The sequence below is a fragment of the Parasteatoda tepidariorum genome, chromosome 8 (genome assembly GCF_043381705.1).
Source record: "Parasteatoda tepidariorum isolate YZ-2023 chromosome 8, CAS_Ptep_4.0, whole genome shotgun sequence".
In the NCBI taxonomy this organism is placed as follows: Eukaryota; Metazoa; Arthropoda; class Arachnida; order Araneae; family Theridiidae; genus Parasteatoda; species Parasteatoda tepidariorum.
Window position 1 is genome coordinate 18,049,645 of NC_092211.1, and position 72,089 is coordinate 18,121,733.

Below are 72,089 nucleotides of genomic sequence, written 5' to 3' on the forward strand. Positions count from 1 at the left end.
TTATTTTTAACTTTTTAAGCGATTTTTCAGTGCTCTCACATGCAAAATTAATCAGTTTAAATTAGATTTCTTTTTTACGTAATTTTTTGTTCCTTAAAAGAATTAAATATACTGATCAATTATTTTTTTTCAACATTAATTTTATAACCATAGTTAAACAGCCGACCGTCATCATTATCAATATACTTCCTTACTATATTTAAGTTTTTATGTAAACTCGAAGGCTACATATATATATATATGTATATATATATTCAAAACGAAGATGAAACAAAGGAAAATTATAGACATATGAAAAAGGAGGGGGGGAATAATAATTTTAAAAAAAAATAATTTAAAAAAAAGGATGAAATTTAATTAAAGGATGAATTTAAAAAAACCGGAAAATAAAAGATATAATCTTTTCATCAGCCCACACGATTATATCCGCAAAAAAGAGTGCTTTCTAATATTGTATCAATATAGCCAAAGCAAAATATATTAATTCAATAGTGTGAGGAGCACTCAAAAAATTTTTTTACAAAAATTGCAACAAATAAAATAGAACACAATAAGTAAAAATCACAGGTAAAAACATAGTCTTCGTGTTTTCTTGTATTTATTTATTTTGTTGTATATATATATATATATGTATATATAAGGATAAAATGTATTTAGCATATCTTGGCATGATACTATTGTTCGCGGATAACATTATGCCATCCACACCATGATAACTAAAATTTACCGCTATTAAGTGATTTTCTCAGATACATATCCTTTTCAAGGTACATATCCTTTTCAAGGTACATATCCTTTTTCAGTTTCTGTGTAGCAAGACAAAGTTGAACACTCAAAACTGCTACGATTTTTTTGTATAATGAGATAATATTTTACACAAGCAAGAAATACTATCAAATGCTTTATTAATTTTTAATAACCAACAATAAAAAAAATAACGACAGTTTGCTCCTAGATGAGTATATATATATGTATAAATGAATTTATTATTTTGAAATAGGAATTTATTGTTTGAACAAGTTTACTTTTCCTCATTAACGTGTTTTAAATTTATTTTGTTTGCTATGCAACTGAGGAGGATAGCTTCTGTTCTTAAAAAAATTTACTTTTAATGAGACCTATTTTCAAGTTACGCTACTTTTGTTAACCTAATCCATAAATGCGGCAATGTAAAAAATTCTGGATCAAATTACGGTGAAAAGTACCGGTACTTGGTGTGCATCATACTTTTTACCGCGAAATTCATTTTTACAGGAACATGTTACGGAACAAAACATTTAAAATACCGTACTTTTCACAGTAATAATTACAGCAAAACCACTGAATCATTCGAATCAAATAAATACTGTAAAATTTACGGTATAACATTTTACGATAAAAATGAATTTTTTCGTTAAATGGATTTTACGAAGGATGTACCTGTACGAAAATGTCGGTACTTTATAACGTAATTTGATCTGAAATATTTTACTTTGGGATTGAAATTCGTTGTATTTACAGTAAAAACTATAAATAACTTTTAAGGAGGATAAGTTAATCTTAGAGGCCAGAAATTAATATTTAAGAGAAGAAAAGTCAAAACTTTTGGCCTGCCGAAGGAAAAACTTTCAAGTTTCATCAGACAATCAAGTAGGTTTTGATAGTTTGGGCACCTGCCATCCTTAACAGTAATTTATAAGATTCTCACAGCTTTTTTTTTATACCTTCCCTTACATAATGACTTGAGAAAGCTAATAAGTAAATTTTTTTGCCTTCATTCAAATACATTTTCAGGGTGGTCATTAAGAAACACCTTGCACATTATAACACCCTGCACATTACACCCTGCCTGAATTATAGACTGTATCTAAATGCTTCAAAATTCCTCAGTGATATAAAACATACTTACTATAACTTGCGGTACCCCATTCACTCTTCCACGGAGCAGTAAGGTTAGCTCTAGACGAGCCCGCGATTTTTTAGAAACTGTATGTAAGACATGCTGCTTGCGCAAGCCGTGGATGGCCATGACGTGCGATCACATATAGAAGTCTCATGCTGTGATTCTCCTTAAGTAAAATTTCTCTTCAAACAAGTTCCTTAAACTTGTTTCCTAGTGCAGAGGTTTTTTCACTCAGTTGTACAACATAGAAGAAAATTTTGACCCTAAACTCCAAAACAATGAATTGCTTGGTAAAGTAATAATCTGATAGGTAGGTACTTTATTTACGTCCAGGAGGCATGCCATCACGATTTTGTGAGGCCACTTCTTCAATTTAGACATAGATATCTTTCCTTCTCCTTTGGATATCCAAAGGAGAAGGAAAGTTTCGCCAGATCACTGTCGATTTTTTTCAACAGCAATCAAAAGTGCGTAAACCGCATACAGTAAGAATGACCCTATAGAGATGGGATTGCTAGATTAGTATTACGCAACTTGGTTTTGGCAACACAGAAAGTGAACACATATTTATTTACTTTTTAGCGGGGGAGGGATGAAGTTGAAACAGCTGATATATCCTATTCTTTAATTCCATAATGTTTATTTGTTTCTTTGCTATAAAGTGACTATAAAACTAATTCTTTACAATGATGATTTTGTTATCTATTGTCGTGGCATTTTACTGTGTGACAAATGACATTTTTATCTAAAGATTAACAATATTCACGTGACCAATGGGTTCTAGACTAAGGTGACAGATTGAAAATTGTAGTTTTTCTTGAATTGGAAACAATTTATTGCTTATCAACATGTTTAAATAAATAAATATTCACAATATTTTTTTTATTTACAACAATTTCTATTATTTTATGGTGTGTGTGCAGTTTTAGAAAATAATTGTGGCATTTTCCTAGATTATGAGGAAAGTTTGTTTTCCTTAATAGGTCGATGTTCAAATTTTGACGAAAATAAGCTCATTTGTAATTATAAAAATTAAGACTCTCTGAAACATAATTTTAAATTCCTTTTTTTTCTCATAATTCATTCATAACCGACCTGTATTTCATCCAACAGTTATAAAAGAAATATTTAAAATAACTTATATTTATGCCATGTCATAGTTATAGTTTTTCAGCCTTGTCATTCATTTATTTCGTATGAAACTCAATTTTTAGGATTATGGACAGCTAAAATTAATATTGAAAGTGATAGCTTTATATTCTAGATTAATCTAATTTTGCTATTATATTCTAGATTAATTTTGCTGTTCCTAAATACTATGCTTAATATTTTAGATTAATTTAATTTTACAAATAATGCTTAGATAATTGATTGTAATTTTAAATTTTTTTTCTCATCACCATAATAACTGAATTTTTGAAAGTATAATTAATTTTAAATTCAAGTAAAAAATTGTAGGTTTATATTCTAGATTAAGTATTTTTTAAATATATGTAACATTTTAGTAATTGCTTGTATGCTACATCCTCATTCTTTCATCTCTTATAAATCTTAATTTTTGGGAAACTTATAAGTGAAAATTGAAAGCAGTCTAGCACTATACTCTAGATTAATTCAGTTTTACTATTTGTCCTGAATTCTTAAAAATTATACTACAGAATAATTTTCATTTTGTCTGAATTCTTTTATTATGGCTTTTTTTTATTTCTGATTTTCTTAACACTTTTTAAAATTTTGTTGTGAAAATACTTTTCAATTAAATTTCAAGTGTTCAATTCAAAAACTTAAAAAGTTGCTAGGAAATTGTCTTAATTTTTATTCTTATTTTTTATTTATTTATTATTGTTCTTTTTAATGTTTTTCTTATCTCTTATGAAACTTAGTTTTTGGGAGTGCATACCAGCAAATATCCAAAAGATTATTCTCTATTCAGCTTAGACATATACCAAAAATCAATTCACAGCTAGATTTGATGCCACTTGTAGCTTGCAAAATATAACAGTCAAACATAAAGCCAAATTTTAGGACAAATATATGAATCTATCGAAAAGTTTCAATATTCATATTAAATATTTTCAAAATATGTAATAGTCATTTCTTAGTTAAAAATTGCTAATAAATTTTATAAAATCTAGGTTTTGGGCTGAAAAAAAGTAGAAAAAAATTATTCACCTCTAGAATAGATAATTAAAATTCTCATAAAAAATTATAGGTGTATATTCTAGATTTATTATTGATTGCTCTTGTTCTAAATGAATACTCTCTTCAAAATGAGTTTTGCATATGACGGTTCATTGTTGGAAAATTATTATGGAATAAAAATTTAGCTTTTGTGAGACTGCAATAAATTTAATTTTTATCTAGCAATTTATATAAAAACTAAATCAACAATTTAGTTATTCTTTGGGGTTATAAGGAAGGAATGTTAAAAGTATAATTCATAACATTTTCAAATTATAAAACATTCAAAGTTTTGCTAGCTCTTTCCTCGTTAAAAATTTTAAATTGTAGCTGATTTTTAACTTTTTCTATAGAAAAATAGATTTTCTATTTATTTATTTATTTAATTTTTTTTTGTTTTTTTTTTTTTGCTGTTCAATAAATTATCAAATTCATAATTTTAAAATAAATCTTTGAACTACATTTGTTTTTAATGAATAAAGAAGTTGTTAAAAAAAGCAGCGCATGTGATAGGACATTCTTAAAATCTTATAATTCTTATTGCTTTTTCAAAATGAAAAATTTTTTGCAATTTTTTTATTGCGAAGTAAAATTTTATTGCAATTAAAGAGTACCTACAGATTTTTTATGTTTTACAAAAACAAATTTCTATGATATTGACTTCGTAATTTTTTGGCTTGTTTTTTCAATAGTTAACGACTCATGCAAACGTTTTTGATAAGCAATGCAAATGTATAAGACATGGTCTATTAAATATATTCAGACGTTTTCCGAATTCACATTTAAAACTTGATTAAAGTTAATCATCAGTACACAATTAGAGAAGGTGATAACTTTTCTTTTTAAATGTTTGTTTAGTCTCCAAAAATTTTGATAAACTTTTTTCTTTTAAATTTAAACTTTTTATTGTATTTTTTAGGGAAAATCCCTCCCATCTCTTTGAATGTTTCTTTGAAATCGTCATTCCAAGTGAAAATGAAAAAAGTAAGTTTATTTTTTAATTGTGATACGTATACCAGTATTACTAATGAATGACTAACATATAAGTTTATTTTTATTTTGAATTTTAGAAGCATGGATACTTCAAAAATATCCTGAAGACTTTAACGATCAGGTAATTTTTTTTCTAATGTTCTTTTCTAATTAATTTTCTTTTTAAGTGTGAAGCTGCAGTGCAGTATTTATTAAACAGACTTAGCTGAAGTTAAAAACTTTCAGTGAACACAAAATCTCAGTTACAAAACTTTCTGCACGCATTGATTAACTCTTTCAACCCCCTTATTATGGCAAATTTGTTTGATAATCACAGAGTTTTTTAAAAAAATTTATTTTTATAAGACTCTTATTTAACTATTACCACAGAGATAAGTTTGGTAAAAAACCAAAAAATCTGAAAGTAGCAAAATTTTATGTGCAAAAACACTTTTTAAATAATTGAAAAAATACCTAGGAAATTTAAATTAAAAAAAAGTATGTAGGAAATGTTTATCGACCAAATGTATCAATGTCTTAATGAAAATATTGATTCAAGATTTTATTATCTATTTAAACTGTGAATATGAATCTCAAAATGTGTTTTTTAAATCACTGAAACATGAATCTCAACATTTAATTTAAAAACTGTGTAAATATGAATCTCAATGTTTGATTTTAAAAGTGCATGAATGCAAATCTAAATGTTTGACTTAAAAACCGTATGAATATGAATCTCAATGTTTAATTTTAAAATTGTGTGAATGCGAAACGCGATATTTAATATAAAATCATGAAAGCTTGAAGCGGGATCTTAAGTTGTGTAAATGGGAATCACGATGTGTGATTTGAAATCATGGAATATAATTTTAAATCTCTTTTGAATTCGAAAGAAAAAGCATAAAAACCAATATTTCTTTTCTATTTTAGTAATAGTAAAAAATTTTCCTGAAACGTCATCCGCTCTCTTGTGTATATTATACTGGTCTGGTATTAAATGTATTGTTTCATTTTAGCCTTGTATCTAATTTCAGTATTTAGTTTCTAGCCAATAGCATACTATGCCTTTAGTTTGAATTACTTACAGTGAAAGTCTGTTTTATAACTATAATACATAATAGATGAAATTGTTGTTATAGAGAGTTTGCCATTATAAGCAGATACAAAATAGACATATTTACTTCTTTTATTTTGAGCAGCTATTTTAATTTTAAATACATATCTTTAGTAGACTGCTTTTGCCTACAGATTGTAGGCTGAAATGCGTAACTCACTACATTTTGAAAGGCAGAAATGTTTAGCAAGTTTCATAATTGTAATAATCGTAATAATTTTTCCACAGAAGATAATGAAATGGCGTGCAATACCTTTTCACATCATTGATTAACAGACATGTGATCTCCAAAATATGCCTTCTTTTGAAGTGCTGGGCAAAGTTCTTCACAATTGTGGTGGAACTTTTCTTTTGTTCGGAAAAAGATAACTTAGCCGGTAGTTGCCCACACTTTGCTTTACAAGAATACAGAGTCTAAACTATAAGGAAAAAAACTTTCTTTTTGCTTTCCTGTATTAATAAATTAAAAATGTCTTTCATTTAAATATTTTTCATATAGTTTTGCTCATTTAAACAGCAGAAAAATGTTTTTCCCTAAAACATTTTTTGTTGTAAGAACAGATAGTAATTTTTAACTAATTATAAGCATTCAGTTATTGTATCTTTAATATTTGCATTTTAAGGGAGACCTAGAAATATTTCGTAATAGTGAACTATACTGCATTCATTACATTGAGTGAGTTTTTCTTTTTACTCTATTTTCTAACTGCTTTGCACCTGCTATGCAAATTTTTACTTTCGCTGAGTTTTTTTCTTCATGATTTTATAAACATTTCAATGGTTTTGTAGCAAATGTTTCTATTCTGTCTCAAGTGTTATGACGTAGCATTATGTATCTGTAATATTTTATTTATTTGTATTTTTTATCTATTACATAACTCTATAATTTATTTTCACTTTTAGGAAGTGTTGAAGTCTGTTCCTGAATTTTCTTGTCCCTGCAACTTCACAAAGTAATAAATGTTTTTTTTTATACATTTCTCTGTTTTTTCCCCGTTTTAAATTAACTTTGTTTTTTTTAAATAAATCTGATTTTATTAGAGTTTGAGTTTAGTCAGTGCTTTTCAGGATTTACTAAAAAGCAATGATATACTAAAAGCAATGATTAAACATTAAATATGCATATTTTTGAAAATATTGAACCCCCTTCTATACTTGCTTAAGAAAGTAACAACACCTCTTTTTGTATATTTCTTTTACTGTAGTAATCTAATTTTAGGATTAAGTTCAAATATAAGATTTATCTTTGCATTACAAAAAATTATATTTCAGTTCATTTTATGATGAAATGAATGATTTGAAAATTTTTCAGTTTAACATAGTTTAAACAGAAAAACTTAGGTATAATATGATTTAAATTTAGCCCATAAACATCTGATCAGATGCTTTCCTAAGCTTTTACATCCATTTCCCCATAAATCTATCAACATTTCTTCAATTGGGTATGAATCTTGGGCCACTTTTTCATCTATCCATTCTGCATCCTCTATTCTTTTAACATATTTATTTACACATGTTGTTCTTTTACTGAACAGTCTTCTATTCTTTAGTAACCTTTTTTTTTGCCGAAACTCTAGACATTTTTCCGACTTTCTCTCTCGCCGAATGTAACTTATGTTTCAGATTTTTCCAAGTTTAATTTTATGTGATTTTTTTATTACTTTATATCTTTGAAAAAAAAATTATTATAGGGATTTTAGTGTTTTATATAAGCGAAGCTTATACCACTCCTCTACCTTTGTCAGCATAAATAAGCAAATCACATACCTCTCTCCTCCTAAAGTGCCTTTAAGTGGATTTTAAAGTTAATTTTCATATTGCTACATTTTTTTATGGGGGAGATTTTTCTTGAAGAAATTTTTAGAGAAGTTGAAATATAGAAATTGCAATGTTTAAAACATGAAATAGAAATATTTTGTATACTTACTATGGCAATTCATTCTGTTTCTTAAATCTGTTTATAGTCGTGTGATTAATGTAAATTCTCATAATCTTTTTTTTCTTTCTTTTATCTTGCATTTTTCATTCTTTCAATTTTTTTTGTATTATGAAGAAAATTTTGTGTTAGCATCTGTGCCAAACAAGTTTCTATAACTTTTTTTAAAGATTTATTTAAAGTTAAACATCTGGCAATTTTATTTATTTCTTGGCAACTTCAGTTGGTGTTAACAAATATCAATATGGAAATATCTTCAGTATCAGACATAGTAGGGTTTACAATATTTTGTGCTGTAACATTTTCAGTTAATATTAACAATCTAGTTAATCTTCAATGAATAATATTATAGAATTTATGTATNATGTTCAAATATTTTTTAGAAGAGTTATAATAGTTAAAACCACCTACAGAATCCAGTGATATTAACTCAAAAGGTTCTTTGCAGGGTGGCATTGACTGTAACAAACCGTATTTTTTCAAGTCTGAGACCTTATTAAATTGACAAGTTTCACAGTGCTTAACATAATTACTAATGTCCTTAATAATATCTGACCAATAATAGTATGGGGAAATAATGCTTAACATTTTCTTTACACCTGGGTGACCATATTCTTCATGTACTTTTGAAATTAATTCTTCTCTTAAGGAAAAGGGGACTACAATTTTAATTAAACCCTTTTTACTTACAGTTAAAATATCATTAATTTTCTTAAAATTAGGATTATTTACATTATCAAGCCTTTGATGTTCAATTAATTTTTCTTTTTGAATTAAATGAGTTGGATAGCAATTATGGTGAGAAATTTTATTTCTAGAGAGCATATCTGCCTCATAATTAGTACTTCCTTTTTTATATTTTATCTCATATTNTGGAAGAATATAAATACCCTAACACTAGAAAATTAACTTCTCCTTATTCAGGCCCTTACACTATATTAAGGAAACTTTCTAATGTAAACTTTGAGATAGATAAATATAATAATCAAACTGAAATCGTTCACTCTTCCAAATTAAGATATTTTTATCCAGTTGAAGAATTTCATTTAACACCAGAAGGTGAAAATTAAGAGTACATTTTATGTAAATTTTAGTCAATTTCTGTTATGATATTTTTGTAATTTTGCTATAAGGAAAATTCGAATTTTGTAATTTATTAAAAATGATACTGAACTGTTATCAATAATATTAATAAGAAGAATTATTGAAGGAAAAATTATGAATTTTGTTATACATTAAGACTAAGTTTGAACTGTCATATATATTGATGATGATGAGAAGAAATATTACCCCTTTTCTGGAAGATCCGACCCTTAATTAGTGAAAACCAGCGTAGTGTTTACCCATACCTGAGATAACAGGTTATGTGGACGAAGCTTTATCTTTTCTTTTGTCTTTGTGGAAATATTAAACCACAAATGCATATAATTGATGATGACACACTTAAGGTTGCCAGGATCTTCCATAACTGGAAATTATGTTTGGAATTGTATTTTTCTTTACTTTATATTTTGATGTTTGTATTTTATGAAGGTGTTTATACTTTATACAGTGACATGCAGTCACAAAGAATGAGAAGTGGCAACGATGCCAAAAATGTTTAAGAAATTGAGTTTTTAAATTTTAGGCCTAAAAAATGAATGTTAGTGAAAATGAGTACTAAAAAATGAATATTGTTTGTGGAAATGAGTACAAAAAAATGAATATTGGATGTGGAATGAGTACTAAAATTGATTATTTTGTGAAAATAAGGAAAGTTGTTGTAAGGTATGTACTAGAAGGAATAGTGAATACTGAGATTAAGTAGTGTATTTGAGATTTATAGAAATGAAGAGGAAAGTTAGTTTTTCTTACTTGAAGTATTTTAAGGAGTTAGTTAAAGAGAATATTTTGAATAACTATTTCAAAGTGTAACAGAAGAGGGAAAATTTATGAGTATTTCAAAGCTCTGTGAGATGAATATTTAAGAGATTTTTCTAAGAGATTTAGGATAATGATGAAGTTTTATAAGCATGCTAATAGGTCCTCAATCAAGTGACTAATGTCACAAGGACTTAAACGTACGTAGCAATTTTTAAGGCCTATTGTTTAGTTGCAACTACATTTTTATATTTATATTTTTAAAGTAGATGTTACTTTAGCATCTTAAGAAGTAGAATATTGAGTGTTTTTATAAATGTTTTATATAATCTATTTTAAAAAATTTTGAGAGTTAGTACGAAACCATTACAATTGAGGTAGTTTCATACGTTTTGTTAACATTATATTTGAAAATTGTTTTTATTTTTAGATTGTTTTTGTAATTCAGATCATGTGATCTGAATCATCCAGATTAATATTCATTTTAAATAGTTAAATAGAAGATGGTAAGTAAGGATTTTGATCTTTCCTCATTGAGATGTGATGTGGAGCCTGATCACCTCCGGGTCAACACCTTTGAGAGGGGGGATATTGTAGTATCTAAAATACTAGCTTTATAAAATTAAAAGGATCTTTTGAGACTAAACTCAAACAGAATTATATCTATCTGCAGATAAGCTTATCTGGTCTCTGAGAACATTAAATTTCTCTTTCACATACTTAACTTGGCTCTTCGCGTATACATTTAGTCCCGTTGAATAGCGATGAAATCTTTATTTATAAAATGAATCCACCCCGCACATTAAGAAGCCGAATTCCCATTAAAGTCAAAAACCACATTGAGATATTAGCTCACCCCCGTCCATCTGGTCTTCAGATGTTACAGAACGCCGGTCCTAACAAAGAAGATATAAAAAATGGTCTGGATTATTTGGGTCACATGACATGAAGGAAATTATATGTAACACGTAAAAAAGTGTACACTTATCTTTTAGGAATGAAACTGTAAGCATCTATCCAGGAGCTCTGCTCCATGTATATATAATTTGTAAATAGATTCCTTATTCTTAATCTCAATAAAGGCATAGAAAATGCATTATGTTGTCATCCTTATATAAAGGATATTAAAAATATTAAAACATGACTGCGAAAATTGGAATCAACAAAATAATGATTCATGAATGAAAGCACGGCTAAAGAGTTTACGAGGAAAATAGAGGAGGAGCACTACATATATATACACACATATGTATGTGTGTGTTATAAAAAGAACAGCTGCTATTAAAAGACAGCTTTTATAACTATCTGGAGTTGAACAAATTTTTTTGACTCCAACTTTTGCAAAATAGTCCTCAATATCCAGTCAACAACCTTGCTTTTTCTATTCAAAATACAACTTATTTTCAAAATTTGTTGAAGCATTATTGTTGCTCTTATTTTCTGCATTTAAAATTTTTATTAAGGTCAATGATGTAAGGTAATTTGTGTGAAAAGAATAAAATCCTTTTTTTCTTTACGGTCCAATCGTGCAACATTTTTAAACTTATTTATTTTTGTAAAAAATTTTTTTTTTGAATAGTGTGAGTAAATGCAATATAATAAGTATTGCAGACATGATTATGCTCCGGAAAAAATCCGGATTTCCGGATTTTTCACTAATTGCGATAGTTTTCGGAAACCCAAGGTCCAGAAGTTTCAAGAAATCATCGATCACATTTATGTATAAAATTTATTGTATGTTTTATTTAGAAATATTAGAATTAGAATTTATACTTGGCAGCTCTTTCATTTGTAAATATTTTTTCTGCTATAATAGTAAATGTGATTAGACATAAAAGTAAACTTATACATTAAAAACATTATCCATTTAAATTATGCTGCATATAATTTATTTAGAATTTCGACATTCATTTTTTGAAATGCGTCATTAATGATTTCACTCAAGAAATTTTCATGATTTTTGAGTTGGGCTCACAATTACCCCTGGTATTGTGTAAATGTTTAATAGATGAATTATAAATGTTTTGTTTCTTTTCTAGTGAAAACATTCAGCACTTCTCCTTTGTTTTGACCAGCTTAGACAGCAAATGGAGTTTTGGTTATTGTAGAAGTGTTCCCAAAACTCCAACTTTGTTTGTTTTGCTCAGGTATATTGAATTTTATATAGTTCTTTTTAATTTATTCAATTTGAAGCCAAATAGTTGAATCTGGTGCAATGATATTTCCTGATTCCATGTTATATTTACTTCACACGCTTTTAAACTGGATGTTTTATCTACAAATATATTATTTGTTTATGTATTTGTGAGTAAAAAAATTTTTTTAAAGATAATTTAGTGGTTTTCAGATGCATTAATAATTGCTTGAAATGGATGGCACAGTGGTTAGAACATGACACTGTCTCTGTTAAGAGTCAGGGGTTTTATCCCTGGTTACGACATGAAATCCAACCTGCCTAAAATAAATGAGTAACAGCTTGTCTAGAGCCGTGATGGCTCTATGATTAGGACACTGAACTGTTATTGTGAAGAACTGGGATTCGATCCCCAATGGCGACTTAAAGCCCATCCAGCTACGGATCTGTGGGTACCACCTTGTTTGGGAAGTTTGTTGACCACATTGCCACAAACATGCCGTTCGTCACATAAATGTGGAGCCTTAACCCCCTGGCCCACAACAGGCTGTTCCAGGAATGCTTTACTTTTTCTACCAGCTTGTCTGGAAAGTATAGGGAACAGATGCACAATTAAATCCACATCTCCACTGTTATGACGTTGGTTAAATAATTGGAGAGCTTTAACCTCAATGACCTCCTGGTCCTTAAGAGACTGTAATTGTTTTTTTAATCACCATTTCACTATGCATTTATGTTTTTCTAGCATGCATTAATATTTGTCAGCTTAATTTTACGATGAGTAAATGATCAAATAAGTATAAATTAATTTTTACAAATTTTCTTTTTTTTTTACGATAGTTTATTGAAATACATTGTTCTCTTGAACCAAAATTAAAATCATCGACCATAGTGTTGAAGAAAAACTTGACCACACTAGATTTTAAATTAATTTTTTTAGTAGATAAATTTTACCTCTCATAAAATACATTCATGAAACTGCAGGAGAGAAAAGTAATAATAATAATAAACTCTCATTTATCTGTAACAAAATTGCATACTAACTTATAATATTAATTTTTATTGCTGATTTTTGAATTTTTAAAATACTTAATATTCTATGAAAGTGTTTTATTTAAAATATCTTAATATTTCATTAAAATACAAATAAAAACAATAATTTTCCTTAAAAACTTTAAGACATAGTATGAAAATTTTAATGAAATGTGCTATGTTAAAGATATTCTTTCCATTTTTGAATAATTTTGCATTATATATAACTATTGAATACATTGCATTATTGACCCTGCTTTAAATTTAATGCAGTAAATTTGTTTTTTTCTTTCTTTAAAAAATAAAAATAAATTATTGCTTCTAACAGTTTCAAAATATATGACTTGAACTTCAAAAGTGTAAGAATTATTGTTTTAAGCTGTTTCTAAATACCCAACCACATCTTTAGTAAATATTTTGTATTTATTTTTACTCCAAATAACATTTATGTATAATTTTATTTATAATTCCAGCTTTTTGCCTTGGCATGAAACATTCTACAAAATTCTAAATCAGATTTCAAATCTCACAAATGAAAGGGAGGTCAGTTATTGTTCATAAAGAGCTATTTTCTGCTATAGTATTTCTTGATTTGCCTATCAGAAATTAATGTGATATTTTTATTTATTTAGTCTGGATTGCTATCCAACTTTTTGGAATCTTTGTACAACTCTCCAGTACCTGATCCAGGTCTTAATTTACATATTTCATATAGTGATAAAGTATGTATCTTGTTAAAACAAATTATTAAACATGTCCTGCGAATTCTTATGCTTATTTCCTTCTTTTTCTTTTTTTTCTTTACAGGAACTTATTGTTTACTGCCCAAATCATTTAAAACTTCCCAGCATTCCAGAAAATGTATGTAATTTACTTATGCTACTCATTATCTTCACATCATTGAACAGTTTATAGCTTTTTTTGTTAGATTAACCATTTTATTTTTAATTGTTTTTCCATTTCTTTCTCTTTTTATTATATCTATATTGGAGGATCTTGTAAAGTAACCATACTGTTAAAAAGTTTCTTTCACACTCTTCTGAAAATGTATTGAAACTAATTAAATAAATTACTTGATAAAGATTGAAGTCATATTATGGCAATTTGAATATTTTACTATAGCATATAAAAGGATCATTCGCTATTTTAATTTAGTGATACTATAAGTTGTGTCGATTAAACTGAGTGTTCTGTGTTTCGTTTGCTTTCTGTATCTTTCATATTTATATTAATATTTTTATGTAATACGGAGGATATTGTTATTTAACTTAATCTTCATTCTAACATTTCATTATATTGTATTCCTAATCTATGTAATAGTAATAGAGTTCAGCGAATTAAATTTATCTCTTAATTTCAGTGAGAATTTTTTTTTATCTTCCTTAAAAATAGAGCAAAATGTTATTGTTGTGAGTCGCTAGGATATCTACTGTGGTTGATTTTACTTTTATATTGCAGTTTTATGTGCTCATTATCGCAAACATATTTTGTGTAAAGTGATCAATTTAAATATGTTTTATTCTGTTTCAGAGAAACCTAACTGAGTATTTTAATGCCATTGATGCACACAACATGATGGTTATATTTGCCAGGTATAAATCTCATTTTATAGTAGTAGTTTAAATCAGAACCAGACTTTTTTTTATGGTCCAAACAACTTTAAACCATAAGATTGATATATAAAAAAATATATAGGCTTTATGAAATTTTAGAAAAGCTTTGCTGTATGATTTATTAAATTGTATGCTTGTAGTTGTTCACAGAAATCTTCGGTTTATGAAACTAACCTGAATAATTTGTAATGTTTGTTAAAATAAAAATTTCATTTAAAGATATTTTAACAAAAAATTCCTTTATTTTGTTACATTGAACTTGCATTTTATTCTTATTGCATTAATCTAGTTTGCATTTTATTATGTAAAACTTTAGTTTAAGAATTGTGTTAGTTTCTACCCATTTAAAATTTCTGATTTCTTTCTTTATCTTTTTATCACAAATACTTACTTCTTGATTGAAAACCCACTCAACAGCTTTTAAAGCCATATATTTTGCCGTTTAAATTACTCCTGAAATATTTTCTTAAAGAAATGAACAAGGTTGATATCAATAATTATTGATTTTAATTTTTGTTTCTGCTGTTTTCAAAAGTTTTGTCACTTTTTTAAAGTAGTTTGTGCCTTTTCTGTATTATATATTCAAGGGCAAATGAGCGATTTGGAATAAATGAAATTTTGTTCTAATATGTAAACATTTATTGCAGTATGCTTCACGAACGTAGAATAATAATTAAGTCAAAAAATCTTTGTCGACTGAGTGCCTGTGTACAAGCAGCCAATTCTCTTATATACCCAATGCATTGGTAAGCTTACTTTCTTCCTTTTTTATGTTATTACTCTCAATAAAGGTCAATAATTATCCAATAAATGTTTTCATACCAAACCTCATTTTATTAAAATTGAAAAAAAATTTGTCAATAACAAAATGATTGCTTATTTTTCAAATACTGTAAAAAAAAAAAGTATTTTAAATGATTTTGTTAACATTATTATCCATTTTTTTCATATAAAGGATTTCATACTGAAACCTTAACATTGTAACAAGTTTATTGTTGTCAAAGTTTGATAGCTGAATTCTGAATTTTTTATTTAAATTTCTTAATCTTTCTCACAGTTTTTATGAATATTGCTAATTACCTAATATTTTAATGTTTTTTTTTTTTACTTCTTTTTTTTTATTTTGGTTAATTTCAAAAATTATGTGAAAGTGATATGTTTTGAACATTATCACTTTCTAAGATGTGATTGTACAATGATTGTGCTTGTATATCAACTACTATGTGTTATGAACTTAACTTATTTTCTCTATAGTACTGATCATTAGGATAAAATTTTGCTTATGTTTTCTTAACTTTTCATTAGAAGTATGCGTGTAATATTCATGTAACAGAATTCAAGTATTTGTGACCTGAAAAATTGCTTTACTCATTACTCTATCAAACATTGTTCATAAAAATGCATTTTTAGCAAGAGATCGAGTAACAAAACTTTTGTGGTAAAGTTTTGCTCTCTGCATCCTATTATGCAAAATACACGCAATGTTAAATGTTTCATTTAAAGAAGCGTTTCAGAGGTAAGCCAAAATCATCTATGAGAGGTGATTTAATGTAATTTCAATTTTATTGGATCAAAAAGTTTGGACAAACTAACCCATGTGTGTGGATTCTAAAGGAGAGTTACTGTGACTAAGGGAAAATTTCAAGCAAAATAATATTGTTAATACAAAATTTTATAATGAAATATGTCTCTGTTGAGTTAAAATTTGTATTCATGTAAGAGTTCATTATTATTCTGTGTATGGAAAGCTGAAATAACAATGGTGAAGAACTGTGCAAAATTAATAGGCGCAGGGTATCCTGGCCTATTAATTTATTATATCCTGGCTTATTAATAGGCACATGGAATGTCATGAATTTCAGTATTGAACAAAATTTGTCAAGAAATGTCATGATTTTAACTATTTCTTTAAGAAAATCATGGAAAGTCATGGATTTAGGTGGCTAAAAAATCTAATTTTTAAAATGGAAATAAGAAATACCCTTCCCCCCCTCCATTTCATGGTGTTCTGAATATCTGAATTTGTAATAAAATCCCCACTCACAATCATATTTTATTAAAATATGAAATATTTTTATCGTGTTCGTTAAAAGTTATGGTGTTCTTTCAAAAAATGAAAGAAAAAACATCATTTCTGGAGCAAATTATCTTTTGAACTTCTGTGATTTCAGAATTTTTGTTATTATTTATTTTTTATTTTATCAATTTAAAATTCTAGCTGAAGCAAGCTAGTCATTGGCGAATTTTTTTATTCCGAAGTGAGAACATAAAAAATCAGGAGTATTTCTTTCCTTTCGAATGAACAAGAAAAGTATGTTTAGAATATAATTCTGCAGAGAAAAATTATTTGCTTTTGTATTTTTTTCGGCTATTTTATTGCTTCAACTCTTTCTTTACTCTGTTTTTTTTTTTAAATTTAAACTCTTTAAATATGAAAATGCAAAGTATAACAGTTTTGGTTATACCTATCATTTCAATTTATGTTGTTATAATGCTTTTGTAAATTTCTTGTTGTGTTTTTGTCGAGAAAATAGTAACTTTATTAAGCCATGAAAAGTCATGAATTAGAAAATTTTAAATCAAGCAGATACCTTTTAGGCGTTAGTGTTGAAATCATTGATAATTCAAGAAAACTTGCACTTCATGAAGGTCTTCCACGTGTGACATATGACGTCAGTGCCAGCTAATCTTTGTCAGTAAAATTGCGTATTAAAGTTGAGCTAAGTTTCTCTACATAAGTTAGAATCTAAATTTACGATAAGTTAATTAAATGTAGAGGCGTATCGCACATCAAATTAGTTGAAATATAATTCTTTCTCATCTACTTCTTTTGCTTAGTTTATATTTATTAATCGTTTATTTATTTAATTGTAACTGTGATATATTTTTGTTTTGTGTACCTGGTAACTTTGATGCATAATTAATTAATGTTCCACTTAGCTTCATACATGTCTTTGTGTTAAGTCTCTGTGTAAATATATTGGGAAATAATTAAAATCTTTTTTGAAAAAATTTGGAATGTGTCACTTACCAGAATTGATACTTGACGGGCTTGGTTTACTCTAAATAGAGTTGAAAAAACAATTGCTAACATAAACAAACACCACGTTTCAACAGCGGTTCGAGATATCCACACTACGTCACTTACAGGTATCCCATTGGCAGAAATATTAGCGTCACGAAAGATTGAGGCAGAGCTTCCAGATTTCTAATTATTGAGAGGGTTCTAAAACTATTTCCCCTCCTCAATGCTTTTTTTTCATTAACTTTATTATTCTTTATTTCAGGCAGCATATCTTTATTCCTGTTCTTCCAAAGCATCTTATTGACTACATGAGGTAAATTGAAAGCTGTTCTTTTTTTATGTTGCAGTTAGGTCAATTTAAATTGTAATGCATATATGGATTACAAAATTGTGTAAATTAAAAACATATTTGTTTTGAAATAAATGTTTCCGAAATTTGAAATATTTCTTGGATAAATATGGTTCTGTGATTGAAGCATTTGCATACCTGCCAAGTCTCCTGTTTTTTAACAAGGACTCCTGTATTTTACGACTATCTCCTGTTTACCTGTATATTCTCAAATTTCTCCGTATTTGTTTAAAAAAATTTTAAAAACAATTTTTTTTACAATAAAATATCTGCTGATGGCTAAAATACTTCTCTTATTCCTCAACAGATGGTGCTATTGCCAGTACTACAGTATGTTGAGTGTTAATTAGTTTAAGTAGTTAATGATTTAAAAAGAAATATTATCTAGGTTAAGATTTATATACATATTTTTTAATTGACTAAATGCTCGAATAATTCGCTCATATTATTTCTAATTTTGAATTTCTCTTTTGACTTACATGATTATGTATTATGTATCAAAACTTTACTCGTAACCTAAAAAATGTCGCTAGTAAAATCTTCTTTATTTTATTTCTCCAATTTTGGCAGGTACGCGTTTGATTATATATATATGGGTCATTCTCACAAAAACAGTCATTTTCATGTCCCCAGTATATTTTATGTTTGTTTTACAGCTTACGAAGAAAAAAAATTCAGGGAAAGTGTCCTTCAGAATGCAAGCTAACAAAAGAATAAAAATAAAATTATCAATTTTTATTTTTTATTTATTTTAGGTAATTAAAATATACCAATATGTCATTCCCTCACTTGTCCCCACTGCTGATTTAAAAAAAGAAAAAAATTGTTTCTGAAATAAAAATTTTTTTTTTACAAATTCGTGTTTTTTATTTCAGAATACTGAAATATAGAATTCAGAAAATCAATTTTAAATTTAATTTCTGATAAAAATATTAACACAGCACTATTTTAAACTTTGTCCCCAGTGTTTCGCGTCATTCCCTCACAACAATGTTCTTATCACCTGCAATCTTCTTAGAATAAAAATATTTTAATAAAAACTTCAGAAGTTAACAACTGGCATCATAGAACAAAATTGCAGTATGTTTCCATCTTCAACTTAAAGAAGCTTTGCTGTGGAATAAATTTGAATGAATCAAACCAGGTAAAATTTTTTACATTTGTCATTCCCTCATGTCATTTTTTAGAGTAAAATAAAATACAACTTCATCGAGAAAGTGGATAATTATATGTTGCTTTCTTGTATGAATATAATTGTATGTGATTGACTTCAGAAATTAATTAGGCCTAACTGTTATTTTTAAATTTTATTGAATTCGTCATTCCCTCACTAGTGTATAAAGTGAGGGAATGACGCTGAAGTGAGGGAATGATTCAAGATGAGTATATTATCAAATTTTTTTTTGTTCAATCGTGCCAGCCAATTTTATTTCCCAAACCTGTAAAAACTATTAAATATATAAGACTAAATTATAATAAATATTAGATATACTTAGTATGTTATCATTTTCAAACTTTAGGTAGATGTAACTTAGATAAAAACATGTATTAAAATAAAATATCATTCCCTCACTATTAGTGTCATTCCCTCACTTTTTAAATAGTGAAAATAATTAATTTACTTATTAATTAATTTGAAAAATAAATTAAAAAATTAATAAATTAATTTATTAAATTAATTAATTTATTTATTAAATTAATTAATTAATTATTAATTATTATAAATTAATTAATTATAAATTAATTATTTAAAAAATTAATTTATTTAAATATTAAGTATAATTTATAGGATATATACTTTCTTTATAATGTCATTACATATTTCTATTAATATAAAAAGTTTCAGGATGTTGGGATTTTATGAACTGAAGGAAAAGTTGGGATTTTATGAACTGAAAAATGACTGTTTTCGTGAGAATGACCCATATATATATACACTTTATATATATATATAGTTATACTTAAATATATATATATATATTTAATCAAACACATTTATTCTTTTTTAAATTGTTACATGTTTTGGTGATAGACAAACTGAGAGGTGACTTCATACAAAAATACATCAAAAAAATTAATAAAAGTAATTTGAACTGACTTAGAAGCCAAATGCTTCATATGTTATCAAAATCTTTCTTGTTTAAGAGAAAAACTGATTGTCACAAAACAAGAAAATTTTAACAGTTGAAGTTTAGATTGCACAATATATTTAGATCACATGATTGTAAACATATATTTTTGTGTGTTAATGATTTGATTTTGTTATATTTTATAATTATTAGATGTGTTACATTATGACATGTTATTCATTTATTATGTATACATATCTCGGCAATAGAAAATATACAGTAAACCTGGTTCTCTATTTTCATAATTCCAACTTAGTCTGCTACCTTAATGCAGTTAGGCAAGGATTATTATGGTAAAAATTCAGATATGTAACAAAATTTGAAAAGATATACATAAAAACTTCGTTACCTGAATTTATTCTAAATGAATAATGATACTAAAAAGTGGATTAAATCCTTATACAGTATAAGAGTTTAAAATTATAACAGAAAAAGTTTTTTTTAACTTTTTGTTCATTGCAATGTTCCCTCAACTTAGTTCTATAATTCTGACTGAAATAAGTTCAGGGAAATTTTTTAAAATTCAAAAAAGTTTCAGCAGTTCGTTTCCATATTTTTTTTAATAGCCTGAGATGAAAAGTGATCTGCGAATGCTGTGATAAACTGTAGCAATCACTGCCATGCTGGAGGTTTTCTGCTACTAGGCATGTAATGTTTGTAAACATACAATATTTTAGAAATTTCGAATTAAACTTTAAATAGTAAATAAATAAAAAAGAAACGTGAAATCGAATGTTACAAAACCAATAATGTTTGACACTTTTTTAGATATACAAGCAGCAGACACAATAACACTTTCAATTTTTACCTGACTTTCTTCAAAATTTAACCGCTTTAATAGCATTTGTGGTTTTCATTTTGTTGTACAAAGGTATAAAAATAGCAGCAAATTGGGCACAAATTGCACTAAAAGTACTTGTAGTTTAACATTTAATTTAAGAAAAATAATAATTGCTGTTAAAAACACTCTCTGTGCAAAAAATAAGAAGTAAAATAATTTGGCCAATAATAATAATTGTCAAATAATTCATATAATAGTTGAAAATTTTGTTTGAGAATAAGAAAAATGCAGATATGTGAAAATGTTTGTTTTTGAACAACATTTGAGGTTCAAAATTTTGAGAATGAGATGTGTTTTTATTTGCAAAAGCTAATGCAAAAAGTACTTCAAGGCTTTATATGAGTTGCGACTTAAGCTTGTAGAAAATTGTTCTCACACTATCAAAATATGCAATGTATAAATTATTAGTTTTTTTCTTTTTTTTCTTCAAAATTTAATAGCTGTGATTTTTTTTTTACTCAATTTTTTAAAAAATTTAGATGACTTAACTTATCATAACTAATTCGATTTTTCAAATTCATTATAACTAATATCAATTTTTAAAATTAAGAATATTACTGTAACTTATTAACATTTTTAAAAATTACAAAATTTTTATCATATAATTTAAAAATAATATTTTGCATAAGTTAGGTGATTAATGGAAGTTTAAAAATATAGCCTAGTAAGTCAAATGTTTAGTTTTACCCTAACACTGATTTAAATTTAGTTTTATAGAATTAACTTCATACCTTGATTAAATACTTACTTATTTATTATTTTTAGTGCACCAATGCCATATCTAATAGGTGTACCACATACAACTTACATGGTAAGTTCACTTTTTAATAATTTTAATAATAATTTTGTTGGGTTCTTTGAATTTGTTATTAATATTTTGATTAGCAGATTTTTTCTTAATCAAAACTCGACTAACATTTGTGAATTTGTTTTTATTCTGTGTCTTGTTATTATATGAAGTTTAAGAAAAGTTTTAACATAATATTTTGAAATTGACTAGTCAAATACGTCGTCATCTATTTTGTAATGAGTTTAAATATTAGATCTATTAGATCTTCTTCTAAGACGAAACTACTAGGGTAAACAGATCCAATGAACTAGATCTTTTACAATTACAGTTTTGTAATTGTTTTATTAAATTAATTCATCTTCCTCACCATAGTTGGCCAGACAGCCCAATGTGGAGCAAGGCTTTCCTCTGAAGATTTCTCCGTATCTTTTCATTAATTGCAAGAAAATTAAATTAATTATAAATTTATCATTGGATTCAAAAGTTATAATAACTAAAAGTCATTCTAAAGTTAGTAAAACTGCTATTATAATTTAATGCTATAAACTGTCTCAAAATTTAATATTTTATGCTTGATTTATAAAAAAAAATATTTAAAAAAATTGTAAATTTTTAAATAGGATTAGTAGCAGAACTATTTTGATTTTTTTATGAAGCAGTGAAAATTTGCAAAAGCAAAGTGATGTTCTGCATTTTTTTTTCTTTAATTAAACAATTTAAAATAAGAAATAAGATTTATTTAAAGATTATTATAAGATTTATTTAAAATATTGAGAAGTCTCTTAATTTTAATTAAGAGACTTCTCAATATTTTAAATAAATCTTCCAAAATTGTGAAATAACAGTCAAATATTTTCTGAGTAAAAGCACTAAATTTCCTTTAGGCAACTTGTGCTAATTTAAGCTTAGCGGTCATTTGCCAGTTGTCTGTTTAAAACTAGATCTGTTGCCCAAATTCAGAAAACCTACCCTCTAGAATAATAATTAAAAAAAGTTATAGAGAAAAGTAAAGATCATACTATTTTATACTGCTAAATAACTGAGTTAGGGTTTTATAAATTTTCAGCAAGCTAACAATTTAAAAGAGAAGTTATTTTATCTTGTATCTAGATGTAATTGTAAGCTTTAACTTGCATTATTGATATTGCATGAGACAAAAAGAACTATCTATTCTTTTACTAAAATACATAACTGTAGTATAAAATATTTGTACAGGCTGGCTGTACATCCATATCAATTTTCTGTTTAACACAGTAATTGTTTTATTTTGGATTTAGTTAAATTCAGACACAACTCTTATGGCATAAAATTAACATTATATTTCTTTTATTGAATGTTCAAAAAGTAAAAGAAAAGAAGAAACAATTACTAAGAAAAAATAATTAATACACTTAGTTTATAGAACAGTTAAAAAAATAAAATAAAATGAAACTAAACTTAGGATAACATTTTTATTTTGCAATAAGTACTAAAATTTTTGGGACACAAAAGTAAAATAGTATTCAGTGAATCAATTTTAAAAGTAGTTTAGTTTTGCATTATTAATGTTATAAATAAAATTTAAAAAAGGAAATTTCATTTTCTGCATTTGACAATTTATGAATTTTTGCCTTCCAGCCACTTTTTGCTGCCAATTAAGTTTTACGAATAATATTTTATATTCTGACAATTATATTTCCATGATTTACTAAGACTTCACTTCCTAATAAAACTCAAACTTTAATCGAAAATTTGTATATAAACAATTGAGTTTTTAATTAAATTAAAAAAATACTAAATCATTTTCCAAATTTGATACAGATACTTCGAACATTTTGCAATGTTCATTAATTGTTAAAAATTAAAAATAAAACACATAAAATTACATAAATTGCTCTTGCTTCAAAGATAGTATTATAAGTCTCTTTTTGAGAAAAAAAATTTGACGCATGTCTAAAGAGGTTAAGCCAACTGAGATTAGTGGTTAAATATTATTATGTTTAAAAAAAAAATACATTTCTTTTTTCTCTTTTGTGTTCTTATTTATATGTATTTTATTCATTCTTAGGAATTTAAGCAGAGTGAATTAAATGAAGTTGTTGTTCTTGATGCTGATTATAACAGAGTCAAAACACCTTTTAAGGATCTGGAAACTTTACCCCCTGAAATAGTAAGTTTCTTCTCTCTTACTATTTGTGTTCATGCATGTATCAGTATTGATATCAACACTTGCAAGTATTGTAATCATTGAAATGAATGTTTATTTTTCTTATTTTTATCAATATATTTTGTATTTACTTCACAATACTTGCTATTGTTTTAGTTAATTAAACAAATGATTATTTTTTTCTTTTAAATTCATATCAATATATTTTATATTTACTTTTCGATTCTTACGAGTATTGTAATGAATTAAATTAATGTTTAACTTTTTCTTTTGAATTTTTATCAGCATATTTTGTATATACTTTGCAAAACTTGTTAGTATGGTAGTCGATGAAATGAATGTTATTTCTTCCTTATAAATTTTTAATAGTATATTTTTGTATTTGTTTATTTGTACCTTATATTGTAGAAATTTTATGAACTTAAAATGAAATTAACCAAAAATTCTAAATGTTAAGGATGTTTCTATGACAAATAATATGAAATAATTTTATTTTCTTTTAATAATATTGCTAAAAATGTTAATAAGCTTTTAACTTGGTTCATTTTGTGACAATTTATTTCTTGAAATTTTAGATTTTTAAAATATTTCATGAATAATTGTTCTTGTTATCAGGGCTAGGTTATTGACAAGCTAAAATTTCATGAAAAGTGTCCTTAAAAATGTTTAAAAAAAATTAAAAGAAAGACTCTAAAAGCCGTGAAATTTAACTTAAAAGGAAAAATATATCAGATTATATTTTCATGTTTTATATTAGCCTTTTTTTTAAACAAAAGTATTACAAATTGTAACCTGCATTTATAAATTTGATAAAAAATTAAGGTAGTAAATAAATTAAATGTGTAATTTTTAAATAAGTAAATATCGATATATAAGAATATATTAGTCTTTTGTTACAATCTTCAGTGATGTCAGAATTGTGTATTATCAAATGTTTTCTGATGTTTTTAAAATTAAAAGAAGGCATGCTGTTCAAGATCTTGCTTAGGTCTTAAAAAACTCAAAACTCTGATTAGTATGAAAACTTGTTATTCGGACTTTTTAAAATACAAGATTTAGTGAAAAATGTATATTAATTTATAAAGAAAAATCTAATCCACCAGCAAAATGTTCATAAAACTAATAATATCAATTGAACTTGGTAAAAATTGGCTAAAAAAAGAAAAGGATCGAAAAGTAGTTGAAGATAACTAAAAAATTATAAATGATACCTTCAAGAGGAAGCCATACCACGGGAGGAAACTTTTCATTGCAAATTCTTTCACCTCCGTAACTAATTTAAAATTTAAAGTATTGAAAAAGTGAATTCAAACAAACTTAGAGTAAGCCATGAAGTTTCAAATACTGAAAAGAAATTTTTAAAATATCAAAATGAAAATAAATTATGTGACAATAACTTAAGATTACATAATGGAGATGTTCACTTCCAATAATTTCTTTGTATCTTTATATTTGGATTTTTTTTTTTCAGCAACAGAAACTTAATGGCTTACTCTAGGTTTGCCTGATATCACATTTTGTTTTTTAATGGAGGTGAAAGACAGGTGTGATTGTATTCCGGGTGTACCCCAGAATTCCAGGTTTTTCGTATCGCCTGTCCAGATCTAGAAACTAGGAGCAGGGCATGTGATTTTTTACGAAATTCCACGTATCTCAAAACTATTGATTGATGAACTTTCGCGAATCAAGACTTACAATCCATCGAAATTTTCACCACAATCAAAAAATTATTGAATTAGGTTCTAAAGTTTACATTTTGAAACTTTCGCTAAATCTTGTTAACAAAACAAGTTACTCTTCTGCAATTTTGATTTTTTTGGTGTATCGGATTTTAATCGCTTTTATTATTTAAAACTAATATCGGGATTCATAACCACGCGATCATTTTAATATCAAAAATCCATTTTCGTATTTTCTTGATTTAAATCTTTCATTGTGAATCGTATTCAGGCAATTAAAAATATTACATCATAAAATTTGCTCATGAAATTTTCAGGGTTTTTCACTTCCTGTCACAATCACTCCTGGAAAGAAAATTAGCAACGAAAAGTTTCTCCCGTTTTTGGGCGTCCTCTTAAAGGAAAAAGCAACTGAAAATTCCTTAATCTGCAAAATCCTAACTTTGCTCTTTATTTACGTATTTATTAGGTTTCTTCTTTGAAGAGAAGTTTGAAAAATCCGAACATGATGCTCGGGGATGGAGTTTCTAGAGCTTTCATGAGAGCCTTAGTCAAATTGATTGGTGGTTACAGGGACTCTTTGAAGATGGAGATTGGCAAAAAGATTACTTTTGATGCGGATGCATTTATCCAAACTCGCTCATCATCAGTTCAGCCTTTTCTTGAAACTATGCTACATTTGCAAATCTTTCAACAGGTAGGATCAATAGGTATTACTTAATTGTAAATGTTTCATTGCTTTAAAAAATGTACAGATGAAAATAAAAGTATGTATGGTTCAAGCGCTTAAAAATAGTCGTCTATTTTCAAGACGTGCCAGGCTTGAATGAAAAGAAACTAGAATGATTTTAAATATAAAACGTAAAGTTGCCAATGAAAAATGGAAAGTAAAGGTGAGAATCAAAATTAGAAAAACTGAAGTATTTATTTTTGCTTCACTCTTGGCTACTGCGGTTTTTTCTAATTTTGAATCTAGCATTTGCTTTCAATTTTTCAGTAACAACCAACCTATTTTTAAGCGCTTGAAACATGTCGACTTTTGTAACCATCTGTATATTTTTAAAGTCAATTATGTTTTTTAATCAGGTAATGTACACCTATATATCTTAAATAATCCCCTTCAGTTTCTCGGGATTATTTATTTACGATAAATAGGTGTTTGAGGATTATCAAACTGTATTGGGGAAAATTTAAGGCCACATCCAGCCACAGGGCTTTAATATAACATATGGTGGTTAAAATATTGTTTGGCAATTGTCTTTTTATCACCAATTTTTTCGTTGAAATTGATCCGCATGTGCAATTTATTATTTTTTTAATAAAAATTTAATTATTATAAATAGTTTATAGTATTATAAAAAATACATTATTTCAATACTTATTTCTTAAAATTTTTCTTCTTTTTAGGAATTTATTTTGTTATGTTTATCATATTTTGAGAAAGGCTTCAAAAGAAACTCCTTACATTATTCATATTATTAGAAATGTTTCACGTTAACTATCAACTATTAAAAATGTTAAGCAATTCAAAAAAAAAAACATTTTATTGTTTAAAATTTATGATAAAGTGGCCATTGATTAAAATGTTCCTACTAGCCACTAAAAGAAATTTCTTAATCTTGGCCTATATCAAACAGCATATTATTTAACATAAAAACAATTATGTCTCTGTTTCTATTCTAAGAAAAACCTATTACACTTCTCTTTCTAAAAAATAACCAAATAACTTCGGTCTTTTTTCCTTTGGATAAAAGGAACATTTAAAAATGTACTGTTATTGAAAATGAATGGGCAATTAACAGTTCAACAGATTTTTAAGAAACTTTTGTGGTATTATGTGTGTAATGTAATTACATAGGCTTTTCACATTTCTTTCCTTTTAAGTTTTCTTTATTTCATGAATTTATTTTTAACTAAATAAATAAGTAATCTTTAAATAAATAAATCAATTCAATTTCATATAGAGTGAATGCAAATATTTCTGTTCTTAAAAAATTTTATGGCTAACTTTTTATTTCATTGCAAATGTATAGCTAATTATCATTCAATGTTACATCAAATAAATATCAAAATTTATTTTTAAGCAACCTTTGTTTCTTCAATCATATTAAACATTAGCATGTACATTATTTAGTTTACTTTAATTTCTAATGAACTTTTTTTTAACTTAAATCTAAATTATTTAAATGCTAAAAATTAGATATTGGGAGGTTGGCTGAATTGGCTTGACTTTTGGCAGTGTTCTTTTACAAGAACATGCCTATAATGCATCTCTCTTGTATTTCTAAACCATTGATTAAATGCTTATTTTTGAATTGGCTTATGATCAGGCAGATGGTGGGGAATTTATATCCTGAAGCCGGTCCCCATTAATATGAATATGCAAAATTTATTATTTTACTTAGAAAGTCATTTCGATAAAATATCCTTTTAATTTTGTATCTCAAGCTCTACAACAGCTACTGAATAAAAGTTTCATAATGATTATTATCCTTCTTCATCATATACTTCAATTAGTCATCTACACCAACTACCATATTTTCCATTATAATATATATAATTATTTTGTATGAATAATGTATACTATAATATGTATAATATATTTTCCATTATCCTAGAAATTTTTGCAAAATTTGCAATTGTGACTGTGAGATATGTATTGGTATTGTTTTCAATTAAATTTAATTATAAAAAAATATTTACCTTTTTCCTTTTAATATCTTCTATTTAATTGAATAACATCTTCTATTTTTATAATCTTTTAATATGCCATTTTTTTAGTTCATTGAAAATCGACTGGACATGCTGAACTCAGGGATTGGTTTTAGTGATGAATTTGAGTTTGAAGTTAATTCTTATGAAGTGAACTCAAATAATAATCTTAAAATGCAATACAAGGAGTGGATGGCTACAATGAAAGTATGTATGGATATTTGTGCTTAAAATGTTTTAAATATGTGTCAATTTCCTTTTTTTTATAACTTGTACCTTTTATACATTTATACTACAGTCGAACTCGTTTATAACGAGCTCAGATTTAACGAGGGAAACGAGAATATTTGGTTTGATCAATGTTAAGTCTATGGAACAGAAGTCGCTTTTAAAGAACAAGACCCGGTTTTAGCGAGCAATATTTTTCTGTCTTTCAATCTTTTTTCTCATCTTTTTAGTCTTTCTGTCTTATCTTTTTTTCAAAATGATAAGAAAAGACAATGCGCGCAAAATAAAAATAAAAACGCGAAATGAAACTTAATTGTCCTTTAAGACTGTAGCGCAACTAGAAAATTTTTGCTGGTTGAGGGGGAGCAAGTTGTCATTAAATTAAGAAAATTATTTAATTAAATTAATTAATGTAATTAAAGTAAGTAAGTATTAATTAAATGTTAAGTAACTCAATCATTTGACCTCCCAAGCCCCCCCTCCTCCTTTTCTGGTTGCACGCCTGCCTTAAGAACCTGTTTATTACGAGCACTCGGATTTAACGAGTACAATGCTACGGTCCCTTTGTGCTCGTTATATACGAGTTCGACTGTATTACTTTTATTTTATATATCATTTAACATCTGCTGGAAAACTATTTTCTTTTCATGAGAAATAACACTAGGGAAAAAAAATTTGATACATTTATAAAAGTACTTGATCTTGCCTGATTGAGGTGTGGGAATTTCAAATCTGAAATTAGTTTTGCTCCTAAAGCTACAGATTTTTTTACAAGGATATTTTTAGTCTATTTAGTGTCAAAATGTGCAAATTTAAAAGCATTATATTACAGAGGCTGCGTACATGTTGTGACAAACTTCAAGGGCAGTTAGGGCACATCATCGGGATTAAAATTGCATAGGAACCAATGCCTGGAAATGTCGTTATACACATATACGGGTGCATCCTCATTTGAAAAACCTGTTCAGAAATACATGAAACAACTCCTAATAGGAAAGGGCCCCTAACTGCACATTTCCAAGTATGAGTTCCTATTCAATTTTAATCCTAATGATGTGCCCTAACTCCCCTAGAAGTTTCTCGCTACATTTATTCAACCCCCTGTTATATATAAGGTTTTTAAACTTGTACATTTTGACAAAAAAATAGACTAAAGGTCGTTTTACAAAGCACTGTAGCTTGGAAAATAAATTGAAATCAGCGACATAAAAATACCCAAGATCTGTTAAAAACGAATCTCATGCAACAGGGGGAAAAAAATTTCTCTAGTATAATTTATCATCCACCAATTCATCACCTATTAAGAAAAAAAGAATTTATATTTTACTAGTGAAGCTTGAAATCCTGCACTGCATGCAATGCTTAAAGTCGGCCAGCAAAGTGTGGAATGATTGTACGGCTATTAGGATAGTATGGCACTATTGTTTTTAGTAATTGGAAATTTTTTTTAAAAAAATAGATAAAAATTGGCCACTTATATTACAATTTGTGTGTTTCAGTGAAAAATTAATTTATTCTAATAGTTAATTCTAAATTGATTAATTAATTGATGCCAATAGATGAATTGATCAAATAATCGATTACAATTGATGAGTCTAAAATGAATTTTTGCTAACATTTCGTACATTGCCTGTAATATAAATAAAGCAAGGTTAGAGAGTTAAGTTTTTATAGAAATAGATGCTAAATTCTGAATAACATTATTATTTAATTTATATTGTTTTAATGATCTAATTATTTTATTATAATTCTTCTAGAAAGAGGGTGGAGCTTTTTTGAAGAATGTTAAAAGTAAAGTGAGTACTTTTTATGAAATATTCAAATATTAATATTGAAATGTTCAAATATTAACAAATTTTAAATGGATTTTTTTTAAAAAATTAGTAAATTAAATAATTATAGATTATAAATTTTTGTAAAAAATAACTTTTTACTTTTTATCTCTGGATAAACACGTTTTATAATTGTGCGGGGGGAAATTTTGATTCGGTTCTTTGGTTCCAAAGTTCTAAAGAAAAATCAGATTAAACATTGAGATATCCAAATTTTTTCTGCTTTATTACCTAAACTATTGAGTATATATTTTCCAGATTGCAGCTAAACTTATATTTTGAGAGTAATCAATAATATGACTCTCTCTATTATTCACATCTTATACCGTGCTTGTGATGCATCCTTCATCAATATAACAACCTATTTNGATACCAATAGATGAATTAATTAAATAATTAATTCCAATTGATGATTCTAAAAGGAATTTTCGCTGACATTTCATACATTGCCTGTAATATAAATAAAGCAAGGTTAGAGAGTTAAGTTTTTATAGGAATAGATGCTAAATTCTGAATAACATTATTATTTAATTTATATTGTTTTAATGATCTAATTATTTTATTATAATTATTCTAGAAAGAGGGTGGAGCTTTTTTGAAGAATGTTAAAAGTAAAGTGAGTATTTTTTATGAACTATTCCAATATTAAAATTGAAATGTTCAAATATTAAAAAATTTTATATGCATTTTTTTTAATAAAATTAGTAAATTAAATAATTATAGATTATAAATTTTTGTAAAAAAATTTTTTTTATCTTTGGATAAACACATTTTATAATTGTGCGGAAAAAAATTTTGATTCAATTCGTTGGTTCCAAAATTTTGAAGAAAAATCAAATTAAACATTGAGATATAAAAAATTTTTCTGCTCTGTTACCAAAACTATTGAATATATATTTTCCAGATTGCAGCTAAACTTATATTTTGAGAGTAATCAATTATATGGCTCTTTAGTTATTCACCCCTTCTACCATGCTTGTGGTGCATACTTCATCAATATTACAGCAGTTGTTCCCATTATTACGATCCCTTATGATGATGATTCTAAAATGTGTCTCTAGGAAAACTACAATAAAACAGAAAACAATATTGTATCTATGATATGTTTTCATGATATTGTATAAAAACTACATTATTGTGTAAAACGTTATTGTTTTTTAGTAAATTAACCTACATTGTAATGTTTCTACACTTAAAAAAGGTCCCCCAATTATCAGATGCATTTTCTGATATACCCTTGTGTCTAAGGTTATGGGGGTTCTTACTATGGTATTTGAATAAAACCATTAAATTAAACATTGTGCTTTGACAATTGTAAAAAGTTTTAATCAATAACAGTGTTTGAAAAATACAAATTTTAATAACATGTTTATCATTAAATAATGTTATCAGTGCTTTAATTGATTTGAATGGTTCATTTATTAATGTAAAAAAATCTTCTAAACACATTTTTAAGAAAAGGAAAGCTTTCTTCTCCTTCATAAGATGTTCCATGTCTTGCGATATTAAATATCATTTTTTTTATAACTCATGTTATTTTCTTTTTTTTTACTGTTATGTTGATTTATAAGTTATTTTGATTTGTAAATCATTTTTGTTTTATTATTATTTTGTCATTTTTATTTCATTTATTTGAGTTTTAGATATTGAATAAATATTTTTAATTACATTTTATTTTCTTTGTTTTGCATTTAGACAAATCCTGCAGTAAAGCATGCTTATAAATCTGTAAGTCTATCATCTGTACATATTTTATTTCACTTTTAAAATCGTTTTTTTTTAATAACTAATTTCTACGTAATATGTTATGTTATATCTTTAATCAAACTTTGTATTTTTTAATTATTTGTATTAATGCAATCAAACTTGTAAAGTCAAATATCTGTAGCTGGATGTTAAACTCTTTATCCAGCTACAGATATTTGAGTCAACAAATCTTTCATATTGAAGTTTATTTTACTATTGCATTTAGACATTAAAAACAAAGTATGAACTCACTTATCAGAGTTATATTAAATAAAATTGTGTATCTTAATACAGTTTTTGTAGAAAAATGTATAGCATTATTTTCACTGCATATTATTAAGAACATGTATACGTATCAAAGATAAAAGGTTTGCATAAGTTTCTTGAAAAATAATTTATGTAATAAGGAAAATTAATCCACTTCATTGCCACAGTTTTTAAATAATGGAAGAGTGTGTACTTTCAAAAAAATAGAAATAAATATAATTATATTTAATTTTTTTTATGATTTCAAATTTTTTATGTGTATTATTTAAGTCTTTTTTTCATTTTTACTAATTCAGTGATTCTGACGTTTTTTAAAATATTTAAATCATATTACGATATTTCTACTGTCATACATTATTTTAACAACTGAGATTAAATCTATTTATTCAACTCTTGTACCAATTACCCCTTTCTTTTTTGACTTATATAATAATTGGGTAGAAAAAGGATGTACAATATGAGTATTATAGTGCAATTGGTTTAATTCTTCTTAAAATTTAACCAAATTGCATGATACTACTTAATGCATATTTCTTTTAGCAATTACTAACCAGGATTTCCATATTAAATAGCTTACATTCTTCCCAAAAATATAGAACCAAAATTCAACTATGATCTTTCTTATATTTCGTATTTTTTAAGTTTTCACGTCAGACTGTTAAAGTGAGTAACATTGTTTGATTTTATTACCTTCATTATGTAATTAAATTGTTTGTGGTTGGCACGGTATTGCCATTTTTGTTTTTTGTGTCAACAAATTTGGTATTCAAAGTAATCCAAATCAACCATTACAAACAACCTCTTTTATTTATTTGTAAAATATTTCACTAGTATTAGAATAATTGGTCTAATTATTGAAAAATAATTTCAGGTGAAAGACAAGGGAAAACGAGCATACAAGGATATTCGATCCAAAATTCAAGATATTCAAAAAGTTAGATTTTTTATTATCATTATTATTTTTTGCATTTATTTGTTTGTTTTCATCGCTTATATGCATCCAATAATATAAGTATTATAATGTAATTTTTTTAACATTTGTATTATCTAATTATGTTATGCAATGTAATGTTTTTTTTTGCAAGTATTTTTGATTGAGTGTTGCTTATATCCAATAATATGGTTTGTGACTAAAACAATAATCATAACTCCTAAACTACTTAATACATTCCCTTTAGCATCCTAGCCAACCTGATTTGACTTTTGATAGCTATTTGGAGAAACCTAAAAGTGCTCCATCGAGCCCTACTTCAATTAGAGCAAATCGATTTCCAAAAGCCCGAAGTAAAAATAAGGTATACATTATTTTTAAAAAAACATTTTTGTGACCAAGTTTTAAATGACATTTCATTTCAATCAATTTTTTTAAATAGGTTTGATTTATGATCTATTTTTTCTTCTTATGAATTATAATCAATTAATTTATTTAATTGTCTATTTTAATAAGAATAAAATCATCTATATAATTTATTTTCATTTGTTTTTAACAGTGCAAATTTTATTATTATATTTAAGTTGATTTTCTAAATTTCTTTATCTATTGAGGAAAAATGTATTATTAAAATATCTAGTTTTTCATTGATCTGGATTTTAACTTGTAATTTAAATATTTTTCACATAATTTGTTTCAAATCTTTATTAATTACAGTTTGAAAATCTTATCAATAAAACTTATTAATAGATTTTGTGGACTAAGATTTATAATGGATTATTTCAAATGAGCAAAGTGCTGTAAAATTGCGTAGTCAAATTTGGTTTCAGCGGAACTAACATTTAATTGAAAAAAAAGCATGTTTTCATAGTTTGATTTAAATTAATCATAAAAGTTATTGATCAGACACTGATAAGAAAAGGTGGCAAATTTCTTCCCTTTTTTTTCCTTTGCTCTAAGAATGTATTGAGAAAAAAATTTCAGATAATTTCTTCCTGTAATCACATGTCTGATCAACTGCTAAAAGAAAAAAGAGCAAATAACTCTTAGAGGAGAACTTGTTTATAAGGAGATATTAAGTACCAAGGCAATTTGTTTGTTAAACCTAGCTCTGCTAAAAATTGTTAAGAAATAACTAAAAATTTTGTACTTTTATGAACCAGCTTTAATTCCTGTAGAATGAACTAGAAAGTAACTTATACATTTATTGATTTCACTTCCCCTTTAATTTTGAAAATTTGTAAAGCAGTTGTGTTAAATTCTGCATTTCATTTGAGTTTTACTCGTAATAGCACAGGGCTCCTAGACGTACTAGAAACTATTTCAAGTACTCGTAAATCAGTCATTTTTCCCCTAAGTTTGAGCTTTATCATCATCAAAGTAAATATTATTCATGATTCGTGCATTTACTGCTGTCAGTATTTTGAAATCAATTGTTTACAAGACCAGTAACGTGTGTTGTGGGTGTAGTACTAACGTTTGAGCCAAAGTGATTATTTTTCGCTTTTAGAAAAGTTTAAAACTGCAATTTTTTAATAAATTAAATGAAGTTTGGGGAAACTCAAAAATAAAAAACAAAATAATTAAAATATTTTTTTTTAATTACACACAAAATAATTTGTTATAAATTAAAAGTTATAACAAACTGAGATAAGTTTGGTTATAAATTAAAATTATTTTCAAAATTTCTAGATAACAGTTATTTCTGATTGAAAATTATTGATTTATATATCTTAATTGTACACTGAACTGTTTTTTTTTATATCATTATTTTTAAGAGAATTGCAAATTTTTCTTAAAAATTTTGAAAAAGTCCTTGATTTTTATTTGAAAGTCCATTAGGTTTTTGGTGTTAGACCAACCATTGAGTAAAAATTTTCTTCTTAAATCAAGTGTGGCAATAAACAAATTTAATTGCATGACAAAAAAATGTAACGAGGATTTTGTGACATTTGTTATCAAGTCTAAAATATTGATAACTTAAAAATTCTTTTTAAAAAAAATGTCTTTAAATGCAGAAAAAGCTTCTAAAATTCATCAAAAAATGACCTTAATATAATCAGGGTGCGTAGCATTTTTAAAAAGTGCTTAAAGGTGCTTATTTTCGATTTTCGTTTCTTAAAAGCCCTTAAAGGTGCTTTTTTTTTATTGGGTGTTTTTAGAAAGTGCTTAATATTCCCTCTTTCAAAATGAGATTTTTTCTTTACCATGTTGATTTTCGCTTCGAATTATGCAAAAAGACACAGTTCACATTGTTTTATTCAACTTTTTCTCAATTCAGTCAACCCCAATCTATTGATTTATTTGGATGTATTGTCAGTCCGTAGCGTATGAAAACGCCATTCATTTTGCATGATTCGAACTTTCATGATTTTTGACAATTGTCAAAAACAATACCAAAAGTTTTCTTTTTTTTGACATAAGGGTTAAAACCGCGAACTGTCAAAAACTTTCCAACCCTGCCAAATTATGATATTTTTTTAAAGTGCTTAAAAAAATTTTTTGAGTGCTTGAAGAGTGCTTATATTTTGTTGAATAATTTTCCTACGCACCCTGATAATTAAATATTGATAAAAAAAAGCCCTTTAAAGTTTGGAAAGCTTGCTTTAATTATAAATCAAAACTTCTATTTAAATTTTCATTGAAATATTAAGTCAATAATTAAAATAAATACATAATTTATGTAAAAAATAAATGTCCATAAATACTTGACAAAAATAAAATGTATTAATTTCTAGTTACAATTTTCAAGAACATCAAAATTGTGTTTATTATCAAACGTTTTTGATTTTCCTAAATTTAAAAGATTGCCTGTTTGAAAACTAATTCTTATATCTTGAAAAACTCTGTTAAGTATAAATACTTATTATTGAAAGATATTTAAAATTTTTAAATTCGGAACAAAATTTTCTCTAATTTATAAAGGAAAACCGAGCAACTAATTCACGAGTAAAATAAAAATGAAAAATATGATTCGAAATTCATAACAAAAATATTTTAAATAGAAAAAAAGAATCACAAATATTAAAAAAAAATAATAACAATAATACCCGAAATATCCATGAATATTGCCTTATAAAAGTGAAAATATCTGAAAATTATGTATAAAGAGATAACTAAGTGCATACAACACATATGTTACAATACATAAGTTTATTCTGTTATGTACTTAATAGAAATTTAAAGGATTTTAAAATTTTATTTAAAAAAATTTCTTATCCGAAATGGAAATTTTTTAATGTGTGACTAATATTTATGACTAAAATAGTGTTGTTTGTCAGTTGTGTTTGAGCAATATTTATATTTTGCATTCTACAAATGTTACAGCACATCTCTTATAACCATGCTGATCAACTAAAATCTGGTGTACTGGATGGTATGAATTTGGCTGATGCTGTCACTGGGTATATAATATTTTCATTACTTATAAATTTATTTTTATTAATCATGCATTTTTATATTTTTTATATCATATTTATAGATCTGCCATTTTTTCTGAAGATTTGCAAAATTCCACTTTTTATACCTAATTTGATTTAATTGACAATTTTAAAATTTCGAAAATTTGATATGCTGTTTTGTACTAGGGGATTGAAATACCTTATTTATTCTACCCGATTTGTTGCTGCAAAATTTTTAAAACTTTTATGAATATCATGAAGGAAAAAAAAGTTTATTAAATTTTTCTGTCAGGAAATTTTATTAGAGTAAATTGGGGGTCATAAACTTATTTACTCTTTTTAGAAGCTGAAGATTATCAAATCTTGCTTGATGCTTGCTTTTTTCATCGAATATTTAATCACATTAAAAATTTAGTGACACATTAAATAAAAATATTGAATTCTGATTCAATGTTTAATTTATTTATAATTTTAAACAAAATATCAAATTTTCTGATTGGCTTTTAGAAAGAATAGATTCCAAATTTGAATTTGATAACTGATAGCATTTTGAATCAATTAACAGAAGCATTTTGTTTTATATTTTATTAATTATATATATATGTCTTTTTCTTGCATTAAGTTTTAATTTGCAGCTTTGAAAACATATTTTGAAATTTTTCTTACTACACACAGCTAATCCTTTTTTCTAAAACTTCAATGGCATGTCTTGATTTATCTCTGTTCAAGTTTGACTTCGAACATGTCTAAACTAATCAACAGAGCAAAAAATCATTCATGTTTTAAGGTTTATGAGTCAAAATCTATCAAAAATATATATATATCTTATTAACATTGATTAAAAATTCATACAAGATTAATATTGAAAAATATAAATTTATTAAAAAGTCAGTTAATGTTTCTCAACTTCTGCATCATGGTGCATAGCGTTTTTAAAAAGTGCTAAAAGGTGCATCTTTTTTATTTTCGGTTTTTAAAAGCCCTTAAAAGTACTTTTTTCATGGAGTGTTTTTAAAAAGTGCTTAATTTTTCCTTTTTGAAAATGAGATTTTTTCCTTTACTGTGTCAACTTTCGCTGTGTATTATGCAAAAGCGTGATTTTCACTTTGTTCAATGCAACGTTTTCACAAATCATTCAACCACAATCCATTTTAGCGTACCGTCGGCCCGCAACGTATGATAGCACCCTAATCATGTTACTTGTTTGAAGAAATACTTGGGTGTCCGCATCTACTGAGCTGGGTTCGGTGAGATTCTTGCACTCTCATGTGCAACTCTTCTGCATTTTCCAAGATATTCTCAATTTCAAACTTCATTTTTCACCCTCTGAAATTGAACCAAAAAATCTCGATTTTTTTTTATTGTGGCTAATACAATCAAAAAAAGAATTCTTTGTCGGAAACTAGATATAGTTATTTTATCATGATCATGTAAAGTTTTTGTAAACTATTTTGTTAATGTATATAGTGCTTAAAAATATTTTTTGAGTGCTTAAAAAGTACTTTAAAGGTGCTTATTTTTTGTTGAGAGATTTGGCTGCACACCCTGTTCATGAAACTAAATATATAATGGTTGCCCAAACAAAAAGTGTGTACACATGATATAGTAGCAGTAGAAAAATACAAATCGCAGTGTGATCCTTTAGGGTTATAAATTAAGGAAAGAACAGTTAGTTTGTGTAACTTATTAGCAAGTTTGTATGAAATCATTCATTGCTGCTGTTCCTGAAATTACTATAAATGATCGAAGAGTTATATCTTTTAACATCTGTATGGCATTTTAACTGAGATGAATGAAAAGGATGATGCAATCATCTTCTGTCACTAAAAGTCTAACTACTTTGTTTTACTCTTCTCCAAAAGCATCCTTCTTAGCTCAACTTTACATTCACTTTAAATGCTCTTATCTGAAGTGGTTAATCAGTTACTAGCAATCTGCCGTGCACTCCCTTTACCTTCCTTTATGACACTGAATTGTGACTCTGCTATTGTTATGTATTTTTCTTATAATAGTCATTCCCACTTGTTCACTTTTTATTTGGACTACCCTTGTACTATTTCAGTTTTGTTTTTCTGTTAATGTAGAATTGTTTGAATTTAATTTTTTAAAAAAATGCTTTATGTCTTGTCTTAATTTTAGTATCCGTCGTTATAAAATGTTGACCGTGGATGAAATATCTTTGCCATCAGAAGAATCACTTGAAGCTGGCAGAAATAGTCCTGCATTGCAAAAGATTGATCTAGACTTGATGGAAGATTTGCACGATGTCATCTATCGCAGATGTTCTGTTTCAAGTGATAATATCAATTCATTTGGTCTCTTGGATGAAACTATTGAAGACATAAAATGTGAAGTAAGGTTTTTTTCTATATATATATATATATATATATATACAGTAAACTACACGTGTTTTGGGTTTTCGGCTTAAAACTACTTTTTTATGCTGTTTCACCATGGAAAATAATGATAAAAAAAATTTTTAAAAAACATGTCAAAAGTAACTTAAAATGGAAGTAAAATTTAATTTTTATGTAATATGTACTTTCCATCTCCTGTTATATTATTTTATTTTATATGCAGAATTTAAAAAATAATATTAAATGTTTTTTTTTTATTGTAAAATCGTTTGGGTAATAACTTACAATTTTCATGGTATTTGAGTTGATAATTTTCTTCATCTGCTGGGACATATCATGTTTAGGATTTCCCATGAAACTTATATCCCACTATTCTGTGGTATCGAAACAGAACATAAGACTTATATGCTGGGCAACTTTGCAATCAGACCCTTCCTCAAACAAAACAAAAAAAAACAAATTTAATAATAATGATAAAATATAAATAGAGGAATAATAATATTTTTACTTGGTTAATTACCTTTTTTTTTTTTTTTTTTTTTTTTTTTTTTTTTTTTTTTTTTTTTTTTNTTTGCTAAAATAGTAGGTATAAAAATAAAAGGGGATATTGAATGGAAGTACTTATTGAAGTAAAAATATCAACCAGACCCTTTCTCAAAAAAAAGATAAGTTTAACAATAATCATAAAATATAAATAGAGGAGAAATAATTATTATATTTAATCGATTAGTTAACAATTACTTTTGTGCCTTTCTTTGCTAAAATAGTAGGTTTAAAAATATAGATAATTCAAATTTAAGTGCTTATTGAAGTAAAAATATTAAGGGAATAATTTAAGGAAATGTCTCTTTGTGCATGATACATCATTATAACCATCAGTAAATGTGGTTAAAGACAGAAAATCGTGCAAAAATGCTTGTTTGTGATTTCTAATGCTAAACCAAAGATTAAAAATAATGAAGTGGTTATGGAAAAGTGAGCAGTTGTAATTAAAAAGCTGCATTCAGCTAAGAAAAATATCGATAATATTTCTGTCATTTGTATCAATGTCTTGGGTCAATTATCTTAAAAGGTTAATTATAGTAAACTTAAACAATTAAAATTTAGTATTTTAATCACATTAAAAATTTATACTTTTAAAATTTCAAATTAGAAATTGTGGTGTGCCTTATTTTATTAATCATGCACAGACTCTTTGAAATGGTGAGCCTCTATGCAGTTAACCCTTTTGTCTTTAGTTTTATATACAATGCGAGAAAGAAAAAATAACGAATATCTTGAATAACTTTTCATTGCATTTTCTAGCGCTCAATCTGAATTGTTTACAGGGATGACCTCAACTATGATAATTATTTAGCTCAAACAATACTTTAAGTTATATCAATCAGTCACGATAGCATAGTTTCTCTGAATAAACATATTTTTAATTTGAATGATTTAGATTCCTGACCCTCAAAATCTGGAACAGGAAGTCGCAATCTAAAAAATATAGTTTTACTACTTTGAACCGCTTAGTGGAAGGGGGGAAAAAACTTTAACAAATCAGTTGAATAGTTCCTGAGGAATCAAATTTTAAAAAAGTCATATACAGTGGAAACCTGATTTTAGGTTTTCAACACACACAAAACGGGTAAACGTAAAATCGGGGAGAAAAAATTTGTGTATATTTTTCAAAAATTAACGTTTACAAGATGAACTACTTGAAAAGTGTGTAATATTTACATTTTTTTTTGGACACAATTTCAACAATATTGCTCTTAACACTTACTATTGTTTGTTTTATGGTTTACATTTGCAAATGTTTCAGAGTTTTTATGCTTTCAAACTCTAGATCAGTTGTAGATATATCCTCTGATATTTTTAACTCAGCGTCATTGTTTTCATCACTATCATCGGGAGCAAGTATCAAATCAGATATTGAAAGAATTAAAAATGAATATGATGTGTGTTACAGTTTATATGCGCATCATCCACTTTGGAAGATCTTCAGACATGTAATTTATTTCCGACAGGCCAATGTTCCCATCTTATAACGAGAAGCTTTCAATGCATTTGAGTCGACACTGTCCAATGTTGTGGATATCAAATTCAGAGCTCCCTGACTGTTTATTTTTGCTTTAGAAGCATCTTGCAGATTATCGGAATCAAGAAAAAGAAATGATTACCTAACCAGTTGTTTAATGTAACCTTCTTTAAATGATTGGATAATAACAATATTTTAAGATTGAATTGTGCTAAAAAAAATTCCACTCCCAAATATTACAATTAAGCTCCCTTACTTCCTTTCTACTCTCACAGACAAAAAACAATAAAATAGAATAGAAAAAATGTCAGAAAAGCTACAAAAAACAAGTCTCTTTTTTATTTCTTGGAAAAGAAAACTCAGAAAAAGGGCAAACTTTGTAAAAAAAAATAATTTTGATCTGTTGGAAAAACTTATAAAGCAGGATTTTCTTAAAAAGTGTAACGTAAAATATGAGTTAATTTAACATTATTGGTACAGGCAATTTTCACGGACCAGCAGAAAATAATAAAGGAAGTGGGATAACATGTGAAATGGGGAAAGTAAACCTGGAGTTCCACTGTATTTAAAATTCAATTTTATAGAAACTATTTGACAGATTTTGTATTTTACCATACAGAATTACATTCTTTAAAAAAATTTGTACCTAACTATTCAAAATTTGGTACTCACAATTATACAATTTGGATAAATAAATTAAATGATTGTGTATAAAAAATTTTTTGATTCTCCTTAAAAGCTCTTGAGATATTGTAAAATATGCACACCAAAAAAATTAACATTAAGAGGTTCAAACTTTAGACTGCTTCTCTGACTAAACTATTGGGTCCATATTTTGCAAATTACAGATATCCCCCCCCCTCCAGTTTTGAAGGTCATTAATTCAAATCTGTTTTTTTTATCCTCCTAAAAAAAGGAAAAAAAAAACAATATGGAGAGAGTTAGAGGATAGTTAAAATAAAATATTGCCTGCACTAATTAATTAGCTTACTTGATGATTAATTAGCCACATGAACCAGTCCTAGTTTGAGCCCTAGAATGTGAACATCTGATCATTAGATCAAAACTTATGCAAGATGTCCTTTTTTTGTGTGCTGTAAAAACTGTAGCTATTCTGCTTATTTCGCCAGAAATTCTGGTTAGTTTGGCACATTAACGAACCCTTCATAAAGTTTTTTATTGTTAAAATAAACCCTTCACAAATTATTTTAGTGCAAAACAGACAGTGATGTTTTTAATTTATAGTTTTAAAACTAAAACTCCATGAAAAAACATATTTTTTGTGTTTTAGAAATAGTAAAAATTCTATAGAAATTCCTATTTGATACCAAAATATATATCCTATATCAAAATAAAATCCTATTTTTACAAATTTCCAAAATTATGAGGAAATATTTCATAATTTCCCAAATATATATATATATATATTTTTNAGTGCCCCAGAGTTAGTCATAGTGGAATATCGCTGCCAGAACTGCTACTCTCTTCTCGTTACCCAGTGGGCACCTGTGGCGAAGCCACGGCGGTGGAGCAGCATCGCCCACATCACACAACTTTAAACCCGTTTATAGGGCGGGTCACAATCACACACATAAGAGAAATGACATAGAGCACAAAGAGAGAAAGAAACATCCATGCCCTGAGCAGGATTTGAACCCGCGACCAGCGGCTCCGCAGTCAGGCATGCTAACCATTCGGCCTCCAGGTCGGCTTAATTTCACAAATATTAACCTGCTATAAGTCTAAATGGACCACAGGTTTTTGTGATTTTCACATAAAGATCTGGAATAACTACTCATTATTCCAGACTTTTACTAGACAGTTGGTATACTTAAAACTTCAACACAGTGCCTTTAATTTGCAAGTGATAATTTTCTGTTTTTCATTTAAGGGAACTGTTGGATTTGATGATTCATTTTGTGTTACATCCGAGTCTGTATTGCCTGCTCCAATACCTCCACCTCGAGTCAAGAAAAACGCTAAAAATAACAAGGCTAATACTGAAATGAACCATGAAACATCTCAAAGTGCTTCAAAAACTTCAGCCGACCTCATACAATTGGAGTCATTAGATGATGTCACTCTTTTCGATCCATTACAGGAGACTAATGCCAACGATAAAGATCTTTTGTCTTTCTTGGCGCCAAAATCCTCCTGTGACTCTAGGGTTATGGAGTTGAAAAACACAATTCAAAACTTATCCACAAGCTCTGGAAACCAAGTGGTTAATCAACCAGTTGGCTATATTCAAGTTCCTAGTTACTGTGCTCCAAGAGTTGCTCTACCACGCATCGTAGTACCTCCCTTCCCGGCGCAATCCCAGTATCGTCAACAGGTCATAAATTTTGTGCCAGCTCAGGCTAATTTACAAATGAATGGTGGCAGCAACTTTGAAAGCGCAGCAACTGAAGTGAAGCCACCGCTTCCACCGAAAATGAAGTCCTCCTCAAAGTTTTTTGTAGATGGTAGCAATGTGTTGAGCGATGCTGAAAGGAGTTTGTTGGACGATTATGGACTGAGTAATTCACCTTTATTCAATAAAAGTGCATCTTCAAGCACAGAGAAAACACAAAAGGTAAGCTCCATTCTTGATTCCAGCTTGAAAGCATTAGACCCCCTTGCCAACGTACTGAAGAAGAGTCCGAAAACCAAACACAAAGAAATTAAAGCGCAGCCTACATGGCAAAAATTTACTTGAAGTTGGTTTATTATGCAATAATTGAAAAGTGATATGTTAGTTGCTTTCTGCATGAAGGAATTAGACGTTTTTACAACTGTTCTGAATAAAAGCCCAAAAACAAGAAGAAATATAAACTCGACTAACATAGCAAAAATTTACTTGAAATTAATTTGTTGTGCAATAATTGAAAGGAAGAGGCAATATTTAACTTGCCTTCAGGTTGAAAGAATTGGGCCTTTTTTCCCCTGTTCTGAATAGGAATCCAACACGCAAAGAAATAAAAAAAAACTCAGCTAGCATGGCAAAAATTTGCTTGAAGTTGATTTTCTGTGCAATAATTCGAAAGGAGAGGGCAATGTGTAAATATATTTGAACTTGTAAAAAGAAAATGTGCATTGCTTGTAAAGTCAAAGTATCTTTTTGGACGTTGCTGTAAAGCAGCGTCATTTTCTCTTTGCTCATTGAGATTACATTTGTATGATTGTTAAATAAGCAATCGAGGCAGGTTCGTACAACAACGGATTTATGTTCTCTACTATGCAAGAAGTGTATATTATGAGATGTTTATATATGTGGACTAGCACTTATTTGTGTAAATTTCTTTTTATCTTATGACATTTATTTGTATATGTTACTTTGTTTTGTTTTCTAAAATTTATAATATATGTTATTTGTTTCATCCTGCAGTTTTTTTTTTATTATCAAGTTATTTAAAAAAAACTTTGAAACTATGTTTCTTTACAGTATATGAAATATATATATAAAAGAGAAACTTCCATTTATTTTTGCTGATAGGCCTAACAGTTAAGGTTTAAAAAAAGTTGCAAAGTATTTCAAGAGTATTAAATTTTACACTTATACCCATTACATTTATTTCTCTTGTACTGTTATGTTTTGAAGGCTTACTAGATGATAATTTTTTTAAATATTTTTTTTGTGTTTATTTCATACATTAAAATGAGTTTTGATTTTGTTGAGTTAGATTTAATTATCTTTTTTTCTCTTGCTTTTTACTATTTAAAAAAAAAATATATATATATATATATATATATTATGTCAAAAATATTTTGAAGAAAGAAATTTGATAAACTGTTAGCTTAAATTTTTAGTCACAATTTTTTAAAATGAACTCTATTAGTTAATTATGCATTTAATGTAAGATTAAGTTTCCACTTATGCAGGGCTCCCATATGTCAGGGAAAACCTGGAATTGTCAGGGAATTTTTTAATGTAAAAAGCGTCGAATATACAGATAAGCTTGCATTTTTTTTTTCGAAAATTCTGTAAAATAACCAGTCTTAGAAATGTCAGTATCAGTAACCAGTTATTGAAATTCAATTTAAATAATTCTAACATCCATTACTGTTGTTTGCTGTAAAAATTCTGCATTTTAGGAAATCTTTCCATGTTTCCATCCAGATTCAATCATTTTTTCTTTTTTGCTCACAAAATCTAATATATGACATTGCTAATAAAAATATTAACTATATCAAAATTTTGCAAAATTATAGAATATATTTTCACTAAACTAAATACATTTTAGTAACATCTAATCAAAAAGTATGTTTTGATGCTGTTTTTGGATCTTTTAATATATATTTATTTCATATAAAGTGCCATAAGTAAATCCAACTGAACAAAATATTATTCTTTTTTAGTTTTTTTATCTTGTACATTTTCATGTTTGCTATAGATATTGCTATATATAATACTTTTTATTCTGCCTTTAGAAATTTTGGAATTGAGCCTGCTTCAAAGTATTAAAAATAAACATGATTAATTTAAACAATCTCTAATATTTTTATTAAAAAGGGTAATGAAATAGGGGTTAGGACAGCTTGAGAAATGAACCCTTATATCCAAGTTTGAGTACTTTTGTAGTAGCTAGGTTTTAATTTTGTTCCTTTATTAAAAAATATTTCTTAACTACAGTAACAAAATTAAAAATAAAGTATCTCGTAGTCACAATTACATCACTTGGCTGAAATTAAACAATGAAATGAAATATGTAGGTAGAAAAAAATCTTTAATTACTGACTTTTGTGCTATCCATCTTTAAATTATTCCTGTTTTAAAATTATTCTTGTGCTTTGTATACTATACCCATCTTTTGCTAATGTACTTCCATTTAAAAAGAATCATATTCCTATTTTTAACCATTAAAAGTTTTTATTTTCTTTCTAGAATTGCAGAAAGTTTCCTTTATACGAATATCTATATTTTTTTAAAGAAAATAATAACTTTTTCATTTATATCATTTAGAATAAATTTCATTCATATGGTGAAAATGTATCAATATATGTTAGCTCTGCTTAGGGGGCAAAAAGCAAATTTTCCATCAGTTATTTTAGTGGAAAAATTTTGTTCTTCTTCAGCAGAGCAAAAAAATTTGGAATCTAATAAATATCACAAAAATCTTCCAATCAAATAACTTATGGTACTGGTTTTTCCCAACGTTATTTGATTGAAAGAGGCTTCTCATAACGAAAAGTTAATATAAACTTCTTGCTTTATTATCAACAGTTTTACATTACAGTTTAATCCTAATTATTTCTGATGCCTATTTAATAAACTTTCTCAATTTTCCAACATCCTAAACCAATAATCAAACGTATCTAATAGTTGTGACTTTATTTAAAATATTAAATTATTTTATGTTATTACAATATTTTCTCAAAAATTGAGAAGCGATAAAAATATCGTTAAATTAAATTTTTATTGTATTTTCAACTTGGTGTAACAATTCGAAAAATTTCCTGAATAGGAATAAAAATTGTGTTATTATTATTAATGACATGAGTACTTATTTATGGTACTGTATTATTTTCAGATAATTGTACTTTGTTCTTTATAAATTAACCCATAATTTATTATTTGTACTCTTTAAAAAGTGGACCTGAAAAAAGTTCTATTGACAATTATATCTAAATTTTTCTATTCTTCTAAAGTATTCTATCTTACAATTTTCCGACTTCCCCTTGCCCCATAAAATTTGAGTTATGAAGGTACTTCAGTGCTTGAAAAATGTGCTGCATATTTCCATTTGCTCTAATTCAAATGCTTTGTGTCTATTATGATTTTTAGTTGTTTGTTAAATGTGCTTATGATATTTATATTGTTACATCATTTCTTCTTGAGACCTAAGATTTTACTGACTGCAGCAAATATTTGTCTTTAGTCATTAGAGAAAAAAATAAAAGTTTTTTTTTATTTGAATAGTCATATGTAAATTCTAATTTTCAACAATTTTATCAAACAACAAACAAGAATATTACGTATCTATATGCATTATGTGATAGTGCAACAAACACTATTAGGCTTCTAAATTATTATCTTTATATTATTATATGATAAGCAATAATGTAACCCTGTGTGTAAAGACATAATAATTTTTCAAATTATTTTTTTAAATTTTGCAATTAAAATTAGGCTAATAAAATACTGTTTATTTGCTATAAAATTTTTCCTTATAACTTTTTAGCAATCCTTTCTTGAAATTCACTAGAGTTTAATTTTGGAGGAAGTAATTGTGTGTCTATTTTTTTTTTAATTCAAACTTAAATTTGCTCTTTATATTTTTCAGATACAATAAAACCATGAGGCTGCTTAAGTTATATTGATTTACTAAATAACTATTCTAAACTTCACTTTTTAACAAATCTTTCATGAAATTCAAAACTGTGCAATTTAGGGTTAAATTATGTATGTTTCTTTCGAAGAATGAATTTTTTTTATTTTTTTTTGTTATTGATTTGCACATGCGAAGAAACTATCAGGCTCCTAAAATCTAGTTCTTGAAATTAAAATCAGAGGTGTCAAAGATTAGATCGATTGCAATTTTACACATTTGGAAAAATGTACAAGCCGAAAAATATTCTTTAGGTATTTATTTGTTCATGTAATTATAATCAACACCCAAAAGAGTTATATCTCTTAGGTTATCAATTGGTAACGAAGTGTTATCCATATGAATAAGCTGCTATTAAGTATGTTATCCATTGGAAACCAGCTGTTTTGCAGCATGTTATCCGTTGGAAATAAGCTACTACTATGCAATATGTTATCCAGTATGATCTAGGTCTCAAGAGGATGTATCAGTTTCTTTCTGTGATAATATCTGTAAATAAATTATTTTCTATAGTTCTGCATATTTGTTGAGAATTTTATTCCAGATTGAGTTTATTTATTGTTATCATTTGTTATTTGTACATTTTGTCTCTAACTTTGTATTTGATGAATATATAATTAAACTATATCATCTAGTCTTGTGCCATCATAAATATCTCCACTGTGATTATTTTTCAATTTAAAATCTCAAAACATCTATTTTTTTACTTTTTGAAAGTAGGTAATATCTTAGCCACTTGAAAAATTTGTTATAATATTTTTTTTTAATTCTACGTTACATATGGGTGCCACTCTTCAGTCCTGAGGACTGAAATTAGTCTTGAGAAAAGCGCAGTGGAATGATTTTCCGTCCTCCAATAAATATTTATTTTCAAGTTCAGCTTTAATTTACAAATTTAACTTTTTTTGAAAAATGTAATAATTATTTTATGTTAAAATAAATAAATAAATTATTACTATTTATGAAGACATTGTTTTCATAATTATTTCAAAATTATGATGCAATGATGTCGCACCACAATGAAAGAATGGGATTGATCGACTTTCAAGATCTGCTTATCTAAACAAAATATTGTTGAGTCTAAATCTGCTCGAGTTTGTATTTTTTTTTCCTGCAACATTTTGAGGTTGTTGGCAAAGTTAAACATGGTGCGTAGCCTTTTAAAAAAGTGCTTATAGATGCTTATTTTCTTTTTTTAAAAAGCCCTTAAAAGTGCTTTTTTCATGGGGTGTTTTTAAAAAGTGCTTAATTTTCCCTTTTCGGAAATGAATTTTTTTTCTTTACCATGTCGATTTTCGCTGCGTATCATGCAAAAGCGTGGTTTTCACATTGCTCTATTCAACGTTTTTACAATTCATTTAACTACAATCCTTTTTGGCGTATAACAATAGTCCGTAACGTATGATAGCGCCAATCATGTCACATATTTGATGAAATACTTGTAAGTCCACATGTGCTTCTACTGTGCTGGATTTGGTGAGATTCTTGCACTCATGTGCTACTCAGCTGCATTTTGCACGGTATTCTCAATTTCAGGCTTCATTTTCCACCCTCTGAAATCGAACAGAAAAATCTTTCTATCTTTTAATGGTGGCTAATATAATAAGGAAAAGAGTTTATCAGAAGCTAGTTTTTTTATCATGATCAAGTAAAGTCTTTGAAAATTAGTTTGCATTTTGTTAATGTATATGGAGCTTAAAAAGTACTTTAAATGTGCTTATTTTTGTTTAGAGATTTGGCTATGCACCCTATTAAATTAAGATTATTTTTTAAAATATCAAATTTATAGATCTATGATAAAGCATTACCAATAATGAAGTGTAAATATGCATTGCATGGCTCCAAAAAAGAAAGAAAAATCAATAGTGTATTTTAGCAATTAATGTTAAAAAAAAATTATGCTGGTTTTTTTTTTTTTTTTAAGAAATTTTTTTCTTGCCATAATATGTGGGCCATTCTCATGGAAAGTGGGCTATAAATTTCTGAAAAATTCTTCAAAATAGTGCTACATCGTGTTAATTGGTCAAGAAACATGTTTTGTCTTGAAACGCTTCTGGTGTGGTACCCCTGATTACAGGTTGATAAAAAAAAGTAATATAGTGCAGCTTTCAGGAGAACTTCTCCAGACCCAGCTCGCGTTCTGGTGGGTACTATGGTAACGAGGAAAAGTCACTTCGAATAGGGGTGTGGGATGAATAGTTTTGTCTTAATACTGACATATGTCGGCGTGAGTAAACCAATCGACACCTTCATTCCTCCATTTCACCCTCATTAGAGATGTGTTCTTCCTTGTTACCATAGCAGCGGACAGACCCAGACTTTTAGTCGAGGATCAAAGCCGCACTATAGGTCCTAGTAGTTGACAGACCCAAACTTTTAGTCGAGGAGTTCTCGTCAAAGCCTCACTATAGGTCCTAGTAGTTTTGTCATTAGAAAATAATTAGATTACCTTCATCGAGTTATCATTGTCATTTACTCTGATAAAATCGTATATAAGGGTATTTTTGTAAAATACATGAACGCTGGTGGTTCTACAATGCCACCCTTTTTTCAAGAATTGAAAATTTAAAAACAAATTGCACATTGGAAGTCTATAAATAATATTTAAGTGAAGGAAAAACATCTGAGGAATCACTATTGAGGTGAGCGAGATTAAACAACTCAAAACCAGTAATGCTGCTGTAAAAAAATAGAAGGTACTATCCTTTCAAACTCTCCTAAATTTCTTCTGGCAATCAAGCTAGTTTAGCTGTTTTTTATTTTGACTTCCATATGGATTTATCATATTTTTGTAATGTTTTTTTTGCTGAAAAAGAGCAGCTATGGAAATTTTCAAAATTTATGAAGTGATAGAATTGAGATTTGTGCGGCATACTTGCCGTTTAGATATTACTAGCCCAACACAAGCCAATTGCTATTAGAGCTGGACTCTATTAATGACGATTTTAAAACAATTAGAATACTGAACTATTTATTAAGATCTTGCTGCACGATGAAGTACAATGCATGGGAGAAATGTTCTTCAAAAGAATAATGATGGTGATGTTTGTGTTTTTTTTTNTTTTTTGTGCATCATATAGGCTGATCAATGAACCATAAATTGTAGGATTTCCATTTAAGGGGACACAGGACCTTTCAAATGAAAATTTATGAAAACTTGTTTTTTAATTTAATTTTACCATTATGAACATAATTTATTTATTTTTTAGCATATTTTAGGAAATAGGCCAAGTAAAAACAATTTTGGTCAAAAATTTTTTTAAAATTTAATAAAATATGAAAATTTTAAAAAATACGAAAATTGTCCCTTGCGCCTGAAATTTCATCTAAATAATTTAAAATTTTTTCTATAGATAGATAATGATGATATAAAGACTCTCTAGCATCAGTTATTGTTTCACTTCATTAGGTTTTGAGAAAAAAAATTTTTCTTAGTTCCGACGCTTTTTTTTCGAAAATTTTCATTTCCTCCTACAGTTAAAGTTGTATAAAAAACTTTATAATTAATATTTCGTGAAAACAATGCTACATTGTCTTTATAACAGTCATATGAAGCATATGAAAAATTTTCAGGCAAAATTTTCAATTATTCAGACACAAGGGACANTTTTTTTTCCCCTTCCCGCTTAAGGGAGATGATTACAAAACACCCAGTTTATTTAAACTCTAAAAAATTTCTGTGACTGACCCAAATCTGGCAAATATTGACATTTTTCTGTGAATATTGTGCTCACCTATTTCTTTGGTGTATGTCAAAATATGCGTGAAGTATTTATTTATCTCTCACTAACTTGCAAACATCAACAACTAGCATGTGCTGGTGTCAAAGTTGTAAATGAGGAGAAATCGTAGTATTTTATTTATTTATTTAACATTCATCGTCAGTGAATCGAAGTGGAAATGATAGTGTTTAGCCAATATTTTAGAAATACGACAAAGTGAAATCTGATATTCCCTAATTCTGGCAGGGTTTTTGTCAGTGCACCCTATTTTTCCTCTATATTTCTATTACCCCCCTTTTAAGTATTTAGTCCTTAAAATTCATATTTTCTATCCAGTATGCCCTGAAATTTTTTTTACTCACGGTATCCACAGGAAAAGGAATTTTATCAATATGGAAAAATCGGGGAATTTAATTAAAATATTCGAAAAGTCAGGGAAAATAATTTGAGTACACGAACATTTTTTCTTGTAATAATATTTTTTTTAATGCTTTGTAGTTCAATTTATGAACATTATTATGAATTCAGTATAAAATATAATTGAAAAATTATTAATAAAATTTATGACACCGGTTACGAAAATCAGGGAAATTTGATAAAATCAATCCAGCAAAGTAAGGCTATTTTTTTTTCTGAGTGTGACAATGCTGTTATTTTTATTAATTTTTTTCCTATCATTTTGGATGTTTTTTCACTATAATTGTGTATGTTTTCTAACTTTAAGGATTTTCCCAAGCATAGTTTTTATAGGATGAGAAAATTATTAAACTTCAGTCTGGCAATTTACTATAGCGCATTTGCGTCCCCTTACAGTCGGGCTAACTGTGAGGGTTCTTCGTGGTTTTCCTCTCCATATTACGCAAATGCTTGTTGGTTCCATCAAAAATGCCCTCCAGGAAGGCTTGTTTGGAGTTCTTTTGTTCAGAATTGCAAGGGTACGGAGTTGAAAATTGATAGTGGTAAACAAATAAATGGGTCCCCTATTCTACGCTAGTCATTAAAGAAAATGCAATAACAATTTACTTGAATATAAGGCGAAATTCCGAAGTGGCATTTTTTACTAACAAATTTAGCTGTTGATCATATTATTTATAAAACTATACAAAATACAAAACAAAAACATTATACAAAAGTATTATTAAATATGTATTAATTTTTTTTATGTAATAAATAATTATTGCTTTAAAGACGTGTAACTGGAGGATTTTAATAGCTTTTTTTTCCAAAAATAAATAAAATATAAATCATTATATAGAAAATTAAATGAATAAAGGCCAGAAATATAAAAGTGACATCACTTTATGGAGAATGACCCATAATATTCACCTAACTATCAAAAATTCCAAACTTTTGTTTCGATAATTTCGTCAAAAAATATGAATAAAAATACTAGAATAACAGGCTCTATTTTTATTAAATACTGATTGAGAGACTGTCCTACAATTCACACGATTCGAAAGATACTGCCTTGTGGAATAAATATCCAGCATGGGTTTATTTATGAAAATTAAATAAACAGGTTAAAAGCATATTTAGATTCTTCCCCTTTTGCCTCCACCCCTATGACAATTTAGAAGACGCTACACCACTGCTGAAATCTTTAAATTAATTGTCCTGGTAAAATTATGAGCAATTTTAACACAATAATAAAACTTCCGAGAATACCAAGCCTGTTCACACGTCTCGTAAACATAAGCGGAAAGATACACCGGAAGTTTTCAAAATTACGTTCCGATTTTATAATTTTTGTTTATTGTTTACACTCATAAACAATCCATATTGTGTACAAATTTGGTGCGACGATTAAAAGGTGTTAATTTGATTCTTGCTTCTGTTGCGGTTGAATCATATATTATAGTATCGTGTGAGTTGGAGGATTAATTTGCACTACAGATAATTGAACTTGAAAGAACTTTTCATGTCAAGTTCCGTTCCACCTCCATTGGCAATTTAAAGTTTAGAGGAAAGCAAGTTCAGGTAAACCATGAAGTTTCAAGCGTTGATTTTTTTTTCTGGCAAAATATGAAAATGCAAATCAATTATGGCAGGATTACTTAGGTTACGCAGTAAGGAAACAGTACTGCAATAATAATATGTTTGAATTTCGATATTTTGTGAGTATTTTTTGAATATAGCGCATATTATATGTATTACACCACTTTCAAGAATGATTTTTGTCGAATGTTTTTGTGTTAAAAAGCATGGATTTTGAGCTTTATCTTGTGATGTATAGTGTTCTGCATACCACCCTTAATATATATTTTTAAAATTTTTGTAAAATGTTTGGTCAAAAACATACACATTAAGACTATTTAAAAGCGTAAGAAACGAAACTTTTGTGAGGATTTTTTTCAATATAGTGCATATCATATATATTGCACCACTTTCGAGAATGATTCTTGTCGAAAATTTTTGTTACAAAAAGCATGGAATTTTGCGTTTTATCTTATGATATCTAGTGTTCTGCATACCACCCTTAATGTATATTTTTGAAACCCTTGTAAAATATTAGGTCAAAAATATGCACATCAAGAATATTCAAACGCGAAAGAAACGAAAACTTTAATCTGTCCAATTTCTACTGAGAAAAACGGGATATAAAACAGCAAAACCTGTTTGATACACCAATTTGAATTTGGTGGAATTTTTAATAATCCCCTTTCAAGATATTCCTTACTTCCGGAAATCAAATAGATTTTTATATTTTCAGACCTCAGTGATAATTCATTGGATTTCAATTATTTTTTTTTTCTTTCTACATTAGCGTATTAAGTTTTTGATCAATCTGAGAAAAGCAACTGAACCTCCATGGATGCTTTTTATTTATTTATTTTTAAAAAATTTTTAATATTATTTTTTTTCCATTGTTCCTAATTGTATCAACATATATCTCACACATGATTTCAAAATTTTTAATCTTCTTTCTATTTAATTGTAAATGTAAAACTTCTTGTGGAAAAATTTTAACCTTTGTACGCAGTTAAGTTGAATATTTTTCTTATTTCGAATCATGTAAGAACAAATTCAACAAAAATAAATGTCAATATTAAACTAATAGTATATATTAGTAAATCACAATTACGACTCGGTAAATAAATATGCTAAACCTATGCTCATTTTATTATACTTATTTTACTATATTTCATATAAACAATCAATAATATTGAGTTTGGTCAAATACTTAAGCACGTTAGTGTATATTTTGGTATTTTTGATCACCAATGTGCAAATCTCTTATAACTATATATATATATGTTACGCTTTGAAAGCCTAAACATTGTAAGTTCGTAGTGTGGCCGGTGCTTCTTGAAAAAGATACAGGAAAATACAGGAATCATAANGACAACTTATATAACTGCCCAATCTTCTTATGTTAAGATTTAGGTATGTTAAAGTTCCTATGTTATAAGTTTTAAATCGGAAAAAATATTTGAAGATGTCAAGTTCCGAAAATGAAAACAATTGCCACATTATTAAAAAAATTTATAATTTTAAGAAAAAATATCATCAAAATTGCATAACAATTCCTGACTAGTTCAGATCAAAACTATTAATGTTGATATCAGAATGATGTTTCATATTAAAATTTTCTTTAGAAACCTTTTGTGGCCATATAATTTTTTTAATGACACTTCCTCAAGTATAAACCACATTTTATCTTGAAATCGCTGACAAACATTACCTAACTTTTTGTGGTAATTAAAAAAAAAATTCTTTTTTCATTTTTCTAGGTCGTTGCAAAAATCACAAAAAGAAAAGAAAACCTTTTCAACCTTTGCTTAATACTACATTAACGACAATTTCTATTTTAAAACCAGATACAGACGTTGTCAATCAATAATTTGAATAAATGTTGTCTTATACTTCCCTTCAGAACGATGAATAACTGTCAAATTATGACTGACAGATATAATACCACCATCCCAGAAGATTCCTTATTAAAAGCTCTAATTTTCCCTCTTCAGAAATATTGTCCTGTTTATAAGTATAAACAGGTAAAAACATAATGAGGAAATATAAATGCGCTACTTCACAAATCCTTTATTTAAGACACTATGACAAGATAATATATTAAAAGTCCTTGGCTTTGATTCGCAAGCAACAAAAAAAAAGTATCCACTATTATCTGTGAACACATCCAATATTGAAGATAAACTATTAGAAGACTTGAGCGTGAATTGAATGATTTGGCTGTTGTTTGGCGACTGAAAGGTACGATTTTGAAATGAAAATGTCAACTTCACGGCGCGTTTTGATTGACATTTGAGAGATGGAGAAAGATCATACTCATTAGGTTTTCAAATGGACATCGCAGCTGTTTGTTTCCAAATGTGATTTGGAATATTAAAGAATTAAAGAAACTCAGCGTGTATTCATTTATTTGCCATTTGGCGTGTATCTTTTTAATGAAGTTTTTTCTTTCTTATAAAGGTATAATTAATGATTTGGAAGGAATCGTAAACTTCTAGATACAGGAGGAAAAAACTTGCATTTTGATATGTATAAGTAACTGATTTAATAATTACTCCTGATATTGTGAGCAATACAGGATGTATTAAAGGAAATTATGATGTTTAAAAATGGTCTAAGATGTTGTCCGTTTGATATAAAGATAATTTTTTCGCTTACAGAAAAGATTTTCTGATGTCTATGATTTAAGCAAATTAACTTTTTGATGGGTTAATTTTTTTCAAACCAAAACGAATTACATGTTGTAAAAAAATATTCAATACCGCATTTATTAATTTTTACCTATATGTTTGTAAAATTAATTTTAAAAATTGTTTTTGAAAATAATTCTTAACAAGTACACTTTCAGAAAAATGGATTGAAGGTTGAAGCATATTATTTGCTGCTTGATCCGGTGCAAATCTGTTACAATCTACATGTGGCCGTTTAATTTGAAGCATATTACGGTGAAAATCTGTTGCAACATCAATAATGTGTTAAATTGTAAAAGTTTCTAATCAAGGTTATCAATATTAGGCTGCAGTTCTTTTGCTACTATGATAAGGTGTTAAATTGAACCAGATTTTCATTCATATTAAACCAAATATGGTGTAAATCTGTTTCAACCTGGATATGGTGTAAAATTTAACCAGACTACCATTCAAGTTGAACAATATTACGGCGCAAATCTGTTGCAACTATGCTAAGTTGTAAATTTGAAACAATCAAGTTAAGCCATGCTAGAGTTTGAATTTGTTGCAACCTTGATAAGGTGTTAAACTGAATCATTTTTCTGTTCAAACTGAACCGTAATATGGTGCAAATTCATAAGGTGTTAAACAAGGTTTTCACTCAAGTTGAATCATAATACGGTGAAAATTGAACCAGGTTTCCGTCAAGTTAAACTATAATAAGGTGCAAAGCAGGTGCAAGATGTTAAATTGCACTAGATTTTCGTTCAAATTGAACCATAATACAGCGGAAATCTGTTATCTCATTGATAAGGTGTTACATTGAATTATGTTTTCGCTCAAGTTAAACCATAATATGATCAAATTGATAAGGTGTTAAATTGTACCAGGTTTCTACTTATGTTAAATTATAATACAATGTTATCAAAATCAATGGTTTCATTTAACACCTTATTCAGACAAGTTTAAACGATATTATGGTTCAACACACTTCGGAATATCTAACTTATTTGAAGAAAGCTTTTTTTTGAGGAGCTAGAATAATTATTCAAGTTTAATTATTCTACTAGAATAGCTAGAATAATTATTCTACTTAAGTTTCATATTGAATCTAATGAAATCATAACACGAGATAATAAACAATGGGATACCTACAAGTGACATAGTGTGGGTATCTCGACCCTGATTGGTTGTTGAAACTCGGCATTTGTTTACGCTAGCAACTATTCTTTCCATTCTATTTCGAGTAAGCCAAGCCCGTCAAGTATCAATTCTCACAATACTTGATCCAGGAGTTTTAAATTTCGAAGCTACGGAACATTAGTAGTCGCAAACTCAAAAAATCGGCTGTTCAACGACGGTTATAAAATAAAATTTTGAAAAAAACTTATTCCGTTCGGGAGGGATGTTTTCATATTGATTTAACATTAGCCATTGTTATGAATTGAACTGCATTCGATTTTATTTCTCAAATCTTTAAAAGATAATACCAGAGATGTTTGCTAGCTTACAGTTCTATAATCAATCAAAAATTGCTCACTCTTTAATTTTAATAATTATTTTCTTTCAAGAGCTCACTGATCATCTAGGACGGCATGTGAGACTACGTCACCGAATTAGTGTTTCTAAAGCAATCTGCAATCACGCGTTTTGTTTATAATTGTGTTTTTAAAGCACGTTTCTGAAAAAGTAAAAATGAAAGCAAATTTTATGACAAACGGTACTTAGTCGTTCAGAGAAACAGTAGAATAATAACCATACTAATGCTGACACTAGTGATGACTAATTTATTTTGGTAAGTAGTAATATTAGAATTATAGTAATAAGTACTGTTTTTAGTAGATATCAATATAATATAGGTACTATACTGTAGATATTGACGTAACAATTTTTTACCGGAGAAAATTGCTGGTTGTGGTAAAATTTGATTTATGAGTTGGCCTCGAGCAACAGTATCATGACAAATGATGCTGATTACAGTTAATCTTTATTTTAATGGAATGAACTTCTAAAAAATTTTATTTTTGCTTAATCTAATAATGTAAAGCCGCCGGGAAGGGTAATATTAATTCTGTGCTTTATTAATTGTCTCGATACATGAGTTTCAGTTTTGTGCATGAGTTCGTAGTGTTGTTTAGTACTAATTTATTGATTATTACCATTTTTTGCTCTCCGCACGAAGAATAGGCACTTAACTTCGAATTTTATAAATTATATTTAAATAGTGAAGGAAAACTATGAGTCCATAGCCCAATTAGGAGTTAAACCTAATATCACAGCGTGCTGTTATACACATGTGATTAGAGTAGCCTTATTGTTTCGGTAGCAAAAACGTACGAATCCAACTTTTACTCCACACTTTTCCGAAAGCTCAGATCCGATTTTAATTTTCTTCTCAATTAAAAGTTGCACCGAATCCCTGGAAAGTAGCGATTTCATCTTTTTTGTAATGTAATATAAGAACGTTTTGTAATTAATAATGTAATTATTATTCTAATACAACAAAACCTCAACCTTTAGCTTCTACCTACTCTATTTATCTAATAAGCAGTTTTATATAAGCTTTTATCTTTACTTATACGCAATACAAACCTCAATCAAAGTTTTAGAAACGACATTTCAATTTATTTCTGATAAAAATGTGACAAAAATTAGCTATATGCATTTTCGAAATAAAAGACCAAAACCTTTATAATTTTTTATTGGATTTTCACGTACCAAGTTCGCCAAGTTCAAACTAAATTCGCCAAAGAAAAGAAAAAATTCACAATTTAATTGCCTCACACTTAAAGAAAAACGATGACTTTAAACTATATATATCATCTTGCTGTGGAGAATAATCTGCGCCTTAGAACGGACTTAAATATTTTTAAAAAATCTCAAATTTGGCGACATTTTTTCACCTAGATTAAAATGATCAAAATCGTTGTCTTATTCTTAGTTTTCGCAAATTTTTTATGAGCCCAGATAATGCAGCATTGGAGTAAGTTTTCAAATATTAAAAAATTGGACCACAAACGATTTTCGTTTTTAAGAAAAATGTGACTTTTCTCCGCATTGACTTCTTGCGCCATTTTGAAAATAAGCATACACAGCGCTGTAACGGTAATTTTATTTTATATTTTATTTTATAACTGTCGTTGAACAGCCGTCCCAATTTTTGGATTTACGACTACAAATATTCAACTCCGTAGCCTTGTAATTTTGAACCCAATCCAGAAGACAAGGGAACTCCTGGATCAAGCATTGGGAGAAGTTTTCCTTCGTGGAGAACTTTAAGATGGAACTAACTCGCATTTGCGTTACATGGAGAGGAAAACCACGAGAACCTCCCACGATTAGCCTGACGACAAAGTGACTCTAACCCATGAACCGTCTGCCACTGAGAATATTTCATGTCAGTACTGTGGTCGGTGCAAGCCGGATGCGGATTCATATCGACCAGCCATCGTGGGATTCAAACCCGGTTCACCTCATTGGAAGGCGAACACTCTATCCCCTGAGCCATCACGGCTCGTAACGGTAATTTTGAAGAAATCATGTATAGGAGTACAGTGCGCAAAATAAAAAATGGACCAACCTAAATACATTTTGATCTAATGATCGGATCTTTACCTTCTAGGACTCATTCTTAAAGGTTCGATGGGATGACCTCAAGTGTGCTAATTAATTAGTACAGGCGATATTTTAAGTTACGAAATCAGACACAAAAACGTACTTTCTCAATGTTAATTTTAAATTTTGCGTATTTCTCCATGTCTTGAGAGCTTTTTAAGCGAATTAAAAAAAATTTGAACACAATTATTAAATTTTGTTATCCAAATATAATTCCTTACAAGAAATATTTTAATAAATATTTATTATATTTTCTTATTTTATTTAATAATTGGGAAAAAAATTTGAATTCTAAACTATAAATTTTTTTTTCTTCATAATTTTAAAGAAGCTGTATTTTTAAAATTAGATTTCTCAGGACTTATACGACCGATTTCACTCAAATTATGTATTTCGCCGTGTATAATTGCATTCCTTAAAATGATGTAAAAAATTTTATACTTTACGACTCAAAATTTTTCAGCGATTTTTATATTTGTGTAAACAAAAATCTTAATTCGCTTAAGAAGTTCTCGACTTGGCGAAACACGCAAAAAATTTAAAAATTGACTTTAAAGGGGCCAAACTTTGAACAACTCTCCTGACCAAGTTATGGAGAGCATATTTCCCGGATTCCGGCTAGTCCCAATATTTTGAGGATCAGATATCCGAATCCGTTAAAAAAAATTATGTTTATTCAGAGAAAGTACGTTTTTGTGCTTGAATTTTTAACTTAAATTATCGTCTGCTTTAGTGAACTAGCATATTTGAAATCATGTCCTTGAACTTTTAAGATTGAGTCTTGGATCATTAGATCACGTGATCATCAGATCAAAAGTTAGTCAAGGTGGTTCGTTTTTAATTTTGCACTCTGTACATTAATTCCTAAGTTGTTGTTTTTTTCAGGAAAAAGGAAGTTGTTTTAGTATCAATAATTTTGAACCAACAGTTTAAGATAAAATTAATCCAACAGAGTATCTTATTTCCTGCCGTGCCACAGGTCCTAGGTTCGATCCTGAGGCCGGGCAAGGTTGACTCAGCTCCATTCAGTGGGTCGATAAATGAGTACAGAGCATGTTTGGGAACTAAACAAAGGAGGTTTCGCCTTCTCGCTGACCACCTAACCGGAACATGTGCTCTTGCATCCCAGCGCCAAAGGTCAAGAAAACTGAGATGAGTAGGCCTTGGCCCTCTATGGGCTGTCGTGCCACTGAGTTTAGTTTAGTACCTTATTTCAACTGCAGTCTTATATCATTAAACAAGCATTAAACTGATCCGAAATAGCCTGGTTGGTAGGACGCTGGACTCTCGTTCGTGAGAACAGGAGTTCGAATCCAGCCGGCCGATAACTCTCCGTGTAGTAAATTGTGACTGGAGCACGTTAAATCTGTCGGGTCACAAAGTGCTCCATCCTCCCATAACAAATTATATCTCTGGGAGTACTGAATTTCAGATTGATCGTTCTCTGGTTCAGGTCTAAATTACGATCTGTGGATGGATGTATGAATGGGTCCGCTCTATAAACAGGTGTGGCAGATGTCGAATTTTTGGCCATAGATGGCGCCACTGAAAAACAAGAGCAATCGCAGCTCCTCTGCCTTAATGACCAACGACAACAACAACAGCATTAAACTTCCACTGATGAAACATAGTTTTATATCTATAAGTGCTTCTTTCTAGTATCATTATATTTCTATAATAATGTATACTAGAGGTAATAATTATATTTCTATAATAATGTATACTAGAGGTAATAATTATATTTTTATGTATACTAGAGGTAATAATTATATTTTTGAGGCTACTTAACTTAAAACTAACTGATTTGGCAGATACTGAAAAAATAATCAACCTAAATGAGTTAGTTCCAAAAAATCAGCCTGACTGCTTTTCTGGATAGCAAACCGGTTTAACCAATGCCTAATCCACAGGTAGTTCAGTCACTCATAAAATGATAAAAAGAAAAACAGATTTTTGATTTTCATTTTGTCACTTTTGTGGAAAATATTCATGTAGTAAAACTAATTTCTCTAAAAAAAAAACGAATAAAGATCTTTCATTCTGTTTATGTTACACACCGACTCCAATGCAAAAATTAAAAAGAAAAGAAAAAAAACTTTAATAAAAAAATTAAATAAAACATTTATTTTGTTTATGTTACTAACCAAAACTGCTATACAGTTATACCTGAAATAAGTAAGTAAATAAATAAATAAAAAATTCGAGAGAAAGAGAGGAAGAGAAAGAGGGAGATTGAAAGAATGAGGAATGAGAGGAAGAGGAAGATATTGAAAGAATGAGGAATGAGAGGGAGAGAGAGAGAGGAAGAGAAAGAGGAGATATTGAAAGAATGAGAGGGAGAGAGAGAGAGGAGAAGAGAAAGAGGGAGAAAGAAAGAATAAGGAATACGAGGAAGAGAAGGAGGAAGAAAGAAAGAATGGGGAATGAGATGAAGAGAGAGAATGAGAGAGATGAAGAAAGAAAGAATACGAGGAAGAGAAAGAGAAGGAGAAAGTTTGTCTTTTTTTTTTTTTTTTTTTTTTTTTTTTTTTTTTTTTTTTTTTTTTTTTTGTAATTAACAAAACTACAATGTAGCAATTCCTCAAAAAGAAAAGAAAACAAAGCTTATATTCTGCTTAAGTCACTAACAAAACTATATTAATTTTTCACATTAAATAAATTATAAATTAATACATAAATGAAATTCCGAGAGCTTTTATTTTTTGTATGTCATTGTCCAAACTGTAATGTAGCAATTATTCCAAAAACTTTTTTTTTTATGTCGCTTATCAAATTACAATGTAGAAAAAAATGCTTAAAATAAATGTAGTTAAGTAGAATAACAGTGTTGTATGCAGTTACAAAAATCGTGTTAATTATAAAAACAAAATATCCTTTCAATTCATAAAAATTAATTAAAATTATATTACTTAATAACAGTTTGCTTTAAAAAATAACACTTAAGTAAGAGTTGTGTTCACAAAAATTAGAGTTAATTGTTGAAGAAAAAGCAAAAAAAATTTTTTATATTATTCTTAAATTTGTACGTTTTTTTCCGTAAAAATTTTTTAAAACAAATCCTTTTTCTTTCCTTTTTTGTAAAAAAAAATGACATTTAAAAAAAAAAAAGCCATCTGAATTTGACACAAATTATCTTTAAACATTAAAGACACATTTTTAACAAAAATCAGAAGAAAAAATATATAATGGATAATTTGCTCACATTTTTTGCTATTGTGATAACTATGTGCGTGCTAAATTAATTGAATACTTAAGAGAAAAAACCCTCTTTTTCGCCAAAAATAATAGATAAAGAAAGCAGTTTGACGGCGTTTCCCACTAATTATAGACCAACATATTCAATTACAGAAAGATTTCAAAAGACGTTCTTAAATTCTCACACAACTCGACTAAAAGAATCGTGTAAAAAAAAAAAGTACAAAAAGTTCCCTCGCTAAATTAGGTATAAAAGTGAGAAAGGAAATAATAACTCAAAAAACTGAAATAAATAAAAGCAGACAGAATATGCCCGGTAGCGAAGATACTCCCACTGATTTGCGGACTGTTTGATTGACAGGTTGAATTGTTACTTTAGAACTAAATTAAAAGACTTAAGGTGGGTAGGAAAAAAATGGCGCATGCTGTGTTTCTAAGCTTTCGTTTTTTCTCTAAGAAGTTATTAATTTTTGTAGCAGCGTCGAATATTCGTTTCATCCCGCTGTGTTCTAAAATAGCGGAATGAAGTTTTTAAAAGAAATCTGTGGACAAATTTGGCATGTATGGCGATAGAAGATTAGTTGATGAATAATTTTGACAACTTAATTCAATGGAGTAGTAGTACTTCATTAATTTTTCGTAGTTTTTTTTAATTTGTGATACTACTCAGACATGGAATATTAATACTTTTAGAAGAGTCTATTACCTTTTAATTCCAAGTGTTTAATATTAGTCATTTATTATCCATATTGCTTGGAAGTAACATTCATGGGGATTTAGTACAGAAGTTACTAACTTAGAGGCCCCTTGGCAAAATCAGAGCGACATAGTAACAATAATTACTTTTCTTCAGAAATTTACACGTAATATTTGAATCATGCAATTAGGTAATCACTTTTTGATGCACTCTATATGTGCAGATAGTATCGTAAATCGATGTAATGTTCCGATTGTATTTTAGGCAGTTATTGTTATTGATTTTCCATGTGGATTTCAAATATCCCGATATATTTCAAACAATATGGAAAATTCGAATCGTGCATTTGAGTATATGCCTTTTAAGGCAATGATTCTATCGAATTTTTGGCATATTCGATAGAATCGTTTTTGGATATTTTTTATACAATATTATTTAATACAATAATCTAATCTCAAAACGAAACATGCATTTGAGGAGTCCGATTCGCGTGATTTCGTCATCGATCTTTTTACTGGACAATTACTGGATTTCATGATTTTTAATTACTTTTTTTTACAATGATGATTATTTAAAAAATTCGAAGAAGGAAATAGTTTGTACGTCACCCCCTCCCCAAGAAAATGCGAGAACATCACCCATAATATTAGAATAAAAAATTATTACATGTTCAATTAAAAAAAAAATTATATAGTTTTTTTTTTTTTGTTGTAAGCACAGCGCTTTTGTTATTTTAAATTAGTAACATATATGTTTGTTATTATTAAAAGTATCTTGAAGAAAGATATTAGTGCTAGAGAGTTTTGTCCCTATAGCCCAAAACAATTCTGCCAAAGGGCTTAGAGGTAACCCGTAGATGATATAGAGTAGCATTGCTTACCTGAAAGTGACGTCATCGTAGGTAAATAAGGGCTTTTGTTGATTCAGAAGGTAACGCGTGACGTCGCTTAGAGGTATCCAATTAAATCTGTTTAAAATGACATTGTTATGCATAATCACTTAACTTATTCTCGAGTTGCAAGCAAGTACCCATTTACATAGCAACCCATAGTCGGAAATGTCATCGTAAGCAACTCGAAGCGTTTCTCTAATATGAACTTCCTGTTGGTATTTCTTTGAACAGGTACTTCTACTGATTTACCTTAAGTTAATGTTAATTTTTAATTATTGTCGAAAATTTCACTCATAAGTAGGTGTTTTTATCAATATGTACTGAGGTTGTGAACACAAATTATTAATTACAGTTTGGCACAAAGAATTGTATAGCAGTCCGTGGTTGGAATACCGTCAGTCCTTAACTGATATGAACTTCCTGTGCATGTGCCTTTCCACAGATACTTTCTTAATTATCTTAATTTTGAGTTAATTATATGTTTTCCAATAACTATTGTTAAAAAATTCATTCGAATTGGCTCTGAAATAGCTATTTTTATCGATATATAATAAGTTAATGAATTTGCGAGCTTGTCAAGATTTCTGAAAATTGTAATTAAATTTTAATAAAAGAGCTATTTCTCAACCTATTTGAATTATTCGACGTTTAGATAGAAAAATAACCAGTAACTTGATTTTTTTTTTATGTCTGTAATTCGTGTTACCGTTGCCAGCTTTAATTTTTGATTTGTTCTATAAATCGTTTGGCATACCGTGTTCTTTTATTTCGGCTCCACACAATATGGTAGAATGGAATATCATCGCATTGAATTTACAGCTCTTTAGTATGAGTTAATATATATTTCCATGCCGTCGTAGCAGCATAAAAATTTAATTTTAATAGCACAATCACAGAGACATCTTATTGCTTGCAAAGAAATCATAGCATCTTTACTAAAAACGCTGTTTTGCATCATTTGAAAATGTGACTTGACATTATATTATTTGAAGCCCCTTTTTTTTTCCAAAGAATCAAGAAAGAGTTTCATAACGCTGATCTACTGTAGTTACATTGAATGTTAATTTCATTTCATATTAGACAGTAATGGAATTAAAATTATATTCAATTTAACTGCTGTAACTCCGCGTTATAGCGCCATTCGGACTTCTTTCTTTTTATGTCCAGATGAGCGTTATAACACGGAGCTATGGTTGTTAAATTAAATATAACTTCATTTCTAATTGAACAATAAGGAAAATTAAATTATGTTCAATTTAAATACAGTAGTTCTGCGCTATAACGCCTCATCTTTTTTACTTTTTGCCGTAATGGGTGTCATTAGCATTACTGTTGCTAACTTGAACATAATTTCATTTCATATTAGAACATCAGAGAACGAAAATTATATTCAATATAACTACAATAACTTCCCCTTATTGCGCTCCGTATGATCTCGTCCGTATGAGCTCGTGTGCGAATGAGCGTTATAACACGGAGCTACTGTAGTTAAATTGAATATAAATTATTCATATTAGGCATTAACAGAACGACAAGCATGCAGCCATTTCTTTTTCAATTTATATAAGTTGTTTGCCACATTGTAGCGACCATAAAAAAAAAAATAGATACGCAAGTTTTGAAATTAGCCTTTGAAATTCCACGTTCTGAACCTTTCGGCGCCACTCGTAATAGGCAATTGGTTATGCCTGTACCGGCCGTCAATTCAAATCGGATCTAGGCGGACAGGTAAACTGCCCGGTAGCTCTCCTACCTTTTTTTCACGCGCCTTTTTTAAACGATGCTAATTTCAATTAAGTGTTCTGCGCATCACAACTGTCACACAGTAAGTGATAATTTACTTTATTGTATTATACTCATTTATGTGTTGCTTCTTTACAACTTCTTGGGGTTTTTTTTCTTCCCCTTTTGGCCATTGCATTTCTGCTGCTTCTTATTGTGTCAATCTAATTACAACATGGGTTGTAAAAAAAAAAGCAAGATGCGTGAACAAAAAAGAAAGAAAATTGGTAACAAAAACATGCTTTCTTAGAATCGGTATTTCTTATGACATAACTTTTAAGTGAGATAGAGGTTATATGCACATATTTTCCGAATAAAACGGACATTAGCTAACCAAAACTTTTTAGGTGCACTTTTAAAAGACGCTACATCGCGGGTGAAATCCTTCAGGGCTAATTCTCTTTCCTCTACGTATTTAATTTAAAATTTGAAGTATGGAAAAGTTGAGTTTACGTTATCTTAATGTAAACCATTAAGTTTCAAATGCTTAATTTCTTTTTTCAAATATTAAAATGCAAACAAATTATAACACGATTGCTCAAGATTAGGCAATGATCCTGTAATAATTCAGTTATCCTGTAACAAGTAAATAATCCTGTTATAATTAAGTAATCCTGTAATAATTAAGTAATCCTGTAATAATTTGTTTGCCCTTCCATTCTTTGAAAGGAAAAAAATTAAGTATTTATAACTTAACGGTTTACTGTAGGTACACCTGAATTAACTTTTCTATAAACTTTAAATTCTAAAATTCTCTGATTTTTTTTTTTCCTGTTCTTCCTGATTTTCATGTTGCGTCATCCAGCTTAAACAAATAAATATAAAAATATAATGCAAATAATAATCCACATCTTATTTTAAATTTTCGACACAAAAATAATTTGCGTTCCCACGTTGCTTTATGCCAATGAATATCATTTTCGTATGTTATACTAAATGTTATATAAACCTGAAGTTCGGTAAATCCTAGAGGTTTATCGGTAAAATCTACTTTTTACCAAAGTGGCTTGGCAAGTAACAGCAGTATGCTTTAATATGATTCCATTTCGGCCTTTTACTAAGCCTTTGCGATAAAACCTAGGAGTTATCAAGTCACTCTGGTAAATCCAAGGTTTTACCTGTAAAATCTAGTATTTACCAAGCTTCGGGCTTTTGCAGTAACATATATATTTGAATAAAAGTCAATAAGATAAAAAATAAAAACATTTTCTTTTAAGGAAAACCTTAAAGATACTTTAAATACATAAAATGTCAACACATTTTCCTTCACTTTGCCACTAATTGACAAACGATCTACAAATAATAATAAGTTGAAAAACTAAAAAAAATATTAAAGATGTTAAATTTTGTCAACTGAAAAGATGAGACTAATATTTTATTTTAAAAAATGCAAATTTGGAGACAATATCTTTTATTCACAAACTTCCGAACAATTTTACGTCAAATCCAAATAGATAAAACTACATTTATCACTAAGCGACTTCATTTTTTTCCTCATCTCGCACGTTGCCATTCTCCAGAAACTAAATTACTCAGATCCCAGATAGAACTCTTTATCTTTCAACAAAGCCTTAAAACTTCAAAAAGAATATCGAAAACATTCGAACTTTCTTCGTATTTAGTGGAAGTATGCAAATGATAGAACATTTTCCTGTGTTCCAACAAAACACACTTCGCAAAATAGAAGGATATCTTCGAATATATTTACATCATAAGAGAATGAAGTTAAAACAGACAAATGGAAATTTTTTTTACGAATACTGCCTTTGCTAACGCTCCCAGCACGTTCAAACGCGTTCTTTGTACCGCGCGTAGATCCCGACTTCATCGACAGATAGATCGGATAATAATAATGATATTGAATTCTTTCCACCCCCAACTTATCTCTACCCACCCCTTTCGATTGAGAAAGTAACGAGAATATGATAAAGAATTCACTGATAAAGTACACTTACTTCCATGCATTTTTTCTTCGCCTTCCCCAGTAACTCTCCTCTTAAAATGTAAACAACAAAACACAACTCAACTCCCCCTTCTTCTTCCCCCTCCCCAATATCGAAAATGGTATTATCGCTGCCAACTTTGAAAATCAAAATTTCGCTGCGTCGTGTTTAATATGGGTAAGAATGCACGAGTTATGCATGTATACGTAAAAGGGGAAGGGGGCAGGTGCTTGAAATTTGAATCGTCTGCAAGAAGCAGCTGCAATTCTCTTTAATGTGAAAAGTAGGAAAAGGGGATGGGAAGAAAGTATGAAATACAGACATATATACATGAATAAGTAAATCGAACTTTGTACACTTGTTTTCGAAGTGACTACAAAATAAGAAAGGGTTATTACAGAACATATATCCGAACATAAAAATATGTTCGAAGAAAATATGAAAATGCCTTTTCTGAAATAAAGAGTGTTCGTGACATGTGTTAAGTAGAAGATGTATTTGGACTAACTTTCCTGTTTTCATATTTAAGTGAAATGCAATTTCATTTTTCGATATGAAAAAAAAAGCTCACAAAAGCAACCAGTTTTAGAATTTTCGAAGGATATTCAATTATGCCTTTATTCTCAATAACACTATGCAACGCCGTATTGAGTGATGTGATTGTTTCTGACAAAAGAAATGGCATTTTTATAAGGTTCGATTTAAAATTTATTCATAACTAATTCTTTAGATCGTAGTGCTTAACGATATGCTTTAACTTTATCTTCCCATGAAGTTTTGACTTAAAAAATAAAAATGAAAAAAGAGTAAATACATATTTTTAGTAAAAGGAATTTTTTTTTCTTTTGAAAAGTAATTAAATTTTTTTATTTAAGGTTTTCTGAAATGCAATTGAAGAAAACTGAAAGTTCAGTATTTTGATTGATTTAGATTTTTCTATGTGTAATTTAAGTTTTTCTTGTGAAAAATTTATAAATAAGCCATAAATAAATTGAGGGCCAAGTAATCAAGAACGCGTTTATTTTCAAAAAAAAAAAAAAAAAAAAATTTTTTTTNAAAAAAAAAAAAAAAAAACTTTGGGTATTTTGGTATTAAAGGATATATTTGATTTTGAAAAAAAAAATGCATTTTAAAAAGGTTTTAAAACGCATACTTAAAATTATCCAGAAAGTGTTTTTTCTGATAATTGTAGGCACGATTGTTTTGAAGTTTATGTTTGGTTTAGAAAAATATAAAGATTAGGAAAGCTTTGTTAGATGAATATAAAAAACATTATTTCAGAATTTAAAATATATGTAAATAACTTTGCGTCTGTTGAACATGAAGATGTGTTATAACATGGAAAATGTAAAGCAATTGTCAGCATTATTTATCAAAATACGTGTTTCTCATTTGTCAAAATCAGTGTGATTACACAGTTAACAGTTAACAAAAAATGCATATAATAAAATGATTGGCGTCGTTAGCATCGAAAATAATTTAATTAGAAAAAATCGTTTTAAATAATAAATAATCGTTATCAACGTAAAGAAATAATATTTTTCAGTTTAATTAAAAAGAATCGTTTTCAATTTAAGGTAAAGAAATTGTTTGCTTTCAATTCAATGATTATTTCATTTATAGTCATTTCACATTTTGATTAACGTATAAAGTAACTTTAAATAAAGAAATGGAATAAATTTTAGAATCTCTAGCAGAAATTACTCCATTTAATTTTAAATTTCTCCATTTTTTTCCAAAATAATATTTCAAATAATATGAAAATATTTTGTTTTAACATGGGCTAAGTTAAGTCAAATATAATTTTTTTTTTTTTTTTAGAATTTTACCTTTAAAATTTGGATTAGTCTTGTTCNCCTGTGACGTAGGCTATAGTATACCCAATTCAATGATTATTTCATTTATAGTCATTTCACATTTTGATTAACGTATGAAGTAACTTTAAATAAAGAAATGGAATAAATTTTAGAATCTCTAGCAGAAATTACTCCATTTAATTTTAAATTTCTCCATTTTTTCCCAAAATAATATGAAAATATTTTGTTTTAACATGGGCTAAGTTAAGTCAAATATAAATTATTTTTTTTTTAGAATTGTCAATACAAAAAGCTTTTTAATTTTATCATTGGACGTCTTAAATACGGCGCAATATTTCATATGAAGTGCTTTAGTGTTAGAAAAGCTATTTCAAAAATCGCCAAAAATATTAATTTTTAAAACAATTAACACTTTTAATATTTCAATCTCGCTAAATTCAATTCGTAATAAAGCTTTTTTAGCCACTGTTGAGATTATTCTACTGGTTGGAATCGGCTAAAATAAAGTATATTCTATTTTATTCAAAAAGCATTTAGTCTAGCGATAATATCTATTTACTTTTCCCAGAAGGAAAAAAATATTCCATAAAAATACAGCCAAAAGAAGACAAAATAAATCCAATTTAACATTTTCCGGAGCGATCATAAAATCAATCCAAGCGAACAAAAACAAATTTTTTTTTTCAAAAATGGAATTTCGTGACTCCTTAAAAGAAGGGTTAGTATCGTTTACGAAATTATATTTTTGTTCGTATGTGATTCTCGAATTTTATTAATCTTAGTAAAATCATCTGTGAATGTCTTTTTTGTCCATTGTTTCCTGTTTTATGCTATTTTGTGGGCACAAGAGTAAAAAGGTAATATTATGAGATCGTTTGAGAAATATTTAGTGGCTATTGTGGGGAACATACGTTAAGAACTATTCTCATATGTTTCTTGTCAGGAAAAAAAAAAGAATCGAATATTTACGGTCCATTCCATGAACCAGGAAGTTTATTTAACGTTAAATTCATAAATAATTTTTGATGTATTATTCGTGAAACGTGATATTTAGGGTTACTGAGAGGTTTAAAAATATAATCCATTTCTTATATTTCCTCAAAAAGCTGTAGTTAAGGATATAGATAGGGATAGTTGGCGTACGTGAGAGAGTTTTTCGTAACTACAATAGCAAAATTTAATATTTAAAAATACTAAGTAATGTAAATAAAAACAATCTATTTTTACTTTGGAATGCTGAACTGCAAACGAAAGAACAATTTCCGGAGAAGGATCTTGTACAAAAAAAGAACACTAAAACAATTAATATTTTACATTAAAGTATGAGATTGTAAACGAAAATGGCCATTGCTCACGGAGAAAATAAATTTTGGTGAAATTTCCATACTGTATGGTCCTGACGTTTCCGTACTATATAATCTAGAAAGAAAAAAAAACGTAATTCTGGATAATTAAAGTCAAATTTACAATATTTAAATCATTCATTTGGTAATTTTTTCATTCATATGGTAACGGTTTGCCAGAAATTCTGGTTTTCAAAATTACAGTTCTTATCACAAATTAAGTAAAAAGTACGAAACTAAAAAGTAAGTTTAATCAAATGAATGATTTTTATGTCATGATCTAAGCTATCATGCTAAAATTATCAAATTCTATCACTTTCACAAAATTTTACCTCACACATACTTTAAAGCCATATTTTATTATTCATTGCAAAAAAATCATTACCAAAGCGTTTCGGTAAACATTACCGACCTTTCTGCATTCCCAAAGCGAAAAAAACACGGTATATTTTAAAATATTCTGATTGTTGTGACAATACTTTTTTTCTCCTCAGTGCAAAAGCGAAAAAGAAAAAACTTTTTTTGTTGGGAAAAAAAGGACGAGTAACAAAATAAGGCGATTTTATCGTGAAGTATGAGATATTGCGAACTCAAATAATATATATCCTTCTGCAGATTAGGAGTTTTCCAACATGAAATGGGAATAAATATAAATTATTTATATAATTGTTTATGAGGTTACAAACATTAAGGTATATAATGGAACTTAGAATGAGAAGAATAAAATTATTTTTGCGATTCTGAGGCTTTCTCTCTACAACCAGCAAGCATATAACTAAAAGGTTCAAATTTGATATGCTTAAAAGACCATTTTTATTCATCAACTTTTACACGACTTTTTTCGAAATCCCAATTTGTTTGAGTTATTGATATTTTAAATGCTTTTTGCTTTAAATAATGATTATTTATCTATTGTTGTAGAAAATTTTATTTGTCTCTCCCGAGATCTTTATTT

At 27.9% G+C, this 72,089-nt stretch overlaps 1 protein-coding gene across 1 annotated transcript; it reads left to right on the forward strand.

The window, feature by feature from the left end:
- The first annotated feature begins 2,443 nt into the window (after positions 1-2,443).
- On the forward strand, positions 2,444-44,148 carry LOC107454200 (DENN domain-containing protein 1B). Its single transcript, XM_043043233.2, has 22 exons — positions 2,444-2,672; positions 4,983-5,047; positions 5,134-5,177; positions 7,053-7,102; positions 11,985-12,092; positions 13,585-13,654; positions 13,744-13,833; positions 13,919-13,972; positions 14,642-14,703; positions 15,372-15,470; positions 18,012-18,062; positions 21,834-21,879; positions 23,906-24,007; positions 26,153-26,380; positions 28,465-28,602; positions 30,381-30,419; positions 32,151-32,183; positions 33,340-33,402; positions 33,647-33,763; positions 36,727-36,803; positions 38,940-39,153; positions 43,072-44,148. Exons 1-22 carry the CDS (start codon positions 2,656-2,658, stop codon positions 43,876-43,878), a joined length of 2,574 nt encoding a protein of 857 aa, XP_042899167.1. The 5' UTR covers positions 2,444-2,655; the 3' UTR covers positions 43,879-44,148.
- The last annotated feature ends 27,941 nt before the right edge of the window (positions 44,149-72,089 follow it).

Bases quoted from the DNA above. Each gene is read 5' to 3' on its own strand.
- LOC107454200 (XM_043043233.2), top strand. The intron at 21,880-23,905 runs GTAAGTTCACTT...ATTCATTCTTAG, and splicing joins TACCACATACAACTTACATG to GAATTTAAGCAGAGTGAATT. The intron at 33,403-33,646 runs GTTAGATTTTTT...CATTCCCTTTAG, and splicing joins AAATTCAAGATATTCAAAAA to CATCCTAGCCAACCTGATTT.